This window comes from Thermobia domestica, chromosome 1 (assembly GCF_964235325.1).
Source record: "Thermobia domestica chromosome 1, izTheDome1.hap1.1, whole genome shotgun sequence".
In the NCBI taxonomy this organism is placed as follows: domain Eukaryota; kingdom Metazoa; phylum Arthropoda; class Insecta; order Zygentoma; family Lepismatidae; genus Thermobia; species Thermobia domestica.
Genome location: NC_137454.1, coordinates 65,691,253 through 65,763,341, shown reverse-complemented (window position 1 = coordinate 65,763,341; position 72,089 = coordinate 65,691,253). Strand labels below are relative to the sequence as shown.

At 34.6% G+C, this 72,089-nt stretch overlaps 1 protein-coding gene across 5 annotated transcripts; it reads left to right on the top strand.

Annotated features, from left to right (window-relative positions):
- The first annotated feature begins 15,401 nt into the window (after positions 1 to 15,401).
- Positions 15,402 to 52,404, top strand: LOC145685654 (uncharacterized). Of its 5 annotated transcripts, none has more exons than XM_081758056.1 (3): positions 15,402 to 15,565; positions 21,972 to 22,342; positions 44,781 to 52,404. In XM_081758056.1, exons 2-3 carry the CDS (start codon positions 21,984 to 21,986, stop codon positions 45,832 to 45,834), a joined length of 1,413 nt encoding a protein of 470 aa, XP_081614182.1. In that variant the 5' UTR covers positions 15,402 to 15,565; positions 21,972 to 21,983; the 3' UTR covers positions 45,835 to 52,404. The 5 variants fall into 5 exon arrangements, with proteins under 5 accessions (XP_081614182.1, XP_081614186.1, XP_081614175.1 ...); XM_081758060.1 differs by having other exon boundaries at positions 15,402 to 15,807; XM_081758049.1 differs by having other exon boundaries at positions 15,402 to 16,623.
- The last annotated feature ends 19,685 nt before the right edge of the window (positions 52,405 to 72,089 follow it).

Sequence of the window (72,089 nt, the reverse complement as noted above, 5' to 3'; positions counted from 1 at the left end):
AGAATAGCGTTCAATATAGTTACAAAACTTATGGAAAATATATAATATTAAATGAAAGTTGTAGGAGAGAAAAATTAAAAAATGAAATTATTTTTTTATAATTTAAAGTCCCACGATTATGCATTTTAGGCCAAAGGAAATGGAAGATTAATGAAAATGAGTTATTGTGAAATTAAGTTTTGCGCCCTCTCACCGGCAATTGAACGCGGGACCACGTGTTCCACAATAACATATGCTAGTCACTAGACCACCAGGAGAAGATAATGGTTAGTAAGCATATGTTATTTTCATATAAAATAACATAGATAACAACAAAAATAATATTATTGCAATGATTATGGAGTTATGTTCAAATGTCAGTAAGCTTGTTAGAAGGTAAGAAAATCTTCAGTTAGCTTTTAATTACATAACTATGACATAGCGCAGTTAGTGAACTGTAGCTAATTATTATACATTGTGTTTCAAAACAATACCGACAACGTTTGGAAGGTGATTACTGACACTAAGATATAACAAAAAGTATAGACAAATCTGGGTGCACAAATGCTTCCTTTCGGGGTTATAAGCTGCTGAAAACATGAAAAGATGAACTTTAAAGGTCCATATTTCCAAACCTATGGGACCTACCGTAGTCGGGTCAAAGCTTCACTTAGGAAATAATATGTATCTTATACAAAAGTACATGTTTCAGAATCCTCAGGTACTTTCGTAACAATTTTTATAGAGATAGTTGGTGACTGCTTCAAATTATATGCCCGTAACCAAACTCCCTCTATAAAAATTGTTGTGGTGAAACACCTTGTATATAGTTACAATAAAGCATAAGAGACTGGTCATAACATTCTTACAGTATTGCGTAAACTAATCATATATTTGAATTTTCTCCGTACAAGTGTTACGAACTCTGCTCATTTGTTTCTTTCTTGCATATAAGCCAATGTTATTTTCCTTTTCCTTTTTTTTTTTGTTTGTTTATTTTCTAGTTACTGCCGGTGTTCATGGACACATTTTTCCTAGTGTCCCTAGTGTTAAAATCCAATTACATTCGATAGAAAATATTCATAAATTATAATGTACCAGTCGAAAGAGAGGAAGATGAGAAAGAACTCTTGTTTTCTTCCCCATTTTGCGGATTGTTAAACTAGTTACTTGTCAAATGTTATCTTGCTAAAAAAAAAAAAAAATTGTTATATAAATAGCAAAATAGAACTTTGAGACTAAAATACCTCAGACTAACTTCTGCATTATTATTATTATTATTATTATTATTATTATTATTATTATTATTATTATTATTATTATTATTTGGTACGTCTACTACAAATCAAAATGCTGTCTTTGTGCAAACTAATACTTGTGGAGTGGAAATTTGAATTCTGAGTGGTGTGTAAGATACATCTTATATTAGAATTTTGAAGAACATCCACTATAAATTTTCATTGTGCATGTCTCTTGTTAAGTTGAGAATTTATCATGAGAATGTTTAATAAAATATTGGCATTAACAATATTTCCGTTTTGGAGCTTCAAAAATCTGGCAAGTCTAGTCTTAGTCTAGGGAAGACCGGGGTATTAACGAATACTTAAGCTTTCATTATAAATAACTCTTTTGTTTTTAGAGATAAAATTAAGATTTCTTGTGTATAGAAAGCTCGGAGTTTTTTCTGTTTATTAAATTGCAGGGGAAAATCATAAGTAACATTTTTCAACAAATCAGTAAGATATGTTTTTAAAATGTACCTATTTTTGGGATAGCCCCACTGGTCGGGGTAATCCCGAACATATTCTTCACATTAAACTTTCCTTTAGGAAAAAAGCGAAATGCATTAAAATACTTTAAAAATATATCGTAATTTACTATTTATATCTTTAATAAGAATTATAATTACAAACATAAGTTAATGAGAAACATGACCAGACCTCATCATCTTTGAAACTATGAAGGCTAATTGATAATAACTAAACAAAATGTACTCTTATAGAACAAATTCAGAAATAACGGTCCATTAACTAAAATATTCATTAAAATGGAAACATTATTTTTGAATTGTAGAAATCACAGATATGGGTGATTCTGAAATTAAGTGGAATTTTGGCATTGAAAAAATCTTAAAAATTAAAATCGGAGAAATAATGTATAATTTATTTTTTACACACCTAAGGGCTAAACAAATACAATCATTACAGTGGATGAGGCCAAGAAAATATATATTTTTTAAAAAAATGGTAATTTATTTTTTTGACAAACACGGTGGTTACATTAATATCCACGGAGGTTACAAAACAAACTCAGTGAAGATATATTTAAGTTTTATTCACTAGTAAAATGTAAGACGATATAATATTTTGAATTGAATGCTTAATATAGATTTGTGCACACATCTAAAATTGTAGTAAACGTAAACCGGAATATTCTGTTTTCCAAGAAAAGCTGTTCCAATTCCGCAACAATGTCTTTAGTATCCACAGTGGCTCTATTTGCTTTTGAGGGAAACACAATTATGAGTTCTGCCTCTATTCTGTAAAAAACTCATTTTTTTTGTTCCGAGGTGTTAGTAGACATTTTAAGGTCATGTAATGTTTGATGGTGTTTCTGGAGTACATAATTTCAACATAACAAAAGAGTTCACTGTGTAAGTTCTGTCGAAATCCCCAAAAAATTGGTATCGTTTTCGTTGTCACTGGCGGATTACACATCTTGATAACAAAACGTTTGTTGAGATTTATTTGGTACTGGGTGCAGTAGTTACGGAAAAATACGAAACTTTTAACACGTAACTATAATGAAACTTCTGAACATCGTTAGGTTAGAGTAAGAGTACGAAGATCTGAAAACTAGTTGTAGCAGTTCATAAATGCTGTTACATAAAAGAATACACTTTATGGTTGAAACACACTGAGGAAAAAATTGTAGGTGGCGTACTTAAAAAGATAGGTTACATGCGTAATTCCTGTAGTATTTGGACTTAACGTACAACAGACGTATAACTGAAAACGCATATTTTATAATACTTTCCATATAAGTGTTCCATCTATACGTACTTTCCGTATGAAACAATGTAGGCAGTCAGGATCTCACATACAAATGGATGTATACAACATATAGCTGACGAAGATAACATAAGTATATGCATGTGATATACAGAAAACTGTTAGATGTCAAACATCCTGCAACGACATGATGTAACATCTAAGGGCAGTGCCTATGTAGCATACGGATAGCGTATGCTCCGTACTGATTTCTATAGTAAGCAAGAGAATACCGTATATTTGTACAATATACCGCTGTCCGGATAACGGATTTTTCTCTGTGCAGCAGGCACAGAGTTGTATTGTACCTCATGAAAATGACTGCATTTAGTGTCAGGATTACATTGAAAGCAGCTTAGTCCGCGCATATTTAATGCCAATGTGTTTCTTCCCCATGTCACTTTATAGCACTTCCATCCCCTTTGGTAACTATAACCAAAGGAGATTACCCCCCTCATTTCCCTTGTAATTCGCATACTGCCAACAGATGTAAACACAGCTACAAATGGCTACTTTATTGGTTGAAGCAAAACAAGTAAAGTTGACTCGGGCGGAAACCGAACCCGTCACCCTTTGCACGAGAGTCATAGATGTTCCTCAATCTGTCATGCCGCCACTTAATTTCATGCGTCGTACGATATATGCGGCGAGTCGGAAACTTCAAGATGCCTTTTCTCCGTTATTTTTGGCTGTTGCGCTCTACCAGTTTGTAATATTAACACTTTAAATATGCACTACCACTTCGCAAAAAATGGCCCCGAAGCTCATTTACCAAAATCTGCTTTCTCCTTGTTAGTTTTATTTCGTTTTGCAATTTTCTTACCACTTTTCTTTCGGCTGGTTTCTACCCAGTCAAAATTAGGTCCAACAATATAATCCCTTACGACATTTCGATTGTTACCACCATTATCACTGTCAGAAGGAGTTGCCTCTTCCAGCATTTTATTTACCTCTTCCTTCTTTTTTTCATTTCTTCTCTTCTCTATGCCATCTAACTTTTTCACGTATTTTTTTTCTCTGGGCTCTTTTCTCTTGTTTACTTATTTCTGCAATTTTTTAAAATCATTCAGCTTGTACTTCTGGCTTTGTATCCCTCTCTCTCTTTTCTTTTGAATTCATCGTATAATACAGGATCTGCTTTTATTCTTTCTCTTTTTCGTCTTTCTGATTCTCTTTTCATTTTTCTTCTCTTTTCTATTTCTGATACCTTACTTGGCTTTTTCTCTCTACAATTAACCCTTTTATTTGATTCCATTGTTTCTTTTTCACTAGCATTGTTTTTTTTGTGCCATTCTCTCTATAAAATAAAAAAGCAAATCAATAATTTTAATAATCCAGGTTTAATCAGCAACAAACCTGTATTTATTAGCTTAGACTCTACAAAGTGCACATCCTAACACCTAACTTCAAACATTTAGTGCTTTTGTTCAAAGAGATAAGCAACAACATACATCTGTTATATTTCGAAATTTTACTCATGTATAACATTTAATTAAATTTTAATTCAATATTCATCAGCCAAATCATATATTATTGAAGACAACATGTAATTTATATTATAGTAGCATGTTTAGCAAACATATGATAAAATGTTTAGATTTTTCCTCCGGGTAGCTCTAATAGGTAGCATTTCAATAAGAAGCTCATAGTAACTCAAATATATAACTATTTTTTATAATAATATCATGAAATGCTCATTATGGTAACCTCCATGGATCATGTGTAACCTCCATGCTAGATAGAAGCCACGGAGGTTACTTCCATGGAGGTTACAAAAGTGCACTTCAGACAGCCTGATACTCAAAGCTAGAAGACTATACATGCAATGACTTCGTTTTTAGTAGGAAAACTGCTATTTTAATAATAATCAATTGAAAAAACATTTTCAACACTTTAAATAATAAAACTAGCAAATACATGGAGGTTACAAGATCAAAGAGTACATACCTATTTTCCACAAGATGTGAAGATTTTTCTCGAACACAATACTGCACACACACTTATCAACATATCACTCACAAAATGGCTGCTCTGAGCTTCACTTTCAGATCTAGAGACTGGATAGTGCTGCTTCCTAGTAGAATTTCTGGTAATTTTAAAAGTAGTCCATGGAGGTTACCTCACAACCCAGGGACAATATTTTCGCATTAAATAGGCCATGAAAATAACCTTAAAATTTAATTTCTTGCTAAGTAGTTTCATTATTTATGTCTTACAGTAGTAAATTATGCGGATTTTTCACGAATTTTCTAGTGAAAACATGTTTTTCTCTTCTGTTAATGTTGAAAAATGTTGGTGGGGACCAGTGTTGCCAGACCAGTCAGTTGGAAAAACAGGAGATTCGAAGATAAAAAACAGGAGAAAGTAGTAGACACATACAGTGGTGGCATTTAAATGTAAATCCGGAGGAGCAATAAAATTTGCCATTATTAAGGGGACAGTAGTCAAAACAAGCAGTCCAGAATTCATTTCCGATGAACTACGTTGAGCAAATGAAAGGGAAAAGTCCCGATTTATAGTAATATTATTTGATACACGCGTGTGCAGTGGCGTATTTAAGGGGTGGCTTTCGTGCTTAAGTCCCCCCCCCCGAAATCTTACTTACTATAGTAAAGTATATGAAATATCTTGCAGAATTTTCACATTTTCAGGCAAAGTCCCCCCGAAAGTTAGCAAAGCCCTCCCCGAAACAAAATCGTAAATACGCCACTGCGCGTGTGTGAAGTAAAACATAGTGAAAGAGCAAAGTGCAGTGAGAAAATGTCCTTTCATGCACGTAGCGATAACGTAGCTGTATGGTACACTCACACGTGATCGTGGCGTAAGACGATTTCTTGCTGACGATCGTGGAGAAGTGATCTAAGCCACTCTTCCAACCCAAGTCCCAATCTAAACAACACTTACTTGTAAATCTTACAGAAAGTCATAAAAACGCTAACCATAATGCATATAGAAGATGACGTACAGTTGTATTCTTTGGATTCATATTATATACAGTAAAGTTCTATAACTATATGCTCTACAGTGCTTTGTGTATTATAACAGAGAAATTTCATAATTTCATCTTTTTATGTGAGGAAACATTGAAAATCCAATATTAATAATAATATATTTCTTCAACTTCTCGAAGTAAGGAAAAAGCAGGAGATTGTTCACTTTTCATTTTCTTTCGCAGTAGATCAGTAGAACGTAGAAAAAGCAGGAGATCTCCTGCAAAATCAGTAGATCTGGCAACACTGGTGGGGACACTCCACGGAGGTTACATTTCACTTATTTTTCGCTTTTTTAAAAGCAGAAAAATAAAATAAATGTTAAAATAAACTCTGGGAACACAAAGTACTAATTATTTTTTATTTAATAATAACTTTGTTACTTTAATATTGTTTATCTAGAGGCTGAAAAATCAGAGGGACTGAAAATTCCCCTTAATTTCAGAATCACCCATATACGCATTAATGTTTTGCTTAAAAGGACAGTGTTCTTTATTAGTTCAATGTTCAAATACGGAATAGGCTGCACAAAATTGGTTAACTGCTGATGAAAGCTACTGTGGGGTGCTGTGCCACCAGTTGTACCTCAGAATAATCTCTAAAAATACTCATAGAATAAAGTGACTATTGGGGATGGAACTGATGCACAACTCGGTACTTAATAATGATTGAATTTAAATAAAATTTAAATGTTTCTAATTTTGAAAAATGACTAGTAGGGAAAAGGTGAGAAAGAGAGAAAGGATATGATGAAAAGATAAAGGATGAGCACTAGCCTGATAGATCCAATGAAGCTGGCGTCGTCCTAGTCATCTGGAACGATGAATGTTTTCCCTTGGAACAGCCTGGATAAGCTGGAGACATTCAACACCTGGATCCCTATCCTGTTGATCTGCAACGGGCGTCGATAATGCGTCTTTATGATGATGTCCTCCTACACCTTCATTCTACTAGTCTGCTGAAGCTTAATGAGTCTGCGGTGATAAACCAACAGAATGGTACTCTTGACTATTGAGCTGGTTATTCTTCAACGGTGCGATCCGCTTCTCTCGTCGATCCTGCACCTATCCTAATCGTGTGTCGAATACCCCTTGTTGTCCTGTTCCTCTTGGTTTTGTGTCGCTGAAGAATGATGACTTTGGAGTTCAAAGAATCGGGAAGTATCAGGCTATGCTTGAAGGTATGCGGAAAGGCAATGAGGAAACTAGTCGTGTTTATTAACAAATATGCATTTACAAAAGCTGTCTGAGAATGTACAATCTTAATCAAAGTTTTCTTCCGATGAATTTTCAAAAGTTTATGATTCCGTTGTTGATAATGCAATTTAATAAAATAATACAAATTAGCGAATTAAATTCACAGTTACTTCTAATACACAGTCACTTCACTTCCAATACACAGTTACTTCACACTACTAGGTTAAATAAATTTGTAAAACACTCTGCGAATCACACAAAGAAGAAAATTCCAGCCCGAAGAATCAGATATCTAAAATAGGGTTACTGATTATAGAGTAATGAAGTAGGCTACTAATTGTGTAAAATAATAAATATATGAAACTATTCTAATTAATAAAGCTGATAACGCTTATAACCAAGATATGATCTATTCCCCAAACCAATTTCATTAACTCATTTCTTACTTTTCAATAAAAAAAGGAACAATTTAAATTTTTTTGATAATTTATTTCACACCATGGGGCAATCCCGAACACTCCGGGGTAATGGCAAATATTCTGTCTGTCATTTCCTCATGAGGCACCATTTTATTGTTAAAGTTAAAACTGATTATTGACTGCATATAGACTAGTAAGATTACAAAGGACTAATGCTGAAATATAGGGTATATATAGCCTTATCTGTAACAATATAGATAAAATAAGAATCAACTTACATTGCCCAGATTGTTGAATTAACTTTATAAGTGAATCGACAAAAACAACAAAACTTCTCCTGGCAATCCACTCAACTGACTGTCACCAAATTTATGCTACACTTTTCCAGGTCTCTCCGCTAGCGTATAGGAAAACCCTCTGTTTTCTAACAACCTTCCTTAGGAGTAAATTTGGGTGTTCGGCATTACCCCAGTGTTCACGAATATCATGGTTTCCCCTATATTTTCTGTGCAACTTGCGACTTGTCTGTGTCTTGTTTCAAACTGCAGAGTGCATGCAACATAAAGAGAGAAAGATATGAAATAAAATGAAAATACCAAACGAAAAAATGACAAAAAGAAATATGTTAAAGAAGTAAATGATGCAGCATGAGAGAAGGAAGGAGATTCTTACTGAAGATGTGCCTGCTTCCAATATGAAATGAAATCTTTAAATTTAACGTCTCACGGTTATGCCGGTTAGGCTAAAGGAGACGGTGATAGTGAAAAATGAGTGAAATGGTGGAATGAAGAAAGTGGGAGGAAACGGGAGAACCCCGAGAAAACCCACGAGCACGGTGTTTTTTGTGCCTGCTTCCACTATAGCCTATGGTGATGAGGGTAAAGGAAAAGGAAAGAAATGTGTATTCTGGAAGATACAAAATTAATGGCAAAATTAGCTTCATCACGTAGCCGCAGCAAGATTGCAGAAAAAGAGACGAGAAACGAGAGACATTTTTTCTACTAAATCCGGTATTATTAAGTAAATGCCCTTTCCTAACAAGAAATAAATACAGGTTCTCCCACCATAACTTACAAGATGAAAAGGGACAAAAAAGAAGTGGTTCTGGCCTCCAACTCTTCCCCATCTCTAGCTCTGTTGGAAAGGCGGATTTAAATGTGCGATCAATGCAAATGTTTCCTCTACTACTTCCAGGCTGGATGAATGGACGTTGCAAACAGAGCTGGAAATAGATTGCTGAAGAATTCTCTACTGCTTCGTCAAGCTGAAGACATCGTCATTTGTAACCTTCCAGCCTGTTATTCTTCCAATGGACGTTATATAGTTTAACCTTAGAAGACATGGCAGTTTGCAGACGCGGGAGAAACAAACTAATGCTGGACATGTTTTCCAACTTAGCTTCTGAGATTTCTCGACCTGAATCTTTTAATGGCGACTCAACTTAGACTCGCGGATAACTTGCAACTAGCTTTCGGACTTCGTTGATTAAGAAGACGTTCGGACTATCAAAGGTTCACTGCACATCTCAATAACTTAATCTAATTCGAGTTCGATCCTAACACGATAGAGTGATGACAGTTGGTTTGAGTTTTAGCCCCAATTGTGAGCACTCAATTATAATTATACCTTCATTGCTGAATTTATTGCACATTAATGTACGACTCTGTGCTGTGTAAGCTTATTTTTAGTTTTTAATAAAATTAAGTTTATGAAATCAAGTCTTCAATCATTCCATGGATAAAATCACAATTCACCTTGCTCATGCCGGTTCAAGTCTGAATTTACGGAGTTACATGGTCTGCTTAAAGGTATTTGAATCATAGTAGTTGCTCACATCGCTGTACAGTTGCTCACATCAGGTACATTATACTACCAAAACATGTAGCTTATACTTTCTTCTACGCCCTCATACAACTATATTTCAAACCTTAGCATTCCACAAAACAAAGGTGGCATCAAGGATTTTATAAAATAAAGGATCTGCTCTTACAACAAAATCTTGAAGCCATATGTCACAGTTTCGCCACCCCTACTCTGCCCACTCCGCCGAATAGAATCGCAAAGTTTTGAGCCAACAATCATGGCGGAAACAAAAGTAGCCAATCAGACGATGGCAGGAACGAGAGTAGCCAATCAGACGTGCCGATGCTCGGTTGTTCTTTGGCTTCATCGATTTAATAGGATAAAGATACATATGAGCAGATCCTCTATTTATAACGTCCTTGGGCGACACACTCTTTCGAAGTTCTATACGACGCTAAATTGACTCGTAAGTCAAGACAGCAAAAGGGAAAAGCTGAGTGAGGTCATCGAGCCAGAATTCTGGCGCTTATACTGGACCTCACATAAAAGAGAATTCATGGTCTCGAGCACTTTTCTCTTTATGGAATCGGTCTGGAACGAAGGAATTCCAAGCTCCCACGCTCTCAGTTCCAAGCAAGCATAACAAGGAATAAACACATATTCAAGCCATATATAGCGAAATGGTTTTTGAAAAAAAAACATTTTCTTATTAGAACTACGCCTTGTAATGCATGAAAAGCGCTATAATTTAAGTTTGACGTTTGTGTCATTTATGCTGAATGAGACTGGTGATTAATAGAAGTGAATGATTCTATCATAAACGGTGGAATATTAATATGGAGGAAAATGGGACAATCTGAAAATACTTCCAAATTATGAACATCCTTGATAAGAAATTTATTCTGAGGTCTATACTAGAAAAAAATGCATAGATTTGCATCGTGTTTTAAACGTAGCCAACCTCACAGACTAATGGGAAGTTGCATTTAAGGAAATCCTGTAACTCGAACAATCCGCATGAAAGGCTTTTCTATACAGCCTGCTGTAGTAAATTATTTACAATGATGAGTCTGTACTTCCTTCGCATATGCAGGATGGACTATTTAGTTTGTTATTTGCTTTAAATTTCCAAACTAGTTGACAGAAAACACTGAAAGCTTGTACAAAGCAAATAAGCTATTAACTGGGGAAAATAGTGTGACATACTCTGTAATACCATCAGATTAACGGTGTAGTTAACAGTAATTGTATTTTCTCAAATGGTACTTACACGTTTGAAATTTATATGTTAAGTTAAATTTTACAATATCACATTTATTATTCACTATTACATAATTTAGTATTTAGTATGTCTATTTATTATTCCGTACAACAGCAATAATGCAACTGCGACATTCAGGACAATGTAACTCCAAAGTATTTTAGGGTCGAATACTATGGTAATATAACAAATTAGGAATGAATAGGAACATAGTTACAATGAACTAAAAAATTTTACTTTTCAAAATGGGTTTATTTTGAGAAAGAGATTAGGTAAGTATCACATTTAAGGACTTACATTGTTTCCAAAAAACAAAACACACGTAATTCCGTTTATTAAATCGTTTACGAGATACAAAAATTAAAAAAAGATAAATAAATAAACACATAAATAAGATGAGTAAAGATTACAATAATACTTAAAATGAAATTTTGGGGGCAACTGATTGTTGCTTTCCATTTATTCTATGAAATTATTACAATAGTTTTAGTACCTCTAATGTAACTTCTCGCAATTTTATAATATTAGGCAATGTGGCAAACTTTACCAATGTTCATCATATATCCGCAAAACAATTTGAGGTATCAAGTTACCGTAAGTACTAAGCGATTTTGTAAGGCCTTTTACGAAATAAAACCATTTGAAAAAGTTTTTTTTTTTTTAAATTCTGACTTTTGTATCAGAAAATCCTAATGTTTTCTATGTTATTAATGATTATTATTATTTGTTAATACTACCTTTGTGTTTGTAAGTGGTGCAGAGTGTGATTGCATTCATGGTCTATTCTCGACCGGAAACAGCGCCCCAGACCACTGGTCTACATAAATGATGATTGTGCTCTGAATTTAACTTGAATGCGCAGCATCAAATGATAGGACCACGCAGTAAATTTGAAACAATAAACATATTCAGTGTAGATCATAAGTTGGATCTTATAGATGGCTTGTTGTTTATAAAATACGCTGAATTATTGTTGAGAGATCTCCAAAATATGAATATCAGTGATACTGTAGCATCTTTCGTATGCAAAATTAAAATAATGCTGTAAGTTTGTGCTTATCACATACTTTTCCAATATGAATAATCTGACGTAGTGCCATTTGTAAAAATACAGCTTAATACGAAGTTAGCAATAATGTTAATCTGGTGGTATTGTAGAGCATGTCAAGTTATTTCCTTTTATGCAAAAGTACGTTATGATTTAAATTGGAAATGTAAATTAATGCCTATTTATACTTTTTGCCACAAAATCAAGATTAGATTATAATTCTACGTTATTCTTGTTAGGAGGAATACTATGCTTTTACATTGTACTGAACCAAACCTAGAATAAAACAAAATTCAACAGTCAGTTTCCAATTTTTACAGTGAATATCGGTTTGTTAATAACCAAAAAGAAAAAAAGAAAGAAAGAAAAAACTTGTTCACAGAAAGAAGTAAAATATTCATATTCATATTCATATCGTCTTTATTGCAGAAACTTCAGAGGACATCTAAAGCATTACAATCGTCAGATCTTAAAGTTACAGATAAAATGCATATACAATATTTACAAAAGGAAAAAATGGGATACATAATATTTACAAATATGGATACAGAAAAGAAAGAAAGAAAAAATATAAAAAGATATAACTGTAATACATATCAATTGTAATTCCAATACAAAGAATAACGATCACTACACAATACAATAGATAACTACTCGTACTATACATGTCTATTTATTTCTCACATATTTCTTCAATTTTTCACTTTAATTGCTTTGTAATTTCGTAAAACTCTTCTATATCATATATTGGATTATCTAATAAGAGTGATTTGAGTTTACTTTTAAAAGTACGCACTTCGGTATCTGTCAGTGCTTTTGGGAGAGAGTTGAATAATTTTGCGGACGTGCCAATAAAACTCTTTTGTGTTTTGGTATAATTGAAATACACTGCAATTATATTATCTTTGTATCTTGTGTTATATGAATGATACCTGGAATGTTCAGGGAAGTTATCTCTATTCTCTTTTACATACATTAAACATTGAAAAACAAAAATAGCAGGAAGAGTCATTATTTTGAGTAGCTTGAAACTAGGTTTGCAGTGACTACGAGAAGGAAGACTACATAACAATCTGACAGCTTTCTTTTGCAGCTTTAAAAGCTTATAAATGTTACTAGATCCACCCCAAAGAATAGTACCATATGATAGAAAGCTGTGGATTTGGGCAAAGTAAACAATTCTTAAGATTTTCAAACTAACGCAACTTCTTAATTTTCTCAACATGTATATACCCTTTGTTACACTAGCTGCCGTGATTTCAATGTGATTATACCAGTTTAATTTTGAATCAAGTTCAAATCCCAAAAATTTAACTGTAGAATATTTTTCTGTGTAATCTAGATTGTTATATGTAACATTAAGATCTTGTATTTTACTCAGGTTTAAACACAAAAGGTTTGCAGTACACCAATTCTCAACTACGGTTGTTATATTTTGGGTCAATTGTTCTCTTTCGATAATTGATTTAGAACTTACACAGACTCCAAAGTCATCAGCGAAAAGATATCCTTTAGCGGGAATAGTAGCTACTTTGGAAGGTCATTGATATAAATAAGGAATAAAATGGGACCCAGAACAGATCCCTGTGGTACCCCAGAACCCACTTGTAAGTATTTGGAGTTCGAATTGTGGAATTCTACTTTTTGATATATGTCTGATAAATATGATTTTATAAGGTTTAACGCATCATGTTGAAAACCGTAGTATTTTAGTTTACTTAAAATAATCTTATGAGATACCGTGTCGAACGCTTTTGACAAGTCATAAAATCTAACTTTAGTAAAGTATTTACTTTCTAAACTGTCTAAAAGATCTTTAACTAAAGAAGTTGTTGCTTTAATTGTACCTAATCCTTCTCTATACCCAAATTGGGAGCTACTAAACAATGAATTACTCTCAAAATATTTAACTATTTGATCATTGAGTAATATTTCAACAAGCTTGGTTACTACAGGGATTATGGATATAGGTCTATAGTTGTCACATTCTGAATTATTAAAATAGGTTAATTGGTATTGGACTGGCTTGTAGCGCAGTTGAATGTCACTGATAAGGTGCACAAAAAATGAAACCAGAATGGCTGGAAGAAATAGAGCAAAAACAGAAAGATATAATTTATGTAGATCTTTTTTGTGAAAATACTTTTAAATTTTGATTCTTTTGACCTCAATTCTTCTATAGCGCGGTGCCATTGTACTCGACCCTTCTAAGACAGAGTCCTTATGACTAGGCTCCGGATTCTTAGGTTCGAACCTATTTTATTCCTGTACAGTGAATGCAGAAAATTCGTGTTTTCTTTACATTTCAAGTTACTATAAGTAGAACTATATTAGTTTTATAGGACCTAAAAAATCATAAATTAGCTTTTAGAACCTATAATGTCCTAAATGATTCTTTATAGTTATTTTTAACCTGAAAAATACTTTCAAACACGTAGTCTCTTCCACTAGCAGAAGCTCTTCAACTTCTTCAAGAAGTGAAAGAGAAAAAAGTACCTGGGGAATTTGGAACAAAAATTGCGGACAAGTTGGAGGCGGTTTTGAAACGCAGTCCTGATTTCATACATATACAACTAGTGGGCTAAATTCTTCGTGGAGACAATGTCCAAGAAAATTTGCTATGGAATCCCGAGGAATTAGCCAGTATGAAATATGCGCCTCTTACATCGTGTGATGTGGAACGCAGTTTTTCTGCATTCAAGAGAATTTTGTCAGACGACAGGAAAAAGTTCACAACAGAAAATCTTGCCAAATATTTTGTTGTTCAGTGCCATTACAGAGAGTGAAGTGACCACTTTTTCCGCTATAGCAAACATGAAAAGTGCCGGAAAAACAATATTTCGTTTCCTCAGTGTATCGTTAGAAAAGTGAAGTGATATTTGTGGTGTATAGAATTTCAAATATAAGAAAACTGACAAAAAAAAATTACTACTACTATAGTACGACAGGTAATACATATGTTAAACTATATTTCAGCTATCAAAAAGAGTCCAAGCTAAGAAGAGTTTTATTATTTTTATTACGCAGAAGACTGGTTAGCATAAAGCTTACTAAATTAAGGTTACCGTTTAAGTATGAAATAGCTAACAAAGGGTTTAAAGTGTAGTAATATTCCGTTTTCAGTAATATAACGCTAAAAATCCTAAACTGTGTTTTTAAAAACCTATAAAATCCTAAAATGCACTTTTTAAAATCCTAATTTGAATTTTTTGGGACCTAAAAATCCGAAGCCTACTTATGACATTAAACAGTTTATACTCGTACTTTTATATTCTCATCCTTTTCTTCGGGCCATTTTACATAAAACCGTTTAAAATTGCCTACTTCAAAAATACCATGTAAACAAAAATGCTTCCCCATGGGCCTCATTCCCTCTCGGTCTGCTTTGCTATTAGCAAAATTAGCACTTTAGTATGTGATATTGAAATTCACAAAACCATTTTGCAAATGAAGTAAGTGACTCAATTTTTGAGGTTTGAAATTATATACCCTTTCCTGATCTCACAAGCTCATTACCAAAATTTCTTCAGGAATATTTTGCGTTGAGATATGGTCCGCTGAATTATTATAACTAATACAGAATGATGGCAATTCAGTTAAATTCCAATATTGAAACCATCTGAGAAGAAGGAATGAATAAAACCGGACATAACTACTGTCTGGTACACATTTGTGTATTTTGTATATCAATTGTTGTGACAATTGATTTACGGGAGTTAAGGGGATTGCCTATTCAATATTTAGAAACTTAAAATCAAAGACGAGCCACTCCGCATTGTGGAATGTTGCCATACTTTCCCGAAGAGAAGGGAAATTCGTGTAGGTCGATAATATTCCGATATATGAGTTATGCTTAGTATTATTATTTATTTATTTGCTTCATTTCTACCTTGAAGAGACTAAAGTGTAGGTCGTCGGCTTGTCGGCATAGAAATTGTAATTTTATGATTAAAATGAGCCACTTTGAGGCTTCCGCAATTGCTAATGAGATGAAACAATTCTGTTGTTAGCGTACCTAGTAGAGATGGAATGTCTACCCTGGAATAAAGAACTTTAAAGGTGTTAGTACTAATACGTCAGCTGCATACCTATAGTAATTGTTGGAATAAACTTTATAATGCATGCTCCAGCTGTGCAGATTCCATTGTGGCATACACTAATTTCCTTACTGTTATCCAGAAAATTTATACTGGCCAACATGATATAACCCCATTTAGCATAATTAGGCAAGGTTCTAGATTACTGGTCCCCCTTCCCATTGAGCAGTAATAAAGACAAAAAAACCGTGCACTGTGGGACTCTAACCCACCTTCACTCGCTAACGCTCGCTCGGCAATATTGTGTAAATTAAATGTATAAACTTTAGTACAGAAATAAACCGACCCAGCTACTAACCGACAAGGGGGACCAGTAATCTAGAACCTTCCCGCATAATTAAGTAGACCGCCAGAAGTAATTGTTGAAGAATTACAAATCATCTACGATTTGCGTATAAATGCAACGCCCGGATGTATGGCATAAAAACTTCGGTAATAGTTAAGAACAGCTACTTCTCATCTCCCGTGCACGAGGATACATCTTACTGTTGCACTACCTAAACACTCTAAGTACAAGGGCAAGAACTCAGTCTATTACCTACTTTTTAACATCCTAGATAGTCAATGAATAATTCCTGAAAGTATGGCGTTTCTCGTCCTTCCCTAAATGGGAAGTACGGCTCCTTAACTATAACCAAAACTTCAGTGCAAAACTACCGTGCAATGTTAAGTAGTCACAATTAAACACGAATTCTATGTAACCGAGTCAGGACGGCAAAGACGGTGAGCCTAAGCAATAGTGCGGTTGTGAGTCCGATAGCAGCAGGCGCGTCAGTGATGGTAAGTATACACGTACGGGAGGGTAGTGAAATTAAGTGGGTTTTGGAAACGTACTTGTGATGGTTTCATAGCCTGCTAGTATCGCTTTACTTGCAAACAGAAAATACAGCTTCTGTATACTGTGCAGAAATACACCGCTGGCGGAAAATTGTATCGGGTTAAGTTCCAAAGTTGGTCGTCCGTTTCTAACAAAATTTTGAAAATTTACCGGGAAGAAATGGATAATTTGCCTGTTTACTAAGAAATGAATAATTTCCGAAATAAATATTGAATTTTCAGCAAAATGCCATATCAATTCTTGATCCACTTGTCAGTACGAGTCAAATGACACCCACATGTTCCCAGTCGTCAACTAACCCACATTGCCCAAAAGTCCAAATTTTTATTAGTTTTCCTGATTAAAATTGAATTTTCGGTAAAATGTCATATCAATTATTGACCTAGTTGTCAGTACGAATCGAGTAGCATCCATTTCGTCTCAGTCGACACCTGATCAACAGTGCCCGACTTGTTACATTGGACGTTACGGCAGTTAGAGGAAGAAATATTTAGAGAACTTCGAAATGTGATGTTGGAGGAAGATGGAGAAGATAATATGGACAGAGAGACCTACAGACGAAGATGTTTTAAGACGGATAGGAGAGAAGAGGACACTTCTAGCCAGCATCCTTTGTAGGAAGGCCAATTGGATTGGACACATCTTGCAAAGAAATTGTCTTCTTCATACCACCATAGAAGGAAAGATGGAAGAAAAGCGAGGAGTAGGGGGAAGAAAAACGCAACTAATCCATGATTTTAAAAATAGAAGAAAATATTGGGAGTTAAAAGAGAAAGCTGAAAATCGAGAAACATTTCCAGGCCCAAACTGTAAATTAAGAAGAAAAGAAAAACATAACTCATTAGTCGCAGGACCAGCCAATATGCAGAATACTTAATAATAATAATAAAGTATCTTCTTTTTTTTTCAAGTTTAAGTCTTATGGTTATACCCTTTAGGTTAAAGGAGACGAACGATTAACGAAAGTACATGGTTCTCAAATTGAATTTGTATGCTCTCCTAACGGGAATCGAACTCGTGACCACGTTCGAAAAAGGCGTTAGCCACTAGACCATCTGGAAGAACTTTTTAAAGTACACTTCACTATTTAATAAATACCAAGACTGATCGTGAAATTCTGAATATTCTGTAAATGGGAAAAAAATGCTCTTAGTTTGAAATATTTTTAAAAAATTAATATATAAGTTATTTTTATGTGTGAAGTACCATAGTCAATTTTACGTACATTAGGAAAAAAATGTGAATCAAAACGCAATATTAAAATTTCTTGAAAATAGCGACCTAGAATGTTGGAATTATCGATTTGGACTGTTCTATTCTTATCTCAGTGTTAGGTCTGGAGCTTTCTCTGTATGTATTTTGGAGCGATGAACAGACGGGGGTGAAGTGAAGGAGACTAGAAATTTAATCTCTATATCACAATAGTTTAACCAATTTGAGACGTTTTTGTAACAAGGTTTTAGTGCATGTGAGGATGACGAAGTGGGATTGTGCCTGTTACAAAATTCAAAGGCTATGATACATAAGTGCAAAATTCAAATGATGTGATGATATGATTTTGGCGCGGGAGAGAAAGTAGGCTCACAATTAAAATTCAACAGCATCATGTATAAGGTTTTCTACCATTCTATAGCATTCTTGGTGGAGGAGGTGATCTTCGATGTGGGAAGATTTATAGTCATATAAATGTTAACGCGATAACAAAAGCTTACAGAAGGAAAGAAAAAAAAAAGCTTTATAATACAAAATCAATTTGGATCATATTTCAGACAATATAATTAATTTCAGAGTAGGGGCGAAGAGAGAAACATGACAGAATCGGGGAGGCTGATAGGTAGAGAGAATAGACAACCATCGACGTAATTTCAAAATTAATCAGGAAATGCACCTTTATCAATTTGCATATGATTATACCAGCGTTTTCCAACTTTGCGGCACACTATGGCTGTTACTTGAATTCCCGCGGCACACTTATAGATATTATTATTTGTAAACATAAAACACGGCGGTATATTTTCTGTGATTATTGATCTCCTTCTCACAGAGAAGAAAGCTCTATCACTGAGTTTTACCCGTGGTAAATCATTATGCTTATTTTTCATTCTATTTTAAAAATAAAGAACAATTGCAATGAAATATTGGACTCAGGTTTTCAAAAATACGCATTCTTTTTAAAAACTGTATACACCTTTTACTAAGAAGGAAGATCACTAAATAACAAACGAACAAACAAATCTCTTACTTTTAAAAGACAAATGTAGGTAATTTGTCGAAAACATTGAATGATATTTTAAATTTTCAAGTTACGAAATAGTCTGCAATAATAAAGGAGCAATAATGGTCATAACAATGATAACAAATACTTTTTTCAACTTTAGAAATGTACAGAACAGTAACGCGGTATAAAACTTAAAATTGTAAATTCATAGAAGAGGTTCATACTAATGTGAAATACAAATATATAATTTTCCCTACGTTTTGCAATTTGATTGCTATAAAATTAATAATTTTGCTTCGATTTTTCGCGGCACACCAGCGGCCCATTCACGGCACACCGGTTGGGAAACGCTGGGTTATACCTTCGATCTGGAAAGTTTCGGTTTTTCATTGATTTTACCTGAAAAATCAAAGACACTATGTATCGTTCTACAAGGTGACCGAAAAAAAAAAAGTTATTTCCGTTGTAGAGTAGCTATAAAGAGCAATATAGGGGACGGTACGTACCTTTAGGTTTCAAAGTCATCTCCATTAGCATCCAACACCTTTTGCCAACGTTCCTCAGCTGCACAATACCCTGCTGATAAAATTCGACGGTTGTGGATTCGAAGAAGTCCGTGAGTGCGTTCCGCAGGTTTCCTTCATTTGCGATATATCTTCCACGGAGGTTGTCGAGAAAATGAAACAGGTGATAATCTGTTGGCGCAAGGTCCGGTGAATATGGAGCATGGTACAGTATCTCGCAGTCATGTTTCTGAAGTGTCTCCCGGTGCGCTCTTTGCAATTGCTGAGATTAGAGATTAGGAGTGATGGTCTTACAAGGTGAAATGACCTTGTAGTGCACCACTTGCCGATAGTTCCACCATACAGAGAGCATAATCTTTCATGGATGCAGAGGTGGTCATGAGGTGTAACGAACAGGGTCATGGCGACAACCGATGTCTGGTACGCTTGGGAGTGTTATAGAGGATCCAGTTTTCCTCATCAATGAGCAAGCAATCAGTGAAAATGCCGCAGGGAAGTCTCTGTTACACGGTACACTGTAGAATAAAGTTAAACGTATTACTTCGTATTTGCGTGTGATTTTATAGATTTATCGTTGTGTAACAATCGTTCTTTATTACTGATTATATACTCTTTAAATTGTATGTATCTCTCTCTTCAACTTTTTCCTCCTAGTTGTATAAAACAGCACTCAAAGCAGGGAATTTTAAAGTAACGGAACTACATATTACTACTATGCTCCTTTCAAAAAAGTGTTAAAATGGCTGACGATGAAACATTGACGACGAGGACGTTGATACTGTAAAACAGAATAACATAGTTTTGGCCATGGTATCATTACATTGCAAGGACTGTTACAGAGCTGAAACAGCAGTTATGGCTACAAATCTGTTTGCTGCATGAATTAATGTGCATCATTCTGCTTTCTTTGTAATTTCGTTATTGTTGCACTTACAGATATCCCTTAAGTTACAATTTATTTCACATATGCAGCATTTGTGGTTCATTGCAAGAAATATTTTCCTAATGATTATTACTTCATATAAACATCGTGGCTACTACTCACGTAAGGTATTTGCGATAAACAATTTCAACTTCTTGATTGGTTTCATTTGATTTTGAGTTTGGCAGACGTGGATGTACAGTTTAACGTGGGATCCGAACCACTTGAGCTCCTCCGAGAATCGAACGAGGGTCTTCCACGCCAAATCGCATACGCTAACAGCTTAGCCACGGGGATCTCGAGCAACTTCTTGGTAACTAGGGCGTAAAAAATGCTTATCATCTTACATTTAACATTGGGTAACGAATTTGCGAGATTTATAAATGGAAAACACATTTGACAAGATAATACATGACTTACATAAAACCTACATTTATTTGACGTTTCAGATACTGATAACAGCATCAAAAGGATTTCATAACTGTTAATTTCTATAAGAATTGTGTATTGACTTGTGATTTTTTCATATATATATATATATATATATATATATATATATATATATATATATATATATATATATATATATATATATATCGGGTGTTGTAAAAATGGCGCCCACGGACTACAGAGCAGTATTCTACAAGTCATAATAAAGCAAAAAATATATATATTTCTAGACCTTTCAGAACCTTTTCTGGACACACGAATTGCACTATGTGGCAACATCGCAAATAAAGAACCATAGAGTAGATCTACTAATCTATCAAATAGTTGCATCGATTCTTTCCAGATGGCAACTAAAGTCGTTATAGGTTGATAGTAGCATCACTTGTTAGTGCAGCAGTCGATTTAACTGCATGATGTATTTGTAGAGTGATGCTAATGATTCCAAGTTAGTCTGCGACATTGCCACATTGTGAAATTTTGATTCCCTATAGAGGCTGAAGAAGGCCCCGGAGGGGAAATCATCATATAACATTTTCGCTTTATTTTGCCTGTAGAATAGAGCTCTGTGGTCCGTGGGCGCCATTTGTAGAACACTCGAGATAAAATCATGTACGCATATCAGATATGTTACAATTTACTCAACAAACTTCCTATAGTGTTGTTCTTTTATTACTTATTTCTTTTCTTATTTTTTAATTTTTATAATTGTAATATTTGAAGGTAAAATTTTTATTTAGCAACTATCATCATGTTGAATAATTTGAGTGAGGTGATATATACGTTATATTGTGGTGTCTAAAATTGAGCTGACAATTCCGTAAAAGCCCTTTAGTTGTTTTGTACTACTAAAAGGATATTATTTAATGTAGCTTTTAACTAGTAAGATGAATTCGTATTTGTGAAACAAGATCATTATTTATTTTCCCATATAGGTGTATTTATTTATTTATTTTTTTAACCTATAATGGAGAAAACCATTCTGAAGTTTTTCGTACGGTTCAAAATCTTTCTTATCTAGATTCTGTTTTCAGAACTAATGTTTAGTAATTAAAATTCAATCACGGACCATTCTCATGTATGAAGACTTAAAATTGTTTTAAGATAACCTTAAAAAAAATGGCATATTGTTAGTTTGATCAATATATAATTTATATTATAATATGTTGTTCATTTCAGTTTAATGTCGTAATGGAAGATACATACGAAACGGAAATTGAAACATGCTCTGTGGAATCCAAATCCTTCGTAAAAATTGAGAGCAACGATTGGTGTGTTGAGGAAGATCCACAGCAAGGAAATGAAACGGAGTTTGTAGAAGTCAGAGAACCAAAGTTATTCACGGAAGAGAATGTGACGAACAGCGAAATGGTAACTTCTGCTTTAACTTCTAATTCAGATTATTTCGTGGAACCAAAAGTTGAAGTTGTAACTGAGTACGATGACAAATTGATTATAGAAACATGTGACATACTTCCAGCATCGAATGAAACAATCTCAGCGAAGAGATGTGATATAATAAATGATACAAACGGGTGTAGAATCGAAAAGTAATATTTTATTTAAGTTTTATAATCTGTATTTGCAAACACTAAGAATTTTCTTTTCTCAAAAACATACTTAATTGACTCTTCTAACTAATGCTTGAGGCTTAAGGCTCTTTGTTAAGATCACCTCCACTCTTTAAACTTAAGAAATAACTTAAAAACAATGAAGAATCTAATCATTCTAATATAAATAAAAATAAAGAGTTTGTTTGTCTGTCTCTGGGTGGCCTGGAGACCAGACGAGTGAGTCGAGAGTTACCAAATTTGCATTACGAATACCTAGTAGAAATAGTTTTCGTGGTTGCTGAGATGATTCGTGATACTCCACAGGCGTTCATTTCCAAATACAGTCCCATGCGACCAAAGATAGGGTGCCGAAAACGTAAAAAAATGTAATTTAAAGGTCCATAGTTCCACTACAATGGGACCGATCGTAGTCGGGTCAAGACATCACTGAGAAACTAGCATTTGAAGTATTCAAATATCCATCTTTTAGAATTTTCGGTACGTGTACAACAATTTTTAGAGAGGTTATTTGGAAGTACTTAATCACTCTCCACTTACCTCTCTTAAAGTTGGTGTGGAAGTACTGGAGCATTCTTAAACATGGATATTTAGACAGTTGACATACAAGTTCCTCAGTGATGTCTTTACCCGAGTACGATAGGTTCCTTGGAGTAGTGGAGCTATGAACTTTTAAAGTTCACTTGTTTCATGTTTTCGGCACCCTGTAATTCCGAAACTATCCACTTTCGAGCACAAGTCTATATGAACTTTTTTTTATTGTTATTATTTTGATGTGAGGGATCTGTTCCCAAAATATTAAGACACATTTTTATATAGTTGCGCAATTTGTAACTCATAATTGTTAGTCAGCCAAATTGGTATACAAAATGAAATGTCTTGAAACAGTTATTAGGTAATTTAATAACATTTTTCAGATATTATGTGTGTCTGGGGTTCTTCGTTGTCTTTAAATTATTCAGAAAAAAAGAAAGGAAAACTAGGATGAGTTTAGGAAAGAGTCTTAATAAATATTTGTATGAATAATCAAACAGTAATGTATATTACCTGACACGGAATCTAGAGTCATTCCACGTTAAATTAACCACAAGAAAGAAAAAGGATTTGATATTCATGATCTCACATTTTGATTAAGCTTTTTATGCTTTTTCCTTTTATGTTTGTTCAACTAAGCGTATGCATTATGTTTACTTGATCTCAGCAGTTTAGATTTAACAACCTGTAAAAGTTTTTATATTTTCGCAGTTTTTATCGATCGAGCGGAGGAATCGCATTTTTTAAAAAATAATTAATAGAAAAGAAACTATATCTTGCTTTATATCACTATATATTGCGAGCCATGATTATATTTAGAAACAACTATAAATAAATAAAAGAATACTTAATGCTCACTACAGACCAAATCTTCAGCTAAGAAGCACTTTCGGAAATTACTGTTTCCATCCTCAGCTGAACAGTTCGCAAAAGAAAATTAAAAAAAATTGGCAAGAAACATGGGTGGGTAAACAACCAAGTTAAAAGGAGTAAGAAATATGAAGTAAAAAATCACTTATTGTCAAAGATAAGTTGTACATATATTTTTTCACCACTCACTGATCACTAACAAACGCTATAGCTGTAGCGCGAAGCCCCAAGGTGTTCAAACTGACCAACCGGGCGGTTTTAACTGGAGTAAGTGTGGTCAGCACATTGCTACTTCCACCATAGTTATAACTGGTTTTCTAGAACGGAGTTTGTTATTTCTTAATTCAAGTAGCTTCCCAAACTGCAATTGAGTCACGGTGCTAAGTTAAGACCGAGACTGTGTGGTCTTTCTCAGAGAACCCGAGGCCTCACACACCAAAGACACGCAAGCTTATCAGTAAGCCACACAGAGCGCAATATTATTAAGTTTATAATTTATCAATTTGGCACCTGAATCTTTCTCCAGTTGTATATAACAACAATTTAGAGGCAGTTTTAGGACTACTAGAGGTTTCTAAACTATTACATTTGGCACCCCTGCACAGTTGTTAGAGCGTTGGCTTCAATTTAGAACGGTCATGGATTCGAATTCTGCGACTGGACATTCCAATGTTTTTTTATTATTATTTTATTTTATTTTTTTCAGTTCTATCGGCACGACAATACCTTTCTTGACAGATTCCTGTGCGCATTCCTGACTTCATTCTATCTTTTAACAAAATATCTAAAAGTCAAAAAAATATATAAATAAAGACTGTTAGATAAAAGTAAGAAAAGGATAACAGGGTAAATTCAACATCGATTTGGAAGTTAACTATTAAAGGAAGTTCATTCACCAGTTTACTATTCCTGTTGTGAAAGAAAATACGGCTAATCTAAGTAAAACAATCAATAAAAACGACTCTTTTTCTTTCGAAAAAAAATCATAGGGTAGATTTAGGCAACATCAGTCAGCTATCTACCAGATATTTACAATTTGTTAAATGCTCGAAAGGAAATGGGAATGCAATACTTCGGTACATTAATAATTTATTGATTTCAGAGAGGCCTACAACTGTGTTGGGAAGGAAATATTGCATAACATATATACCGAATTTGGAATACCGATAAAATAGTTAAATTAATTAAGATTTATATAAATGAATCCAAAAATAAAGTCCGAATAAGAAATTACTTGTCAATGAGCTTTCACGTCGAGCATGGCCTGAAACAAGGAAATACATTGTCTTCATTATTATGTAATTCTGTTTTAAAATACGCTATTAGAAAAAGCAAAGGTGATAATCAGCCTGAATGGCACTCACCTCGTTATAGAAATGTTAAAATATTAAACAGTACCTCGACAAAGTGAATACTTTTAAATATCTAGGATCAACATTAACAGACCAAAACCACATGCACGAAGAAATAAGTGTTGATTGAAAGCAGAAGCACCAATTATGCGTGTTACGCTTGCAGCAGCCTGTGACTGGTTGATTACTGGCTGCAAAGTTATGTCTGCTGAGCACACTCACTCATTTAGATACAAATGTTCCATGTTTAAGCAAGTATGCTTGTTCAGTAGACAGACCACCATTTAATGATTTCGTTCCGGCTTGACTTTTTGATTACTTGTAAGAATATTTCTTAAAATAACAGGTACGTATGAGTTGACTAGTTAAGAACTAGTTTTTTGAAACTAAATTAAATTGTAGTGTAATTGCCTAGTTGTAAAAAATAAGGAAATTACCTTATCTCCTTATAGTTAGCTTATTTCTAAATAATCTCAATTAAAATATAATTATGGGTAATCTGTTTTATAACATTTTTTTACAGGCCTAATTATTCTACTCTACTGTTTTAATCATATGGCAAAATATACTAAATGTTTTGAATTTGAGTGTGAATTTCGAATATTTGAATAAAAGTAATTTCAAAATTACTGACTCTTTTGTTTTATTTTAACGTTTCTTTTTAATCCTTTACTGGACCTTGTCTAGTTTTATTTTAACATGTCTGATATGTGACATTTTTAGTTCAGAATTTAGTATAATTTTACCAAAATTATCATTTTAATTCCACTATTTCAAGAAAATAAGTAGGTCGGGATATTTCTATGTTCGAAGTGATAAAAATAATGAAGTGAAGAAAGCATTCATTCGTTTATGCATGTGACAGATCTTACCTTTTAGAACAAGAATAATATATATATATATATATATATATATATATATATTGATTATTCCTTTTCCTTTTGAAGGTATCCCCCACTTAGCGTACAACTCAATATTTTATTTTAATACATCTGAAACTAAAAGTTTAGGATTTTTTTTCTGATTGGATATAGATACTTGCTGATTTATTTTTTTCTGGATTCTTTCTTTAACATTGATTGGTAAACCAGGATGATATAACTTATTTTCTAAAATAAATAATGAAGGGTAAGGGTTAAAAACAAGGAATGTCCATGTGTGTGCTTGAACGGGTGCTTTGCCCTATCTGTTAATGACTCTTGGTACTGTTTAACTGTATATGCCATGCATGCGTAGTTGTAGAAATGTCCAAGGAAAAGGATAAAAGATTTGACAAACATTATTCATTTCGTACGCGATTTTCAATATCAAATCGTCTTTTTCTCGAAAATACAGTTTTTTGACATTCTTTCTTTTTTTCCTTATCTTTTTTTTTTTTTTTTTTTTTTTAAAAAAAGCTTCCTCTGCCCGATCCCTAAAAATTACAAAATTACTGAAAAGTTAATAGTCTAAAACCTAGACCGTTTGAGATAGAATAGACAAAATTTATATTCTTTCTTAAATCCATAACTGGAACAAGCACACTGCTTTTTATCAAAACCTGAGATCATTTTTATCATGGTATGATTTAACGGACAATGAATATCCCTCAAGTATAACTTTTCTATTATTTCAATATTTATGTAGGTTGTTGAGTCATTGGCCAGGTTGTAGTGCCTAGCCGGCGTTTCACTTCTAAAGTCGTGATTAAGATTGACTAATTTAAGTGTGTTTAATAATTATTATGGTTGTAAGTTATATTAATTACCATTCAGCTGATCTAAATAGTTATCGTAAAATGAGACAATTTTGGATACTTTCAAACGTTAAACATAAATGACATTATCAAGTGGTACAATACGAGTTTTTTTTTTAATTTAATTTTATTTATTTTTTATTCACCATGAACTAACAGAGACAGATTTCTCTACTTATTTCTCTGACTATTTTCTGACCTATCAGAGGCCGTCATTGTAGAACTCTACATATCCCATGGAAAACCATTACTCTACCTTCATTATGACGTCATCTGTGTTGTCAAAATGGCGACTCCAAAGTGGATTCTTCATTTGTGAAAATAGGAAGAAGTCGCTTGGTGCCATATCAAGAGAATAAGGCAGGTGGGGCAATATTTCAAAGCTACATGTAGCAGCTTTCACAGACGCTGCTTGGGATGCATGAGCGGGAGCATTTTCCGCAAGGAGACGGTTCTTTCCGGTGAGTATATTGTGGCGTTTTCTACAAAGACTTCCCCTGAAAGGTGGAGTATATGCCAGAGATATTACCACTCTTCTGAAAGTAGTCTATAAGGGTAACTCCACGACAATCCCAAAAATCCGAGAGCATGACAAACTTCTATATCTGCGCCTTTTATTGGGGGAAGAGTCACTTTTCCCTCATCTCTTTGATCTGAAGATCATATAGGTAGATCCAACATTCTTCCATAATTATATCAAACGGGCAAGAAAATTCTCCGAAGCATGTTTGTCTCTGAAGAGGAGTCAGCAAACGTGGAACCCAATGTCCTAACATGTGCAGTTCTTCATAAATAATTTTCCACACAAGTTATAACTAAGTCCACTTTGTTGTATGATGTTCTGGGTGGTTGTTCATCGTTCTTCCAGGACCATCTCTTCGATTTTCCTTACTGCTTCGATTTCTGTCGCTTCGTCCGTGATACATGAACTTCCAGGGGGTTATTTCTCAAAACCACTAGTCTAATAGTACTTGTTCATACACTTGTGATATTGGTGTAAATATACGAATGTATGTTTCTCGAACCTGCAAGAGTAAAGTACTAGCTAGAAGTCTGTCGACTAGTGTTACAATAGCACATGACTTCCTTTATCAGTGATTGTGTTTCACAAAACTACTGCGGCGTGGTTAGCTTCTTGCTAGTAAATATTCACAAAAGTTTGGAGACTTGTACCGTATTGTGTAACTTTACAAGTATAAAAAGTCCGATGTTCTCCTAATTAAATAGTTAAAAAATCGAGACTGAAACTGAGTGCAAACTGTGGCCAAGCGACTGTGCAAATAAATATATATATATATATCCATTAATTTATCTAATACTATCAGTGGAGGGAAAAAAGGTTAAGCTGATTGCAAGCAAGAATTCAAATAAATCGTTCAAATAATTTACTATTTTTATTTTAAAACATTTAATTTACATTTGTACTCTTTCCATCGCGTCTACCTATGTGTATTAGGGCATTTTAGTACATGCTCTTTAATGTGGCCAAGTAATTGGAATTCAGTCTAAGAAGATTAGTAAAAATAAATATTACTTCTCATTTGTATGCTATGATAAATTATTGTGTAGAGCATATGCCAGATAATAATATCAGTTTTTTATTGTGTGCTCCAATCGATTACATGGTTCTGGCACGCCTGCAATATTTGTGTTCACTCATTTACTTTATACTTTTGTGTCAAATAATCAAATTACTACCAAATTAAATATCTTTTTCATTCTCTTATCACATTCAAAATATGTAATTTCATTTTTTTTTTTTTTTTTTTTGCCATTATTTCCAAACGAATTAATTAACACTACATAAAATAGATAAACTGTAGCATGTCATATGGTACTCTGTTTTCTACATTTTTGTCAGCTAACGTGTAGACTTGATACGTGACTAATGAAAACTCTGTCCTGTTCATAAACTAGCCTGCAGCCAAGGAGATGATGAGCAAGCCATTTCATTTCCTGGGTTAGCCTAGGTTTTTCCATGTTTAGCTGCAAAGCAGAGAATTTGGTACTTTGACATACAGAATAGTGCCATATATCTCCAAGTGTGTTTTGAACTATCTGCCGCACCTGTTCATTATCCGCTTTGGACGTAAACTTTAATAAACTTAGAAAGGGAAAAAAATCAAAAATATTTTCTCCGTGTTGGGAAGAGGCGATGGCAAAATTTGAGAGGGCAATAATATATATAAGGATTTATTGAAATATTAGCATATATTACCCGATTCGCTGGGTTGAAATGAAAATTTAAATGTAAAACTTCATATCTCATCTGTTTAGTACCCGTGAAATATGCTGCTTTTGTTTTTAATGGCATCGATTTAAACAGCATCGGAAAGATCATTGGTCATCTCGGCGACCCCGAAAACCAAGGGATTCGACACTAATATTGGTCATTTTCGATCATATATATATATATATATATATATATATATATATATATATATATATATATCCCCCTCCCTCATGTTGCAGGCTATGGCATTGAAAGTGTCACCACTCATCTCAGCGATACCAAAAAATGTAGATTCAACACGAATATCGGTCATTTTCGATCAGTTTTAAATGTCTCTTCCTCCCCCTCCCCCAAGTTGCGGGGTTGAATTTGAATTTAAACGGGATCGATAGTATCATTGTTCATCTAAGCGACAAAAACTATAAATTCGACACTGATAGTGGCCATTTTCGATCATTTATATATATATATATATATATATATATATATATCTTTCTCCCCTCTCCCATGTGTCGGGACTGATTTTGGATTTAAACCGGATCGGAAATGTCACTGTTCATCTGAATGATCCCGAAAACTATAGATTAGACACTAATATTGGTCATTTTCGATTATTATTGTATATAGCTCCACCTCCTCCGTGCTGCGGCACACGGCATCAGAATTGTTACTATTAATCTCAGCTACTCTTTAACACTATGGATTCGACACTAATATTAGCCATTTTCGATCATTTTTAAATGTTTATCCCCCTCCCCTCCCCAATTATCAGAGCTGAACTTAGATCGAAGCAGCATTAGAAGTGTCCCTGTTTCTCTTATCGACCCCGAAAGCTACGGATTCAACACTAATATCGGTCGTTTTTGATCATTTTTAAATTTCTCTCCTCCTCCCCCAACCCTACGTTGCATCGTCAAAGTGAATAGCCTGAAGTAATCCCTGTCCCTAAACTCATGTATGTTGAATAGTTCATTCAGATCGGTCGGGTGGTTCAAGAGTGATGAAGTCACAAAGGCAGTCATTATAATTTTAATTTTTCAATATATATATCTCCCCCTCCCTCTCCCCTAGGTTGGCTCATCAAAGTGAAACGGTAAAAAGTACCCAAGGCCCTACCCTCATATATTTGAAAATTTGATCGAAATTGGTTGGGTGGTTCAAAAGTTATTAGGTTTTATTAGTTTTTATTTATACGCCCCCCTCCCCTAGGATCTACCATTAAAATGAACTTATAAAAATGTTTCCAGATCCGAACCTCATGTATCTTGAAAATTTGATTGAGATCGGTCATATAGTTCAAGAGTTATTAAGTTATAAAAATAGTCACTTTCAGTCTTATATAAATTGATTTTTATATATCTCCCCCTCCTTCTCCTCCACTACGTTGCTTTTTCAAATTTAAATCATAAAAACAATCTCAGGCCTAAACCTCATCTATGCTGAAAATTTGATCAAGATCGGTCGAGTGATTCAAGAGTTATTAAGTTTTATTTATTTTTAATAACCCCTCTTCCTCCCCCTCCCCCCAGTCAGTTCTACCATCAAAGTGAATAGCCTAAAACCAGCCCAGCCTCAAACCTCATCCATGTTACAAATTTGATCGAGATCAATCGGGCGGTTCAGTAGATTTAGAGTCACAAACATAGTGATTTTCAATTTTATATATATAGATAAGATATTTTTGCTCTGAATTCAGGAAGTTTTTCGACAGCCTTAGAAGTCTTCAAAAATGTTTTTCAGAAACACTATAGTTTTGGTCTAACATTAACAGAGAGAACATATAACATTTCTGTTCACCATATTTTCTTTTCCAGTTCTTCATATTACCCAGAAGTATGTATTCTTGGGACGGGTTGTAGGTGATCCTTACCCGTAATATGTATTGGTCAGATTTAGAAACTGTTCCGAGATGGACGCAACTTTGTAAACGAAACAAACCTTAAACTGAAATGAAAGGGAATCCTATCATCGTAGCAGCAGCGAAGACTAAGTGATTTGCTTCTTTCAATAAATATTTGCTAAAAGTAAATGTAACTTGGGGTTCGACTCTTTAATTTCCATGGCTCTGTAGCCTGTGAGTTTCTTAAGGGATCTTGTTTATCACATAACTTGTTAATTCGATTATGTTTATCCAGTCCAAGGGATTGTACTGTCGATATGTATTAAGCATCTCAGTTACTGTGTATCACTAAGAATCTCCTCATTGGGAAACATACAATGGGGAAGGAACTATATGCAAGTCCGTACAAGACAACGACCATAAATATAAAAGGTGTCAACAATTTAATGCTTTTCTCAGTAGGACATGTTTGAAGTTTACTCGTTAAATTTTCAATCCTTCAATGTAATTCTTAAAAATTCTATTATTTAAAACAAAATAACCAATTAATTTTGGTTCGGCTAATTTTTGTTAGTCGTAAAAATTCCTTTATTCAGTTTTCCACATATGGTTACATGTACTTTTCGCTAGTGATTATTTTATATTCTGTATTGTTTGTGTGATTTTTGTAGTATAATTCTATTCGAAAACTAAAATGATAATAATAAAATGGAAGATAATTCGTGTAGTGACTGGCAAATATGAGTTACATGTGTGCCAACAAGTGATGGTGTAGTATACTAGGGTTGAAGGACAAAGTTTATTAATGAAATTAAACGTAAACATAAGTTAAATACAAAAGTCATAAAAGAAAAAGAAGAAATGTCAGAAACTAAGTGAAAGCGCTGTGCAAAGAGAGTATAATACTTTGACATTTGGTATCGGTCAAATAGTTGGATAGAATTCAGCAACAATTAAAAACAATTATTTATTTAAGATATTTTTTAAAGTTAATATATTTTAAAGGAAGTTTTAGTCAGTTGTGTTTGTTTTTATCTTTTTTATGTGTTTATTGTTCTTGTTTTTAAATTTAGAGTGCTCTATTGTTAGAAAATATTTTATTGATCGTGATTCAGGGTACAAAGAAATCTACAGAAATCCACTACGGCAGCCAGTAAAAAGACATTCCGCAACCAACTGTGTGGGAAGTTTTATCCAAACATTTGCGGTTCCATTCTCACAGTTTGGAATTGTTGCAGCCTCTGAAATTAGACAGATGGATTCGGCATGCTGGTAGAGATGAAACTGATAATTTGCATTGCTTTCACGTTCTCCCGTGCTTACATTCTGAGACTTTATTCTTTGAGATTTTGTCAAATAACATGTGTATCGGCTATCTTATCAACTACCGTTCAGAATCTTGTTCGCGTCACAAAGGCGATTCATTAGTGGATAATCCAGTGTTATGACAAACTAAGGATAGATGTGTATCGGGTGCAAAGGGAGCTCACATTGGGCGCATGTGATGTAATGGCTTGAACCAAATGTAAAACAAATACTTTTGAGTTTTCGTTTCTATTATTCATATCACTTGCTCATGTCTGAGTGTTGTCAAGTGAGATCTGTTCAGGTTTGAACTCGGGAAGATCATATGTATAAAGCGTCTCACTCTTAGATTGCAGTACAGAGTAAATGGAGCGTGCTGTTGCCACATTTCTTCCGCCATATGTTTTCTTCTGAAGAAAGAACGAGAAAGACAAAATAGTGACAGAATCTGTAAATAAGCTTTTCTTAAATTCATATATTTTGGACCGTTTTGTCATTCAGTCAAATTCACTTGGAACGACTAATTGGAGGGTATGAAACAACAGCCTAATAATTGCGTGTTAGATTTTTTTTTTTATGATGGTTTATATATCCTTGCAATAAAATTTCGATAAGAGAAATATGAAATAGAAAGAACATATGAAATGAATAGAAAACGTATGATTGAAATCAGGGGCTGATCGGGGGGAAGGGGGCGATCGCGTGATCGCCCTTCACAAGAGGGAACTTTCTTATTTTATTTATAAATAAAACCCATCACAGAGCTTGGAGCTTGATTATACCCCCCCCCATAGAAGCCCGTCCTGGATCCGCCTCCGATTGAAATAAATGACAGACTAAACAGTTTCACACAGAAATTTCCTGTAAACAATTGTGTGGCAAACTAAGGAATAGCAATAGGTAAAATACTGCTACTGAAGTTGGATAAGAATGAAAACTGGAGTAGTGTGATATTGATACGTGTCGAGAAAATATAACGTACGAAAACGCTCATTCGTCTGTTTTGCGAAAACGAAATATCGGCAAATCCAATTCCGTTTGTCAAATAAAAGTTACATCGTAAAGTATACTGTGAAGACGACTGCTCCCCACTTCCGATGGTTTAGATCCGATTTTATCCGCGGAACAACAGTATGATACCAGGAGATCTAAATGAATCATCGCACTATAATAGAAATTGTAAATGCATTTGTGAATATTAACTAAAGAGTGTAAATATAAAATAAAAGGAGAAAAGACGCATCCTAAATACCTTTTAATCACTTTCACTGCTTTCACTTAAACACTTTCGGCACTATTTGACGCTCTCTCCCACGCAGCCTACCAATTGAACGTCTTTTCCGCATTTCCCTCTAAATGACGAACAATACAGTAAATACAATATTGCACACGACACATCAAATATTTTAAATATTTCAACAATGTACAAATGTAATGGTTGGTAAATAGGAATTGAATCGCCCTGGTTTCTATACTCACTTCTAACACCTCAGACACACAATATCAAACTGGAAACAAAAGAAGAATGAAAAGATACCCTATTATATTTGTTCTAAACAAACGCACAAGTTGTGACTTTAAATCATGTTTAGTGACGACCAGAGTTGGCTGGTTTAAACCAGCTGGTTTTTTCAAAAAAAAAAAAAAAAAAAAAAAACCTAACTGGTTTAAACCAAAAAACGAAGTGTTCGTAAAATCTTGATGAACACACATTTGAGAGTTATCACTAGACTTCGGATCGATATGCACTAAAAAACGAAAAAATATGCGCTAAAAATCACGAAAATATGCACTGAAAATATGCAAATATGCACCAATCAAATTCTAAAGATAAATAAGGAATTGTATTATCTTTAGAAAAAAGTTGTATTACTTGAATTACATATACTTGGTGTATAACTATGATGCATTAATGCTATAATAGACAACTATATAGTTTTCGGTGTTTTCTGAAAAAAAAAATCTGCATTTATCAGTCAAAACATTACTGTACATGGAAAATGTTTCTTCTGGCACAGGTCATTAAGGGACAGTATTTCATAGAAGCAATATTACTTACCGACAAATCTGAAATTCGTGCGTCGTTTTTCCCAAGAACATTTTATTTGCGTTAGCCAAGAATTTTATGCCAGGATTTTTCGCGTCTACTGACTGTGCGTTTCGAAGAAATGCTTGTCCGATTGATCTTGGTGGCATCTGTTTCGTTATTAAATCAAACAGCTCAAATGCACTACAAAATCCTAATCAGCGCTCTTTTAATCTCGTTGTGATCTTTGAAATTGAACGAAATGAGTATTGATAAACGCAAGGTCGCTTTTAATGTTTTCAGCTCCACTAGCGACTAAGGCTTGGTTTCTTTGGGTTCAAACAGCTCACAGTCAGTATGTGAAATTAAAATACATTTACTTTCATAACCTATATATACATATATATTTTACAAATAAGAAAAGAATGCGCAAGTATCTATAAATAAAGAATAAATATACTGAGAGAAGTAAATAAACATTTCTGGCATAAACATATAATAAAACCTGCGTAGCGAAATTGAACAGGACTCGCAAAAATTTCCGTTAAAGGTTTTAAAGTTAACGAATATAGATCTATACTTAAAAAAATAAATAAAGTATATCCATAGGATGGAGGTAGTGACATAAAATAAAATGCTGTACATAGGCCTACCGTATTCAATTAGTATTTATTTATGCTACGAATTAATACACAAAGACTAAAACTTACAGTGAACAAAAAGAAGCCTACATACGGTTTCAAAGGCCAAGACAAAAAGTAGATGCTATGCCCTTTTCAGCGCTCCTCCCTCTGCTTTTGGCTCTCTTTTGATCTATTGTGTATATTATGCTCCTTGTTCTATGTCTCTAGACCAGCTAGAGAACAAGTTATTGGTACTTGGAAATAACTATGTAAATTGCACTTCGTTCAAAAACTCCCACAGTATCTAGAGCCTTATATGGTAGTGGATTAAAGGTTAAATGTGTAAGGTAACAAGTAAACAAAGATCTTTACAGACAACGTAGTTCATAAACCTAACCTCTCACAGAATGTCTAAACTTTTTCTAAACGCTGGATTCCGGAATTTGAAAATTTCTGATAAAAATTATATTTTAACAGCCGTTGTTCGCAACACAGGTTCCACCTAATCAAGAGAATTTAACATTATTTACCTTTAAATTCAAAGGACCGTGAAATTTAAAATAAATTTCCGTTTAATAAGGGGCCTGTTGAATTCACTTTTTACTGTATTAAGAGCCTGTATTCAAAAACTTTTGAGTTATTTAAAAGAAAATATATCCACTTGAAATTACTTTTTGTATACAATTATGTGTAAATTCTAGAATATTTTCTGCTAATGTAACATTGTCCGTTTCAAACAGCATAATTTACAGTGTATAATATTGCTACTTTAAATGGAATAAAGTGATTTGAGCGAGACATGGAACATGAATGGGAAGAAGGTAACGTTATCGAAAACATAATAGAAGACTTAGTAAGAAAGTTACGTTTCGAGAGACCGAGGTGGGTATCAAAGCAATACAAGTTTATATTCTTTTTAAATACTCTCATAAACTCCTTAAACGAAAACTCGGGATCTTATCTCCTTATCTTAGAAAGTAACTGCTGCGACAAGTTTTAGATTTTGTAAAACAAATATTTTAATTAATTGTAGAGCTCATTTTCAAAAGGGTTGTACATTTCTTCCCAAAATACATTTTTCAACGGCTTCTTTTTGATGAACTCTCTCGAGTATGAAAAGAAAAACATCTGGGTTCCATAGTTGTATAAACTCCCTACCAGACGAAACTGCTATGAAAATATAAGGCGGCCAAAAAATAGAGCGCTGCTGAAGTTCGAGCTTTTGCTGCCGAACAAAGTAGAAATGTCCTCTTCTGAAAACAAACTTACTTTGAAAATAATACTAGTTTAGTATACACTTTGAAAAATATATGCTTTTTCTTGAATTGTTAATGTCTCCCAACTTCAATCCATTGTTTCAGAAGGTAACTTCTAGAGTTTTCTGGCCCATTTAGTTGTGGTGCTACATCTTTGTCCATTTTTGTCCACCCGAGAAAAAAAATGTACCATTCAAATTAACAAAGGAGGGCCATTTCAAAATTTCGGCTACTTCGATCACCTGTAGCGCGACATTATCAATTTTGAATTTTAACTAGCTCAGAATTTTGTCCAATTTTTGTACACCTAAGAAAAAAATTACATTCAAATAAATGAGGGTGGGCCATTTCAAAATTTCAGTCACTTCGATCACTCATAGTGCGAAATTTTCAAATTCGAATTTTAACTAGCTCAGAATTTTGTCCATTTTTGTCCTCCCACGAGAAAAAAAAATGTATCATTCAAATAAACGAGGGAGAGCCATTTAAAATTTCGGCCACTTCTATCACCTGTAGTGGTACATCTTCAAATTCGAATTGTAATTAGCTCAGAATTGTGTTCAATTTCCGTATATATATATTTTTTCTTTTGTACCATTCAAATTAACAAAGGAGGGCCATTTCAAAATTTTGGCCACTTTGATCACCAGTAGTGTGACATCTATAAATTCGAATTCTAACTAGCTTAGAATTTTCCCTACTTTTTGTAGACTTTTGTGCCACCAAGATAGTTGAAATTCTAATTTGAAAATGTCTCACTACAGGTGATCCAAGTGGAAAAATTTTTAAATCACCGTCTCTGGTTTATTTCAATGATACATAATATTATTCTTGGTGGTACAAAAATGCTCAAAAATTCGACACAATTCTGAGCTAATTAAAATTCGAATTTGACGATGTCACACTACAGGGATCAAAGTGGCTGAAATTTTAAATGGCTTTCATTCGTTTATTTGAATGATACGAATTTTTCGTGGGTGGACAAAAATGAACAAAAGTTGGACAAAATTCTGAGCAAGTTAAAATTCAAATTTGAAGATATCGTCCTACAGATGATCGAAGTGGCCGAAATTTTGGAATGGCCCTCCTTCGTTAATTTGAATAGTACAATTTTTTTCTGGGTGGACAAAAATGTACAAAAATTGGACAAAATTCTGAGCTAGTTAAAATTGAAACTTGAAGATATCGCACTACAACTAAATGGACCAAGATTTTTCTTTTGGTATTCTTAGAATGCAACAGGACCACACAATTTCAAATCTACACACACGATAGTAGGAACTTTAACTTCCGAGATGGGTGACGTGGAAATTTGTTGTAGATTATTTAACACCGTTATTTATATCTTCTTCCCAATGTGACAGTCATGCATCATTACCGGGAAGACGAATCACTCCCCCTTTTCTTATTATCCTTTCACATGACCTTGGAAGATATTCTAAACCGACAAGAATGAACCATTTAAAGATCTTGAGTCTATTTATATTAGTAACTTGAAATTCGATTTATAGGGAAATTTGTTGGACGTTAAAAACTATAATTTTGGTCGTTCCTTTAAATATGCATTTATATGCAATAACGACATAAACATGCACTAACCTCACGAAATATGCAAAAGTATGCATTATAAAACTCTGCTCTTTTACCCCAAAACACCTGAAACGAATTTCTGCTTCAAGAGCATATCAATATCACATCAGGAAAAAAACATGCAAATATGCAAAAATCCGAAGTCTAGTTATTACATTTTACTCTCGTATATTATAGTATTATATTCAGACAAATTCCCCATTCATTACTCAAAGATATTAAACTACAAAAGCAACTTTTTTTATATATATAACTTCATGAATGTTTCTTTTGTGACTTTTTTATAGTTTGTTATTATTTTAACAAAAGAGACACTGACCAAAGCTTAAAACCCACTTTATGTAAGCCATGAATAGTCTTACTATTGTTATTATTGTTATGCGATTGTAATCGAAGAAAATTGTAAATATTGTTTCGCTTTAATAATGTTTACTATTGATAAAACACATCGAAATGCCGTAATTTTTGGGGGGTGGGGGTCATACAAACATCACGAGAGGCATTTATTAAAATCAGAAGTATCTTTGGTATCTATTTATGTATAAATTTGTCAGAGCCAAAGTGCATTCAAATAATTCGTATTTTATTCACTTTTCTTACTGATTGCAAATTAAGTCATGGCATTTCTTTAACTTGAATTAATAAAAGTCGTAGTGAACTAACTTCGACTAAATTAGTTCTTCTGTACTCTGCAGTAATTTGAAATTGTCCATATGTAATTCTGTACTTTGGTTTCACTTCTGCAATTGTTTATCTTTTTGTCCTTTTGAAATGACTCTTGATAATTATATTTACAAATATGTAAAGATCAGTACAACATTTTTTATCAGAAGTCCTTCGTGAGTGAGTCGGCAAACGTGTCGCATTTATGCCCAATTAGTTCCGGTTTCGAGTTCAAATGGAGGACAATTTCTCTTGGATGTAAGCCGAAAAGCCGTTTTTATTCCGCTTTAAGCTTATGTGACCCCTTTCAGCATAACCTGGTTGTTGTATAATAACACCAAGGCGAAACAAACTTATTTCTGTCCATATGTGATATAAATGCATAGAGCAAATTATTTAAACCAAAAAACCTGGTTTACCCCCCCCCCAAAAAAAAAAAACAAGGTATAGATAGTTGGGCGAAGAAACAAAACCACACAGAATAATGAAACACTCCGAAAATATATTTTGTTTCTTTCATCCTTCCTAAAGAAACATGGGGGAAAGAACAGCCTTTTCATTCTGCTTTGTGATCCCATGAAGTTATTTGTTATGAGCGGTTTTTTTTTTTTTCATTTTCATCTGCGTATCCACAGTAAATAAGAAAAATGGAATTACAAACGAAACCAACTTTTATAATCAAAATTGTCAGCATTCGAAAGGACATTCGAGACCACGTGCGAACTGTAACAAATCAATTACAAAAGCTAATAACTTTTTATCACCAATGAGTGAGGAGTTTTGTTGTTGACCTGCTTTTTCCTCTTCCATAGATATCTCCTGAAGAAATACTTGGTTTTCTTTGAGTTCCAACTGCACTTTTGTGATTTATGTTATTGCTAACTGAATTACTATCCTGATTCGTGTCCACTACTTACTATTCACCTGCGATTGAAATTTGCCTTCCTTGGAAGAAAGAAAATAAAAACTATACGTCTGAATGTTAGTCTTACACACACACACACACACACACACATATATATATATATATATATATATATATATATATTACGAGTAAGTGAAACATAAGATTGAGTGGAGTTTCTCGTAGCAATGTTTCTCGTAAGTGTGGTCTAGGATTCGATTTTGCGATCATGCTTCTGTTAAGCAGTAGATTCGTGCTCGCATAGTATCAACAGTCAATACTCATCGGCATAGCAAGAAACTCTATATCAGTGACTTTAAAACAAACGTTATAAGGAAAATAACATTCGCAAAATTTGTCACTGCCTTTTTTCTGGTCAGATGCACGCGCTTTGGAAAGTTGACTCTTAACACTAAAAGTCATAAAACATAAATAAAGAAAGATATCGACCTGGATTTATTAAAAAATAACTTCAATCATTTCTCAACATTTTTTTCGCTTTGCACTCCATCTAACCTGAAAAATAAAAAAGTTTCTCACTAGTCAACTTTTTAGATATTGCATTGCAATAGTGCACGCACTTTCTCTTACATTTTATTTTTTATTTTAAAATTCGAAAAGTTTTTTTGAATGCAAACTTTTCCAACATTGACACCGAATATAGTGTTAATACCTGTATAAGTTTCAATTTTGTATCTCTTATAGTTCCGAACTTATGACGTGATATATTTAACGCGACGTTAGAATTTGCCGTTAGTAAGATTTCACTATTTCAATTTATTTCAATACTTGAAAATTCTTCTTGATATGAGAAAAACAGATTATTTGATAGAGAATACAATGTCCTACAATAATCTATCCATATTTAGTAAAGAAAAAGAAGAAAAAAGAAAACTATTTCTAAAATTCAGGCTAAGTTTGGCAACAATGGGCATACGGAAAAGCATTGCCATTTACTCCTGTACTGCAATCTAAGGGTGAGACGCTCTATAATAACACCGTACTTACATAGGTCAACAGCTGTAGGTATATATATATAGCAACTGATGATTTATAGTTATAACACCGTTATGAAACAATAATCTGAGAGTGCTAAAATGGTCCACAACGCAAGAAGAGTAATAGAACTTCGATTCAAGTTAAAATGTGATGGTCACAATATAGCAATAACTATTGACTAAGGTACATGAGTAGTTTGTGAAAACTTTTTCGTTAGTTCTTGTTTATTTTTATTTTTTTTTTCAATTTTATATTTTATCTTATTTTATGTATTCTATATTTTTGTACTTTTTTATTCCTTTCGTTTCTTTTTTCATTTTTTTGAGTGTTAGATAATGTTTACTATACAAAAGATGAATAAATTGATGAAAGAAGACTGTACTGATAATAAGACATAGAAGTCGTGATGGAGATGTATGTCATGTGTGATAAGATGTGGCAACTGCATTTTAGTAACACATAAAATTGATAGCAGTTGTTGCGTTCTTAGGTTTGTACCTGTACCTTATGTACCTGTGTCTTAACACTCTCCACAGCGCAACGCACATCAATCATCATTCAAATGCCACGTCAGCCAAACCTCCATTTATAGGGTGTTAACGACGTATAAGTGGCATCTTTGCAAGCTACAACTGCAGCAACATCTTTCTGAGGATGATCCAGATCGGTGAGTGTAATTTAAGTGGTCAGTGGAACAATTTTAGCAGGACCCCAACTTTGCAATGCAAAAATATGTTATAAGGAAAGTAATCAAACAAAATCAACGCTAGTGTGAACAGATAAACAGATACGTGTAAAATGATATGTGCAGGGATCTATGGATCTAGGTAACACGTATCAGTGACCCATTTGTTATTCTTAGCACCTTAACTTCACAGCGTTACTTGGACATGTTAAAAATATCCATTCCCACTGAATTATTCTTTTAAATGTCAGTTTCCTATTGAACCTCATAAATTTGTGTTTTATGTTTTAACGAAGAAAGCATTAGTAGTGGAAACGGCAACCATATCGGCACCTCTGCATTTGTTCACGTACCAGTTGTAAGCTTTCGATGCATGTTTCTCACTAGGTAAGGCCAGCTCCGGAAAAAGTTTTTTTTTTATGTTTTTTGATGTTTTTTAATCTTCCGGACACGGGGTAACTAGGAAAGGAAAAACAGCAGAAACTTTGACAACAGAAAACTTGAAAACCATCAAAAATACTGGAAAAATGTATTTGCTAGAGTTTTTATTTATTTATTTATTTGACTTGGAGTGCAGCACCGAGAGTATCTGAGATTACATTTGCATGAAGAAGTTGAATTCGTGAAAGACCAGGTATGAATAAAGAAACTTATACTAAATGTAATTTGAATGTGTGGGAAATTATTCTTCCACCACAACCTTTATCACAAGACGCGTGGAAAAGAAAGGAAGCTATGCTAATTGAAACCTTCAAGAATGTATTCGAAAACTTGGCCTAATATATAACTAAATTTATCTGTACCTCTATGCAATGAGATCTGTAAGCTTTACGTAACACGATGAATGATTAATGAAAGTGAATGAATGTGAAAGAAAATGTGAAATGAAACGGGAATACTTCGAGAAAATCCGCAGATGGGTTGTTTCCCATAAACTCATATGGCCTGGAATCCGACCAAAGGTAGATTATACTTTGGGACATACGTAGAGAGCTTTTATATATATATTTCAATACTTGGTCAGCTTGTGTGAGAAAATATATTGAGTGACAGGTCTGTATACTTTTGCGAGTGATTTGTTTTGTGTCTTTTCCATCCTTGTATTCTTTACTTTATTCTATATTCATTTTTTTATTTCGTGTTTATTCCTATTTATTTTGTTATATAATGGCGAACATATTCAGACCATGGCTGATCGGTGAATCTTCGGGACGTGAAGTAATGCCTGACGAGGTGCCTACTGCAAGTACTTCTGAGGAGAGAACGACGAAGAAAAAGAGAACTATTATCGGGAAGGGAGGAAAGTTACGGAAGCAAACTATTCAAATTGTGCAGAATGAAAGACGTTTTGTTCGCGATATCATACAAGGTAACAACGGTATGTTATATCATAAGAACGTCCACAAATTAGTGAGGCAACAGGTGAAAGTGTGAATACAGTAAAGAGAGTTTCTCATTTGGACTTACCACGGTATGAAACTCCCACAAAGAAAAGTAGCTAGAACAAAATTTCCCTTTGATAATATCGACGACTTTTGCAGGGGCTTGTTGCGTCGTACGATATATGAGTTTTATAAGAACGGAGAAGGCCTCAAAAGAGAATAACTGACCCATGTTATGAAGCAAAAAACAGCCGGAACGGACTACGAGTTCACATGTAGCAGCAGAACATTAAGCAGAGTTCTGCATAGCATGGATTTCAAGTACAAGACTGTTGGAATGGAACTTGTCAGGGCTGAATCTCAGGAAGTTATCGCGTGGCGATACCGATGTCTAGAGATGCTCCAATAACTGAGACGAGAAGGCTATTGTGATTTATATCTAGACGAGACTTGGTATAACACTAACACCTATAAAATGAAGAACTGAACTGACGAAACTGAAAACTGTACAACTGAAACTTCCGATAGAAAAGAAAAACAAATTGTCATTTTGCTTTGTCTGGTTTTCTTCAAGACGCGCTTTTCATGATCCACAAAAAGATGGTCGACGCCCCTGCAGACTTTCATGGAGCAATGACTTCAGATATTTTTGAAAACTGTTTTTTAAATTCTGTTTTGATGTGTTTGGAGAAACCGAGTGTGATAGTCATTGACAATGCTTCATACCACTCACGAATTATTGATCCCAAGCCTAACTCTTCCTGGAACAAAGCATCCATTATTAATTATATGATATCTCATAATATTGAAGTCCCTACTCTCGTGCCAATCAAACCAGTTCTTCTTCAAATAATTATACAGAAGGGAAAGTATGAAAAGCGCTTCATTGTTGACGAAATGGCTGCATCCCACGGGCACATACTATTGAGACATCCTCCGCATCCTCCCATCTTGAATCCTATGGAGATGTGGTTGGAAATTAAGCGAAAAGTCATGGCACAAAACCTCAAAGGACAACCTGTCAACGAACTACAGGAAATACTGCAATCTGTGTGTGATAGTGTTGATAGTGAAAAATGGATTAACTAACACAAAACATGTAAAAAAAAGTCGAAGATATTTATCGGGACCTACAGCATGTTTTTGATGACGCAAACACTACCCTTTCATAATGGAAATTGAAGACTTCACGTCATAAAGTGAACAAACAAATTCTGACTCAGAATCGGAGTAAAAGGTAATTACTGTCGTTTTTATTTTCAAATAGAGTATTGGTTTCTATTTATTCATTTCCAGTCTTCCAACAAATCGTTTTCTAAAAATAGCAGGTTCTTGCGACGGGCGAGAAGTGGGTTTAGTTTTTAATTGTGTCATTCAATTTTTTGTGTCGCTCTAGAATCATAAGTAAATTGGGAAACTAATTAAATTAAGAAATAGTGAAAACACTTAAAAATGCAGTAGTAAAGTTGATAGGAGTCGTGCTGTTCTATCTGCGTTTGAAATTGTCAAATGTAATAAGCTCGTGTTGATTGCTCTAGTCAAAATTGCGTATAGCTTATTAAAAAAAAAGAAACGAAAAGAAAAGAAAGAAAAATACTTATTTGGGTATGTAATTCGTTATTTTAGAGCTACGTTGAACTTGCACCTAGTTTTTTTCCTTATTTTTATCCTTTTCATAGTGTGTCTGTTGATAATTCACATCATTTTTATCGTTGTTGACTGAAAATAGGAAGGAAATTTTTTTCCTTATTTTTGCCGAGCTCTAACTACACAAGTGGAATAGAGCTAGTTATGGCAACACTGAGAGCACTGACAGCTTACATGCTCGCGAGGACTAACCGAGGTTTATGGGGGTGAAAAGAAGCAGTGGTTGGGGAAAATGTCTTTTAAGCCTGACCCGAACTGTATGTTGACATTGCACCTTCATGTCCCCGGAAATAAATTTTGTAGTTTATCAAAATATTGCAGATGTACATTTTCTTATCCATATTAAAAGCGTGAACCTTCTTTAGCTTGGTAAGGTATTGTTTGTTGCGCACTTCTTTGTTGTGATATTGAATTTATCTTTATCGCACTTCGTTGTGATACAGAATCTCTTTCCATGCATGACTTGGTGTATATGATACTTCCTTATAAACGTAAATGATCAGGATTTCTAGTTGTTAGTTCGTACGTACCTACAAATAGTAATAAGATTTTTCAACAAGTGGATCGACCGAAAATGGTACTTACAATGCGATAACTCTTAAGAATTTAAATGTAAAAACCTAAAGTCCAAAAACACACAAAATAGATAATTTCAATTATAAAATTATCAGAAAAACATAAGGTTAAGATTTATATAATAATAATTTAAACAAAGTTGTTCTAGAATTCAGATAGTTATTTTTTGTAATACCAAGGCTTGCTAAACATTTCAGAGCCGATAATTCTCGCTATGAAAATAATGGCACAGTAGTCTCAAGTTCTGAAGCAATAAAGAACGCATTAAGCTATAACAATGAGGATTTCTGTTGCCAGCAATGTGGCAAATCATTTACATTAAGATATAAGCTAAATAGACACATGCTAATACATAAGGATGAGAAATCGTACGTATGCCAGTTGTGCAGAAAGGCGTTCAGTGACAAATCTACTCTTAGAAAGCACACATTAATTCATACCGGTGAGAAACCACATTACTGCCAAGTGTGTGGAAAGACGTTCAGACATAAATTTACTTTGAAACAACACATGTCAATCCATACAGGTGAAAAATCGCTCTCCTGCCAGTTGTGTGGTAAGAAGTTTCGACAACGATCTAATCTGAAGAATCACCAATTAACCCATGCAGATAAGAAACAATTCTCCTGCGATGTGTGTGGAAAATTGTTCACACGTAAGTCGAACCTGAACGAACACAAATCAGTCCATTCAGGTGAGAAACCGTACACGTGCGAGGAGTGTGGTAGGACGTTTGGTAAAAAATATTATTTAAAATTTCATGTATTAACTCATACAAACGGGAAAGCAAATCTATACAGCTGTCACGAGTGTGGCAAAACATTCAGACACAGAAGTAATTTTAATACCCATAGAACAGTTCATACAGGTGAGCGCCTACTCTCTTGTCAGGTGTGTGGCAAGGTAGTCCGTGATAGGCCTACTCTGAAAAAACACATGCTTACTCATACTACTGAAAGACCATATTCTTGCCCGGAGTGTAATAAGACGTTCATTGAAAAATTTCTTTTGAGGAGGCATATGCTAACTCATAAGTCTGAACATAAGCCTAATTTGAAAAAGAAAAGAGTAATTCATAAAGGTAAAATGCAATACACCTGTGACATGTGTGGCAGGACTTTTCATGCGAAAGGTTATTTGAGAAAACATACATTAACTCATAGAGAAGAAAGACCATATATGTGTCACGGGTGTGGGAAGATGTATTCTCGGATGCATGATTTGAGTAGACACATGTTAACTCACACGTAAAAACTCAGTTTACTGCAAAACATATGAGAAATGACGTGCGAAAAAAATCTTGTAGTGAAGTTCAAACTTAATCTCTATTATAAAAAAATATTTAGTAGTAAAACTAAGGAAGTGTATTTACCATGTGACTCACTTGTAGTAAAAGTTAATATATGGGGTAGTGAGCCAAACTTACACAACATAAATTTTTATATGTCCAGTTTGTAGTATATGTTATTCATACTGTACATTCTTCAATTTGGAAAATGGTAGGGAAGTGTGAAGAGAGCAACCAAACGCATAAGAGAACATGGGCCGCATTAGATTGTTCCGCGATTATGAAGGAAATCACACTTACGTCGTATCAGCATGATAGACACGTTTCTGTTTGTCATTACTATGCAATGTACCTTATCAAAGTATAAAACAGCTCTCTCAGGGGAGAGAAAAGTTTAAAAATTTGCATGTTGCCCACCAACCTATGGTTGAGGTGAAGAAGAAGAAGATGCAATGTAATTGCCAATTTTTGATTGTAACTTGGAAATAATAATGAAAACGAGAATTGGTACTTTTCAACACCACTGTAGGTTTTCGGATATTCAAACATTCCAGAAGAGTGTTCATCTGAATCCTTCACGTTCTTTTTCTTCCTTTCGTTTTTGTTCGTTTTTGAGTATTTATTCCCCTTCCTGTCTAATGAAGTATTTTAGCGAAAACACTTATAGTGTATGTGCTATTACATTTTCACTGTTTCTTGTTAAATAATTTAAATTAAACATAGCACGCAGCAGATGGGAAGTGAAAGCAGCATACGTTCATGAATGTATACTTTTATGAAAGTAACAATGAACATTGCCGTTTATTGTTTATTGCTAAAAAGATCTACAATGTATGAATCTACGAGAAGAAAACATGTACTCAATCAATAATTTCTGCTCTGTTTTTCGTTTTAGTTCTCCAGATCATTGTGAAATGTCAATTATTTACTGACACGGTATACAGATCACTTGCAGTGTTGCATTATAGACACTGCTTTACTCTTGAGAGCTACACACTCTCTTCGACCCATGAACTCTATCGTGGCTATATGGTTAGAAACAGTGTTGGTCTTTGGTGCGAGAGACAGTGTTGGATTTCTTGTGGGAGCTCATGGGAGTCGGATCCCAAGCTGTAGGTCCATGCCTCCTTTTCTAGTGTGTTATCCCACGATTATTCACCGAGGCTAAAAAGTGACAAGATGGATGATAATGGTACAATGACGAAAGTGGGAGGAAACAGAAGAACCCCGAGAAAACTCAGACACACGGTAGTTGTTCACCAAAAAGTGCAGTACTTGGCGGGAAATAGGATCGAACCAGGTATTCAATGCACCAGAAGGGAGTGCTCTACCTCTGAGCCACCGCGACCCTATCCTTGCGTCTGAAATGGACACAAAACTCCAACTAAGCATTTCTTTGACCTGTATGGACTGTCAGAATTGCGTTGGTGCAACTGCCATCAAACTTACCAAATAAAGTTTTTTTTAGAAACGAGCAACTAGACAAAGTGGTTACTGTAGGGAAGCTGTATATTTACAGTTACAAATATCCTAACTATATATAAAACTACATGAGCTGACATAAATTATTGAGCACTTCCTGTAGGGCTACAATGATTAAATTTGGCATGATTGTAGCTTTCCGGAACTAACCCACAGGAAAATTGTCAAAAGTGAATATTTTTAATTTTTAGGGGGTCTAAAGAGGGGATGAAAAATTTCCCTATGTTATTTAAATGGACCTTTTTTTGGACTTATAATCTCATGTTTTAGGTACTTAGAATTGGAATAGAAACTTGAAATTCGTTATGCTTACACATTTTCGTGAGCACTACCTAAGTAAATCAGTACAAGTAAAAAATTCCGACCTTACAGTGGTTTTATAGGGAACTGAAAAATCTTTCCCATGTTATTTATATGGGACACCTTTTACAACCTCAAATTATTGAGCACTTCATGCAGGGCTACAATGATTAAATTTGACATGATTATAGCTTTTCGGGACAAACCCACAGTAAAATTGCCAAAAGGGAATATTTTTAATTTTTAGAGGGTCTAAAGAGAGGATGAAGAATTTCCCCATGTTATTTAAATGAGACTTTTTCTGGATGTATAATCTCATGTTTTAGGTACTTAGAATTGGAATAAAAACTTCAAAAACGGTATACTTGTACGCTTTCGTTAGCTTTACCTACGTGAATCATCAGAAATGAAAATTTCTAACCGTAAAGTGGTTTTATGGGGAACTGAAAAATCTTTCCAATGTTATTCATATGGGACGTCTTCTATACCCCAAAATGTTTAGGCACTTCCGGCAAGATTAGAATGATGAAATTTGGCATGATTGTAGCCTTCCAGGACTAACCGACAGAAAAATTGCCAAAAGTAAAAAATTCCAACTTTAGAGTGGTTTTATAGAGAACTGAAAAATCTTTCCCATGTTATTTATATGGGACACCTTTTACACCCTCAAATTATTGAGCACTTCCTGCAGGGCTACAATGATTAAATTTGTTATGATTATAGCTTTTCGGGACAAACCCACAGTAAAATGCCAGAAGTGAATATTTTTAATATTTAGGGGTTCTAAGGAGGGAATGAAAAATTTACGCATGTTATTTAAATGGACCTTTTTTGACGTATAATCTCATGTTTTAGATACTTTGTATTGGAATAAAAGCTTGAAATTCGGTATGCTTCTACGTTTTCGTTAGCTTTACCTACGTGAATCATTAGAAATGAAAATTTGCAACCGTAGATTGGTTTTATGGAGAACTGAAAAAATCTTTCGCATGTTATTTATGTGGGACGTCTTCTACACCCTAAAATGTTTAGGCACTTCCGGTATGATTAGAATGATGAAATTTGGCATGATTGTAGCCTTTGAGAACTAACCGTGAAAAAATTGCCAAAAGTGAATATTTTTAATTTTTCAGGGGTCGAAAGGGGATGAAGAAATTCCTATGCTATTTAAATGGGCGTTTTCTTGGGATACAAAATCTTATCTGTCAGATAGTTGAGATAGGAAAAAAAAAGAAAGTCGGTAGAATTCCGCTCCGCTGCAGCTGCCTTTGTCCCCACTTTAAACTCGTATTGCATACACGCCTTTATGACGCTCTGTGGAGGTCTCATTCACTCTGTTCTTACGCAAGTTCACAATGTAACTGAACTACCATAACCAGGTAGTATGCTGCACATACGCAGAACAACAGCTGTCCTTCGTCTTATCCTCATTCGCATTCAACTCACGGTGGGAGGTCCAATTGAACACAGACCTCCACAAAAGCGACAGAACTTTCTTGCTTACCTTTATAAATTAACAGAAATAAAAAATTCCAACTTTGGTGGGGTTTATTTATATGAACTACTTTTATATCTCAAAATTATTGGGCAATTTCTTTAGGATTACAATGACTAAATTTAACATGTCAAAGGAAAATTGCCAAAAGTGAATATTTTTAGTTTTTAGGGGATTTTTGAAACGGGTATTACGGAACGTGTTTGGTACAGTTGCTTTATATGTTGTATTCTTGTTGATTTCTTGTTAAAATGCACGGTTGTTGTTACCTTAAGTTATCATTATAGCGGTTGCTGTTAATTGTTTAATTTTATTTAATGTTATTTGTTTTAAACAGTTGTGCACTACATATCAAATCAGTACCGGTACCTCCGATAATTGTAATCGTTCCGAGGACAAGAACCTGCGCTCTCTACACAGCGCATCTCTCGCATATGAGCATGAATCTCCTTGACATTCCTGGAAACATCTGTACATGTTCATTACAGACAAAAGTTATAGACGCCGTGATAAAAATTGGCAAATGATACTATAAAAGGGAGATTTTTTCGATTATTTTTTCAATATCTCGGACCGTTTGCAAGATTTGAGCCTACTTCCGTTTGAAGTATCTAATTCATGTATGATAAGTGTATTCTTTCTTCTTGCATTCAGTATGTAATAAGTAAACAGATTACATACACAATTAATTACAATGTCAGTTATAGATGGTGTTCAATGGGCAAAACACTGCAAAAATAAAAGTTCGTCTTAGACTGCAGAAATGGTTATCGTTCCTTTTCAATTATTTGGGCATAAAACAAACGTCTGAGAAATTTACAACCCCAATATACAACGATGTGGTGTTGCAATGCATAATGCTTAGGATCTGATGCTTTTTTTTTTTTTTTTAATTTCAACACTTCCAGTGTACCCGTAAAAATGTAATAAAGAAATAACAACTATACCCAGGGAACAACACCATTGGACTTTCATTTCGGAGTATGATACATGTCTGCTGCAAAAATTCCTTTTCACTTATACTTGATAGTAACATAAGAGTCTACGCAAAAAGAAATCCCTTTAAGCTTCTTTATGGAGAATGCTTGGTGCCTGTCCAAATACAAATCATATTGAACTTCATTTTCACACTATGATACGAACCTTCCCAGACACAAATACCACTTACGTTCCAGTTTTTTTAGTATACGAAAGACATGACGAAGCAAAAGCTTTCATTCAAAGGAGTATGCGTGTAGCGGGATACTACAGGGGTGGTGTGGAAATACTACAAAGTTACAAGAAAAAGAATCGACCTTTGTCTTACAAATATGCAAGAGTTATGGTCTAACAAAAATCTCATATTTATTTTTTGAAAATTATAAATAAGAAAAAAAAACCTCTGAAAATGAGAATCCAACATCATCATTCATTATACAATAAGTCGATAAATTGTGGTTGACAAAACAAAGGTTGCTATAAAAAAAATAAACTGTGAGTTATTAAGCAGAGTATTAAGGAGCAAAGGATGGTAAATATGAGATCTGGGGATGTTGGGCCGATTTAAGGAAACATTAAGAATAAATGCACGAACATATGACATGCGAGGCCGTAGGCCGAGCAAATACGGGGGTCTGGGGACGAAGCCCCCAGCTGGCCAAAGGCTAGTATATATATATATAAAGCCAATATTGAATAATTGGAATTTTGTGGGTGTATTATTCTTTCCAACACTTAATTAAGACAAAATTAAGATAAATTTTTCACGCAATTCTCTGCACTTGGTTTTAGATACAAAATGCCATCTTGTGTTACAGGATACAGTTTAAACATATATGACCAGTGTACAAATAACATGAATCTCGTTAGGACCTCGATAGTTTTCAGATAACGATGGTCAGAATACTTAATTGTCGTTTCAAATTACTCATTTGACCTGCATACATTACCTCATCAATTGATTGCCAACAATAATAAATTGGTTATAAATAGGGGTACATTGTGAGTGCAAGAAACCTTACTCGCTTAAATGTAATAATAACAAACGAGATACTACAATTTTCTGATAAAGTAATTTCTCCTTAGATAGGCGATGTATCTAGATGTTTAGGTAGATTTACGGGCATGAATGCAAGAGTTCACTCAGACAAGTAATAGAATATGTCTGCAAAAAGGTACAAGGACGAAATATTATTGAGTTTTATATGAAAACACTATCATCCGTACGATATGGTAGTTTCTGCAAAACACCGACAAAGATAATTAACGCGCTGACAGTGTACGACGTCCTCTACATGTGTGGCGGGAGGTGATAGAGATACGCGATTACATTGAAGGAATGTAACAGGTGTTCTGTGCACAAAGCCATCTACGAATTATAGCAATGTTGCCATTAAATTTTATCTAGCCCTTATATGTTGGAAAAAGTATAAATTCTGCGACAGAACTCCCCAATATTGTGGCAACAGTGATCATTCAAGGCATGACGATGCTATAGTTATAATTTTCTAACATAATTTGTAAATAATAGTGTTATATTTCTTTCCCCCCATTTTTTAAATACTATTTACATTCACCACATATTTAGTCATATCCAAGGATATAGACGTTTCTGTCATGCATCTTAAATAAAATAATCTTATTTTAATTAATTGTCCATGTGTTTTTGGTACTTTTTAATTTAAGTGGGCAAGTTCCTCCGAATAATTGAGCTAGTGTTAGACGTCAAGAAACACACTTCTGGTAAAGAATATGATATACAAAATTTAGTAGCCCTATGTACCTAGGTAATAATAATATAATATGTTTGATCAAAGCTGTGGGATTGTACTCCTTAGAAGAATATGGCAAATAGGCTGTACAGAAAATAGAGAAGACCTACATTAATTCATCCAACTGAAAAATTATATTATTGTGAGAGTTTGTCATAAAAGTTAATTTAAATTAACAAATAACAACTTTTAAGTTTAATGAAGCATTTGACAATTAATGCAAGGAAGAAAAATCATTGTGAGAGTTTATACCAAAAGTGATTTTTGCTATATTCGCATAATTTACGTTAAATGCAAAGTAATAGAAGAGTAATTTTTTAAAAAGGAAATTAGATTAGTGAATGGGTGTTTGATAATTTGAAACTAGCCTCAGCTATGTAAAATTTTTTACTTGGTAAGTTCTACTGTTTATTTCTTTAATCTTTTCCGAATTGTAAAGTTCCGTCATAAGTCCGAACTACAGTCCAAATTCTGTATGTAATTGTAAATAAAGCTTATAAAATCAATATTCTTGATCACTTATATATTAAAAGACAATCTACTAAGTTGAAAACTATTTCTTTGATACATGTAAGACTACTGAATATATATGTATACTTGATGGATCATTTATCGTGATATGCCCTTGTAACTTTTAAACCAATAAATACAAAACACTGGAATTTCGTACCATGCAAATATCAGCAGTGGAACATTGTGTGATACAACTACGTTAACAATGTTGCCAACCCAATATAAAGTTCTATTTCTTTTTTTTAATCAAATAACACTACATCATGTAAGTGAGGCGGACGATGACACATCCAAAGTACCGTAGTGTCTAATACTACGGTCATCATATGACGTGTTTCGAATAAGAAACAAAGAAGATATTTAAAATTCGAGTTCTTTCAAAGGACTTTATTTTGGAAAAGTGTTTACAGAAGTATCACATTTAACCATGTAGATGCTTTTCAATAGGCATAATGATCATGATACATTTACAGCAATTTGATATCAAACCATTTCGCAGATACGAAAGAACAGTAGAATTTGATATAGTGCTTATAATGGCGTATGTGTGGGAACTTCTAAACTATTTTTGATTTATTTTTACATTATATCAAATTTTTGTCAGACTTTGAAATTACATAATTTTAGGCAGTGTTGTAGTCTTTACAAGTGCTTCTATATCTCCAGAATGGTTTGAGATTAACCATTGTGCTGTAAGTTGCTGTAAACAGCATGATTTTCACGTCCATTAAAATCACCTTTACAGTTAGATGTAGTTTTTCGAAATAAAGACTGGAAAAAGTAAAATTTTCGATGTGTTGTAATTTGATTTCTATTCATTCGATATATAATGATCATAGTATAAGACACTGAAGTACTCTGGATGTGCATTTTCCCGTTTGTCTCACCTGCGTTATTACTACTGTAGAGTCTTCCAAATATGAATTTTTATTATTACTGTAGCGTCCTTAGTTTGCAACACTGAACAATAAATATGATTTCTTTTGACATACTAGGTTCCTGAACAGAGATTACTTCGATCAAGATATGTATACTTATTACTCTTCCAGACCAGGTAGCCATTTTAAGGTTACCAAAAGTAACTGAGTCAACACATACTCAGCATTCTTTTTCTAAGGACTGGGAAGTATTAAACGATTAAAATTTTCCACCATAACTCATGAATAGAATCTTCGCCTTCCTCGACGACTCAGCAGGAACTATATGAAAGTAAGCCAAATAATTCAATTCTCTGTTAAAACAATCTCGAACTGGACCTCATTAGCAATACCTCTAGAAGAAAGTGTTTTCTGTAATCAATTCGAGCTTTACGGCCAGCAAGGTTCTTTATGCTACAAAGAATGCCGATCACAATCCGGAGGAAATAGCTCTAATCCTCTTTTATGTACACTCATGTCCAAAATTATTGTCGCGTGTCTATAAATATGGTGCTCTAGGAATATAATTTTATAACGAATTCGCCCGGTATTTTTCATGATGTTAGTATGTGTATAATAGGCAAAGACATGTATGTGGCAAATTTCATGTCAAAAGACAGTAAATAAGAACAATAAAATGAAAATAAAACTTTCTTGTTCATTTAGCAACATTTTGTTTCACTCATTCTAATTTTCGTATTTATAATTCTTTTCCTGTGAAGTTTACCACAAATATACATTTCCTGATTATACACATAGTATCAGTATTAAAAGTACCCTGCAATATCATTATCAAATTATATTCTTACAACAAGACAGTTATAGATATGCGACCATCATTTTGGACATGAGTTTACATCACTACAATGAACAAACTTTATATATAAAGCTTTTAAGCTTTCAGATTATGAATATAGGCATTCCATAGGTCAGATAATCAGTTGTCATGCAACGGAATAAATATAAATCCAACAAATCTTGTGAAAGTTAATTCAACAGAAGAACATTGATCTTGCGACTCCATAGAATGCAGTTCATAAGAAACACAAAATGACCTTTAAAGTAAAAGTTCAAAAGCTATTGGCCACATAACCTGGAAAGCGAATTCAACATAGTGGGTGGTTTCAACCACTATTAGCGAACAATATTTTGGATTATATTTACTATATCAATAAGGCATGATTTCTTCTATCAGGATTTGTACATGGAGAACTCACATTTATAATTTGGCAACAACCCACCTGTCATAGGTAATATTCGTCTACATCACTACAAGATTGTGGTGTAAATTACAGTATTCAGCAGAATAATCTGCCCAATATTGTTTGCAGAAACAATATATGGAAATCGTTATTGTAAAATCATTCACCAGTTCATGCGATAGCTAACCAAGGACGAAATTGATAATCCTTGGATTCAACAAGACGACGGGACCACGTTTACAGCTTCGCAGTCTATGACGAGTTCCGAAGATTGAAAGATTTCTTGTGTACGTCTCATTTTCCATGCTCAAGCCCATGAAATGTTTATTGCTAAAGTTATTCAATACGTAATGTAATCGAAGAAACCTTCACGTCACTCGAAGAATTCCAAACTGCAAACTGCTAATCATGATTTAACCATTAATTCCCCGTATGAACAAGTCTTTGGTGAGAAGAAGAAATGTGTGCAGACATGCCAGATTGGGCAGAAAGCCATGCCCAACTACTGTAAAGATACTATAATGTTACATATTATTGTAGTAGTTCATGACAAGTGTATATAATTATTTTTCGAACTGATATATTTAAAATCAAAATACAGCATTATCAACATCAGAAACAACTGAAATAACAACAGCAGTCACATATTTTTTTTGTAAAGAGAACGAGCAGGAACATTCTTTAAAACAGCACAGATTACCTTTAAAATAGTCTATGTAAAAAAAATGAGTAGAAATCTCAGAAAATGCATTATAATCCATTACATGCTACTTATATTTTTATTACAAAAATATGAATAAAACAGGTTTTATTAATTAATCTAAATGTGTGTATAGGAACAACCCACACACTTCTCAAAGATCAATGTATTACTTTTTTTTTCTTTTTTTTTAAATCAGAGATTATATACAGTGATGATCTCAGGGGCGGAGGATTTTTACGTGTGATTTGTCGCAGATATGATTGACATTAAAAACTATAGTTTTTTTTTTATTTTTATCAATTTTGCTCGTTGGTCATAGAGATATGACAAAACTTTATGTGATCAATCATCCACCTTTCCATTTAAAAGCTTACTGGATCGAAGTTAAAAATATACAGATGTTGAGTTCGTATATTTCCTCATATTTTATAATGACACACGCTAGAACCATAATAATTTTCCCAAAATGTTGTGTTTTATTGAAAGAAGATGTAGCCACCAGGGGCACTTGCTTCTGCTTCCCCCTCACCACTCTGGGGGGGGGGCGGTGGCTCAGTGGTAGATCGTTCACCTCCGGTGCTTAGGGTCACGGGTTCGATCCCGGCTCGCGCCGTGTGGACTTTGTGGTGGACAAACACCGTGCTCGTGGGTTTTCTCGGGGTCCTCCCGTTTCCTCCCACTTTCTTCATTCCACCATTTCACTCATCTCTCATCATCACCGTCTCCTTTAGCCTAACCGGCATAACCGTGGGACGTAAAACTTAAAGATTTCATTTCATTTTTCCCTCATCACTCTGGCGTCGACACTGCTCGATAGGCGGAGGGCGGGAAGCGTTAGTTGCATCAACAACAAAATATTAGACTGGATGCCATTATGTATTGAAATGGAGATACGTTAACTATTTCTACGAGGGTTGGGGCAAAAGTCATGGCAACTATTTTTTTTCTTGAAGATACCAGTCTGGTTGGAAAATGTGAGATATACAGACGAAAGGGCAAGGTGTTAACTACATGTGTGGAAATGAATAGCACTGAAATATCGTAACACACTAATTTATTACGGTAGTATACAGGGGAATATGGCCTTCACGGTGCAAAAGATTGACAACACAGTACGCATACAGTTGACATGACAAATCTGGGCCTAAAGACCCTCAAAGTAGTTCCTTGCTACTTGCACCATACGCTGCCAACGATGTTGGAGGCGCTGAATACCATCCTTCTCAGCATTTGCCGCGCCATGTGTGAATCGGGTCAATTGTTCGCGCACAGCATTAGCAATGTCCTCGAGTGTTGCAAACCGCCTACCACGTAGTGGTTCCTTAATCTTTCGAATGAGATCAAAGTCACAGGACAAAATGTCAGGAGAGTACGGTGGGTGCTCCAATTCTTCCCATCCCCAACGTCGCAGTAGCTACCCTACACACTCTGCTTTATGTGGTTTTGCATTATCGTGCAGGATTATTGCACTGTCCACAAGATACGGACGTTTCTCCCGAACGCCACGTCGTACCTGTCGCACCAGGAAGTCCCTGTAGTACTGTGCGGTCACTGTTCTGCCATGTGGAACAAAGAGCAAACAATGACACCCCTGACGTCATACGCGACGATCACCATCAATTTGACGGGAAGGATTCTGACGGAACTTCTGCCTCCTTGGTGATCCAACATGTCGCCACTCCGCGGACTGACGTTTCAGTTCTGATTCGTATGCCCTGGCCTAAAATTCATCGATGGGGATTATTCGTGACAGGAATTGATCACCGTCCTGTTGCCAGCGTGCAAGGTGGTCGGAGCATATTGCATAGCGCATCTACCTTTGAACTTCCGTCAGTGCATGCGGTACCCACCGCGATGCGATTTTGCGTAGTTACAGCTCATTACGCAATATCCTGTGGACGGTGCTTTTCTCGATGCCACTTGCCTCCGCCAACTCCAGTAGCGTCCATCGTCTGTCTTCATCCAGGAGCTGAGCGATGACGGCACGTGCCACGTCGGTCCGCACACTGACAGGTCGTCCCGAACGTTGCACATCACTGGTTGACACGCGTGCTTGCTGAAACTTTCCTACCCACCGTGCTACTGTCCGGTATGGTAGGGCATTATTCCAAAGGGCTTACACTAATTCACTGTGACATTCCATCGCATTTCTCCCTCGGAGAACGGCTATTTTGATGTAAGCGCGCTGCTCAACACGGGTTACTTCCATCTCGCACGACACTCACCAACTGACTGTTTTCACAGCCCTCGCTGTGCTACTACCAGCTATCACAGAGCCATCTGTTGTTCTGCATACATAGTATGCCTGCAGAACTTCCACACGACACATGTAAGTTTGTGATCCGCTCACATATCTGGAAGAAAAAAAATAGTTGCCATGACTTTTGCCCCAACCCTCGTATTTTTACTTCGCACCTGTTTACATATAGGTACATAAAATTTCTGCCTATACATAGTCTGCATTCTATTTAAATTGGTGATATTTTTATTTATGTATACATAATATAGGATCTGTACTATTTAAATTTTCTCACTTCTCTTTCATCAATTACAGAAATATGATTCGTTCTTCACTAGAAAGATTTATATGGCACACTCCTGTCCAAAATTATTGTCACATATTTATAAATATGTTGCAGGAATATAATTTGATAACGAATTCGCCCGGTATTTCTTATAATGTCAGTATGTGTATAAGCGGCAGACATGTATGTGGCAAATTTCATGCCAAAAGTGTAGTAAATAACAACAATAAAACGAAAATAAAACTTTCTTGTCCATTTAGCAACATTTTGTTTTACTCATTCTAATTTTCGTATTTATAATTCTTTTCCTATGAAATTTACCACAAATATACATTTCCCGATTATACACATAGTATCAGTGTTAAAAGTATCCAGCAAAATCATTATCAAATTATATTCTTACAAGAAAACAGTTATAGATATGAGACAATCAGTTTGGACATGAGTGTACATTATTACACATTTTATTAGCCTGTGAACTTTGACATTACATCAGACTATTAGAGAAATACTAGAAAGACTTAATCATTATATTATTTCCGATAAAGAAATGTAGGAACATTTCTTCCCTCTTTAGTTACATACATTGTGCTTTGAAAAGATGGAAACCCTACTGCAGTTTTAAGTACTCCCAAATTATTTGTCAAGATATTTTTGTATGACCTGAATTCATTGAAATAGACACCAAATTCGATGACAACCTAGGAGTGGCAAATGTAAGTGCATACATAACTGCAATCTACAAAGTGACTGGCATAAATCTTATGAAAAGACGAAAAGAAAGATGAAGTGAAATTGGCGTTTTTCTATGCTACTGGTCCGTCTTCAGCACATTCTTATTTCTTTCTTGTGATTTTTTTTTTTTTTTTTTTTTTTTTTTTTTACGAAGAGCATAGATTAAGCGAATTTCACTTTCACATTTGAAAATGGAAATTTGTAACAAATGATCCCATGTTGGTCTCAAACTTAGGGAATACATTTGTAACAGTTCAAATAAATTTTAGTTTATATACATATATATATATATTTTTTTAATTTTCGAAATATGTCTTTTTGACAAAAAGGAATTTAAAATGTTAATATTTCGAAAAACAAATCTATAGTGTTCTATACCATCTGAAAGCCATTTTCATTCTTTAAAACCACACCTTAACTAACGCCGCAAATACAAATCCAAGAAATAACGACCCATGCAATTTTTGATAAATGAGAACTTCCGGGACCTATAGCCTTGAAACTGGTTCACAAATCAACTTGAGCTTTTCGCTTGTTCCACTCACCGATAATATCGGTCAGATTAAAATCTCACTGTAATCTCTTAGTATCTGTTCTGAAGCTTATGTTAATTTGACACGGATTGGCTCAATATTATCAGCAACATTTATTTATTATACAAGAAATTATACGTTATACTTTAGCTTGTATTTAACCTGTGTCGAAAGTAAAACATTTTTATTGTATTAATTTGGGAACGTAGAAGCAGTTTGTTAAGGAGACTCTGTAGTTTGGTTGAACTGAACTTCCCCAGTTTCGAATTGTACTAAGATGATGAAGTATGTAGTCACTGCTCCTGCAATCTGTGAATATTAACAAAAGAAGAAACAAAAAAGAGTCATTTTTTTTTTTTAGGAATTTCTTCATTTCAGCTATAAAGGTAAAATTATAACGGATTTAACACTTTCGCTCCTAGGTTTATAGAAAAAAAAATCCAGTTCCTATCGATTTAGTGCAGTTTTAAAGGATGTGTATCAGGTAGTGGAAAAAGAGACGCGTAAGCGAAATATGTGACAAATAATTCTTTGAACATTCTATTTTAAGATGAATTCAACATTCTTTAATACCATTAAGTGGAATTACTATCATATTACCGAGCTAGACGTGGACTTATGATCGAAAGTGTTTATATGTATATAATTACTTAAACATTATCTGTAAACATATCAACTTACGTGTACACACATTAAATTTATGATTTCAGTAACTTAAATAAAAATAAAATTGATCAAATCAAGCTCTTATTATTAATAACCGGTGCTACGATTTCGGTAACATATCATTACCCTTATCAGACACATTATCCAGATAATGACTGATAAAGGCAATGATATATCATTAAAAATATAGCACAGGATATTAATAATAAGTGATTGCTTTTGTCAGATATATTTTTTAAGATACATTTGTAACTCAAAAGCTAGAATGAGCAGCTTCCAGATTACAGTAAATATTCCGTTTCAGTTGGTTATTAAACTATAACAACTTTAAATGTATTTGCTATCGAATTCATTCAACATATATCTCTGTATTATAACTCTTCATTGCATATTATCAAATCGCATTTTATTATGTTCATTTTCGTCCTTTCGATATATAGGGTGTTTCAAAACAACACCGACAACGTTTGGGAGGTGATTCCTGACACCGAGATAAGACGAAAAGTATAGAGCAATGTGGGTGCACAAATGCTTCCTTTCGGAGTTATAGGCTGCTAAAAACATGAAAAAATTAACCTTAAAGGTCCGTAGCTCCAATAACACTACTATAAATCTACCGTAGTTTGTCAAGACTTCAATTAGAAACTAGTATGTGCCCTATCCAAATATCCATGTTTTAGAATCCTGCGGTACTTCCGTAACAATTTTTCTAGAGGTAGTTGCTGAATACTTCAAATTATATGCCCGTAACCAAACTGCCTCTATAAAAATTGTTGCGTGAGTACCTTAGGATTCTGAAACATGCACTTTTGGATAGCGCCCATATTAGTTCCTAAGTGAAGTCTTAACCCGACTACGGCAGGTCCCATAGTTTTGGAGCTACGGACCTTTAAAGTTCTTTTTTTTTTTTTTACGTTTTCGGCAGCCTATAACTCCAAAAGGAAGCATTTGTGCACCCAGGTTGGTCTATACTTTTCGTCTTATCTTGGTATCAGGAATCACCTCACAAACGTTGTCGGTGTTATTTTGAAACACCCTGTATATTGATCACAGAGTAAACGTTTAGATTGGACACGTCAAGATATAAATATCATATATATACAGGTTTATACACTTAAACCTTGCATACAATGCTATATATCAAACTTTCATAATTAGAAATTCAATTTTTCACTATTTTCAATTGAGTTGAGTTGATTTTAACTCCCTTTCAATAGCAGGCTATATGAGACGGGACCTACTGATTAACATGGAATCCGAACCACATGAGTTCCCGCCTAGAACCGAATCCATGTCTCGCGCGCCAAAGGCGCGTACGCTAACCGCTTAGTCACGAAGGAGCTCTATCTTCATTTGGATATAAAACACTTTTCTTTGTATGTAATATTAAGTTACAAAATATTATAACTTTTACTAGGGCTACTATAACCTACAAAGAAAATGTTATCATCTAATATTATTATTGATTATGAACTTCAAAGATATTGTTGTACCGCATAAAAATAGTGCTCAAGAAGATAGCACTTAATTGAACCATGAAAACTGATAGTTTATTTATTATAGAAGTACGTAGTCCGTAATAAACTTTTAAATCCATAGAAAATGCTATTCTTATGCACTTATAAACGAAAAGCCCCTATACGAAGATTTGGCTCTTGTATTGTATCGTACAAATGAAAGTCTGAATTTGACCGGAAGTTGTTTGCACCTATTTGTATCTTCTTCCCTATTAATTTTATGAGCTTTAAATTTTATTATATACAGGCAGAGAACGGGTAAAATTTTAAGGCACTTAACTGTAGGTTTATGAGAAGTTCGAAGTTTGTCTCCTATCATAAACCTTAAAGCTCTAATAATAAGTATATATATTTTTGATAGATTTCAAACCAAAGAAGATCATGTTCATTTTTACGAAAACAAACAAATCGCAGATGAAAATTTAATGAAATACCTTGAAATTATTATATCTTTCAATAATTACAATATATATTTCTAGAGATTCGTGAATTTTGAATGTCATATCTGGATATACAGTATGCTTTTGGACTGGCAGAACATATTATAGTATGAACGTATTATTATTTTTGTTTCAGTATTAAGGTTAGTGAGATTAACTGGGATGATACATCTTATTTTCCTTGGAAATTTATCCTTCATAATTTTACCGATTTAGTTAATATAATTAAAATACCTACCGTGTATAAAAGCGTAGAATCCAGAGGAAAAAATCCGCAAACTGAAAATTCTATTTTTCTATGTAACAATTGCATGGAAAATAATTGGATCTAGAAAGTAAAAAATATTATTAACTTTTTAGCATTATAATAAATAGCAAACGTTTGGTTTAGGTAAATTAAGTGATGTGTCACACTTTGTTATGGAAATGACAAAACTTCCTTATTTTCCAATCATTTGTTAAGTAATTAATTATAAAACATTGGTTACTTCATAGTTTATACGTACAAGTATCGCAAGATGATCAGGTACTAATAAAGAATAGAGGGTAAATGTAGAGAATGCAGATAATTAGTAATCATTCACGATGTCGAAACGGTTTACGGTGAGCCAAGAAGGTTACTCTATAATGTTTATGTTCCACAATCGTGAGGTCCAGCATTCGAATCCAAAGACCAGCAATCCTGACTGTTTCTCCAGTGCTTTTATGTATTTTAGGTGCTTTTTTTTACTTCCAGCAAGAAAGATTATCATTTGAGTTTTTGGGAATCTATATGCCCATTGGTAATAGTAATTGTTAAAAAAAACACAAAAAAAAAATAGCGAGTACAAAATTGACCAATCGGATATCACAAAATTCCAGACATCAAATTGGTAAGGGCGATAGAATATTATAATTCAGATGATAAGAAAGAGTATTTAAAAAAAATACTCAAAAAGAAATTTATCTGAAGAAACGTGCGAACGCCTTTGTGTAAGAGGTCAACTAATTAGGTTATGAAGAATTCCATTATTGCCAGTCATTATTGCAAATAAATCAAGGTCTGATTAAAAGAAATATATTTTGGCACGATATCTATACTTCAAGAAACGGACAATATATGGCAGCTTTGGCTTCAGGCCCGTATCCAGGGGGTCGAGGGGGCCGGGCCCCCCTAAATTTTTGCTGCTCCCCTAAAATTTTCACGGTAAGCTTGCAAATGAACTATAATATGGTTGGATCAGGCCCCCCTACATTTTTGGGCTGGCTACCGGCCTGGCCTCGAAACTATGGAGGGCCGCGGTGGCTCAGTAGTGACCTCTCCACTAGTCTAATGGCTAGCACGTGCACGATGTCCCGTCTTCGATTCCCAGTGGAACCTTTGTCCTCGGTGTTTCTGTGTTCGTGTCCCTGTCGTTTTAGGTTACTGGAAAAGCAAGTTAAACAAGCAAAAAGCGAGTAAAATTAAGTAGAAACCTAGTAATAAGTAGTTAATCAAGTTAATGAGGCATGTTCGTGAATCAGTTAACTTGGATAACAAGTTATAGAGCGTTCACTTTTGGTACATGGTGTTCTTTGTTCGATTCCAGCTCGCGCCAAGTGAACTTTGTGGTGGAAAAATACGTAGTGCATGGGTTTTCTCGGGGTTCTCCCATTTCCTGTCACTTTCTTCATTTCACTCATATCTCATCATCATCGTCTCCTTTAGCCTAACCAGCATATCCGTGGGACGTAAAACGAAGATTTCATTTCATTTCAGTTTCAAAACTATGGAGACGATTGTATTTTCTTTAATGTACGTTCTCATAGCCGACCCCACGGCTGAGTTTTTCACTCAATAAATGCTTCTTCCTGAAGTTAAAAAAAATAATAACAGTAAGCCTTGCAATATGTCTACGAAAGACTTGAAAAAAAATTCTTACGAAGTACTATGACAAAATTCTACGGGTTCGCGAAGTGGTCTCTATTTCCTTTTTCTGAAAGTCAAACATAGATGAGTAAATATTCAGCTCAATGGTTTCAGCAAGAATGCAACTCATTGAAGAAGTGGTTGCGGGAAAACATACTGACATCATTCGAGCTGTGGAAATTTATTTCCCCCAAAACTAGAAAAATTGAAGTTTACCACAGATATCGATCTGATTATTTTAGATATCAATTTTAGTCACCAAGATTACTTCTTTGATTTACTTTAATTTTTAGGCTCAAGATGACTGCATCTGGTTTGGTACTCGATTTTCAAATATGGAATTTAGCAGATAGATCTACCTCATTCGAAGCACATTTGAATGTGATATCTCCGAAATGTTCAAACAATCTGTATAAGACCAAGCACTGAGATTATATAAGATGATATCTACTTCTTAAATTAGGATTCGAGCCAGGGGCGTAACTACTATGGCGCGAAACCCCGCAATGCATGGGGGGCCGACACTCCCAAGGGGGCCCTTCACCCTAGTCTCCTAAATGGTCGAATCAACATTATTTTCAGTTTTATATTATGCAGCAATGTTCTTCCAGCCAATGTGAAATATAAATCATTGGCGCCTAGCTTTCCAGAACTTATTACCGCTTATTTGATTTTGACGCTCCCTATCTCTGCCAGTTCTGCGGAGAGGTCGTTCTCAAAATTGAAATAATAATAATAATAATAATAATAATAATAATAATAATAATAATAATAATAATAATAATAATAATAATAATAATAATAATAATAATAATAATAACTATTGAGTAGCACAATGGGGCCAAATAGATTAAGTAATCTAGCACGGCTCTCAACAAATGCGAGCAAAGCTGAAAAAATATATGTGCGGGAGTTAGTAAACGATTTTGCTGACAGGAAAGCAAGAATAAAACTATTCAATTAATTCCTGCTACTCTTCACGAAGATTGACATCACTGACTGCAAAGAGGTAAGTCCATCTTCCATTCTGAAGCTTATTGAATAAATTATATGTATAAAGGTAACCAAGAAAGTTCTGTCGGTTTTTGTGGAGGTCTGTGTTCAATTGGCCCTCACACTGAGAGTTGAATGCGAATGGAGATAAGGGGAAGATCAGTTGTTGGTGTTGATATATCCAACATACTACCTGGTTGTGGCGGTTCAGTTATACCGTGATCTTGCGTACGGACAGAGTGAATATGGGAGCACCACAGAGCGTCATAAGGGCATATATGCTGTATGAGTTCAAATTGGGGTCAAACGCCGCTGCAGCAGGGCAAAAGATATGTCAGACCCTTGGTGAGGGTGTCATGACTACGCAGAAAGTGTAGCGGTGTTTAACAAGTTTATGGACGGTTAGGAAAAACTCGAAGACACGGCATGTGCCAGAAGACAAACAAATGTACAAAATGAAGATTTTCAGGCAGTAATTGAGGCGAACAGTGGTCAGACATGTGAGGAGTTGGGACTACAATTCAGTGTGAGAGAAGAAACCATTCGGAAGAATCTCGACCAACTCGGGAAGCACTACAAGTTGGGTTGATGGGTCCCACATGATTTGACTCCGGGCCAGAAGCAACGCGAGCAGATGCCTGTGTGTCTTTGCTGTTTCGTCTGAGGAAGGAGCCGTTTCTGGACAGGATGTTCACATGTGATGAAAAGTGGGTCCTGTACAAAGCTCTAAGGCGCCGTTGTTATTGGTTAGCATCTCATAAACCGGTTCCAAAGCAGCCGAAACCAGCACTGCACCTGAAGAATGTCCTCCTGTATGTTTGGTGGACTGCTCGCGGCATCGTGCATTGGGAACTGCTACAGCTGGTCAGAGCATCAATGTAACTGTGTACTGTCAGCAGTTGAGCCGTGTTCAAGAAAAACTCAAAACTCTGGAGTCAGCACTTCTGAATCGCAAAGGAGTTCTCCTATTACACGACAACGCTAAGCCCCACGTGGCTAGGATGACACGGGACACCATTCTATGCCTTGGATGGGAAACACTATTGCATCCGCCGCACTCCCCGGACATTGCACCGTCCGATTATCACCTGTTCCATTCACTGGATAATCATCTTAGAGAACGTCAGTTCAAATCCCTAGTAGAGGTACAAACTGCGCTTGATACCTTCTCTTCACGGCCCACTTACAAGGGAACATTCCGATTTGATGAATTAAATTGCCCAAAATGATTGCTAGCACTGGATTCAGCACCAAAAGAAACAGAGAAAAAGAGAGTGTTTAGTGGCAGACCGTATACAAGGTGGGAGATAAACGATGTCAAAGTGCGAAGATAGAACGTAGAAAATCTCTAGAAATGGCATGTTAATTTTGAAACTAGAAGAGGGATTGAGGTCAAATGTTAGATATGAGGAATGCATGTAGAGCTCCACTGAATAGACGTAATGTAAATCATGGGGGACATTTGAAAAGCCGCCATATTGGAATTAGCGCAAGAATAATATACTTGAAAGGGTCCATGTGACATATGGCTCTTGACGCACACCGACTTGTGAAATAAATAATGGGCAATACAGAATATGAAACCTCTGTAACAGGAGGCGTTCTACGCTATGACAATGTATCAATACTGCCGTAAATGTGATGTGAATGAGGAACAAGTACAAGTGTGAATGAGTTCTCTTTCTAGCCAACAAACGTCCCGATCCACCCAATATTCGTTCATATGCTGGTAAAAGTGCATATATGACCAAGGGTAACCTGAAAGAGTTCATGACTGATGTTTTCTGGCTTTCTATAGAACAGATAAAACTGCTGCTCCTCGTTGATTCATAGAGATGGAGAACCAATGAAGATGGAGACTTGGTGCAGAAACCGGATAATGTTGATCTTACCCGACTCCTTATTCTTGATGGTTGCACTTAAACAACCGTTCGATGTGTCGTTCTTCCCGCCCGTATAAGAATTTCGTAAAAATATATAACAGATACCGTTTTTCTGTCATCTGACTTCAAAATATGATAACAGGACAACTTCATTCTCTTACAACCACTTCCAGTTTACAGCACAAAGGTTCCAAGCTATGATTAGATATGCTTTCTACAAAACTGGATATTTATGACTCCTGGTGCATTTATGACTCCTGTCAACTGCTGCTTCGATTTCAATACCGGAGACGGCTGTAAGAAGCCCGATTATCCATCTTTATCGTTTTTCAAATTTTCCCACTGTTGTCTCCATTTTTTTGTATCAACAACACAACCATTATTCTTAAGTTCCATAACAGTTGCAATTAAACAGAGGTCTCAAACTGTATTGACCACTATTGATTTTAATAGTCGGTGCGCGTCAAGAGCCATATGTCACATGACCGCTTTCAAGTATATTATTCTTGCGCTAATTCCAACATGGCGGCTTTTCAGATGTCTCCCATGATTCCCATTACGTCTATTCAGTGGAGCTCTACATGTATTTGTCATATCCAATATTTGATCTCAATCCCTCTACTCGTCTCAAAATTTACATGCCATTTCTAGACATTTTCTACGTTCTATCTTCGCATTTTGACATCGTTTATCTCCTCCCACCCTGTATATGGTCTGCCACTAAACACCCCCTTTTTCTCTGTTTCTTTTGGTGCTGAATCCAGTGCTAACAATCATTTTGAGCAATTGAATTCACCAAATCGGAATGGTGGATGGAGTTTTCTAGAACATAATAAATAAAATAGATGCCAAAACAAGCATGGATAAAAATTTATATGGTATCAATGCTTAAAAAATAGGTTCCATCGCAGTCCTTACACCCCGATGAAAAACGGAAATGGTACGAATTCCGGTTTCAATATTATGTACCCATTTAGAAAAACTGTAAGACCGAGAATTTGTTTTAAAATACGGGTGCAATGTTCTTTTGATTCAGCCAGTATCCGTCTATTGAAACCGGAAGAGGTAAACCTATTAATTCCAGCTATAGTAGATGTTTCCAATAGTTTTGATGTTTATCTAGTTTTACAATGTGGATGAAAACTCACTGTTACTTTTGATGATTACTGTCATAACTACGCGATAGGGTCCTAAAGAACTCAACTAAAAGATACTCTCCTAAGATTCCAAAAGTATTATTCTTACGATCTTCTCACTCATTTCAGCTCTATGTGAACTAAGCCATTCAAACATGTGTATTACACTAGACTCTCGCTAATCCGGCCCTCAGTAGTCCGTCCTCTCAGTAATCCGGCGCACATCCAACCAAAAACACGTGCACAATGAATTTCGTGCGCATGCGTAACAATGCGTAGTTAAACAACGCTTTATATACTGTACGTATTCGAAATTGTAGCATTCTTTACAGTTCAGTTGCGTGATAAAGCATGCCACCGTCGCGTATCATCATTGCGACAGTTAAAACTTAGGGACATGTTTCATAGTGAGTGATACTACTCAAGGACTAAGTTTTCTTTGAAAATTAATGTATATTTGGATTTAATAAAGTATATCATCTATGTTTTAAAATTATATCCTTCGATTTAATAACGTACAGTACACTATATCCCCTATGTTTTCAAAATAAATAAAAAAAACTAGATAAATAAAAATATCAAATAAATATCAGACACTGAATAAACCGGCACCAGCTAATCCGGCACCCATATGTGCCACGGATGGCCGGATTAGCGAGAGTCTTGTGTATTGCAATTTTTTTCATTTTTATATATGCAGTAATATCACGAAGACTTACTAGTTACTGAAGCGAACTTCTGCTCTTCGTCTCAAAAGGCATTTAAACCGTTCTGAGCACAAGGGAATCTAGTTCAATTACGGAAGTTATGAGGAAAAGAGACAAAACCTTTGTATGTTACGCTTAAGTCCATGGAAACGTTTACACGGTATTTTACATGATAAGAATTATTTACAGCATCTCAATTAGTGATGGGCAATGGGAATATTCCCAGCAGGAAGAAAAATAAAAAATGGGAATATTCCCGAAGTTTTTCCCTGGCATATAAATTCCCGGAAAGGAATTTATTTCCATTTCTTTACTTTATTTTCCAAATTAGAAGAACTGCGTGACTAATTACTTTATTTTCATTTCGTATCATTTACTTCTAGGTTTTAAATAATTTAGAGGTTAAAAAAATAAAGTTCATTGACTGTACATTGTACAACTAATAATATGATCTTTTAATTTCCATTTCCATTTGCACTAAAAAGTAGTGAAATACGAATTTACAAATGATGAAAAGGAATCAGTTTATAATGTAGAAATTATGTAGAAATAGAGATGACATACTATCAATACATTCCGAACCACCGTTAGTAACAGACGTCGGTCTGCCTGCTGTCTCTGACTCGAATTTCTGAATAGGTACTCGGAGTTTCTTACATGTGATTTAACGCATGAAATTTTGAGAAGTGGGTAGGAAGAAAGGTCGTGTGTGGCAATGTTACGTGCAAAATTATAAAGATAAGTTAGTATCTTGCAATTATTTTGGACATAAATATGTATGCGCAAATGTTGACAAAATGGTGAGACATGTGTTTTCTGGCAGTTATCCAATATATTTTTTACAACATTTAAAAATTTAATACGTTTATATCAAGTTTAGAATAATAGTAGTAGGGTCAAGTTTAAAATATCCACTAAGATATAAGTTTTAAGTGTTTAGCGGTGTAAAAGTATGCGGACTTCCTATACTAAATGTTTTTTCCAATGTAGGCCTATTTACTCCTATGAAACATATTGTAAGTAAATATACATTTATACGTAGTCTCTAAATATAATAAAATATTAATAAAATACCATAATACCGTTCAGAATATACATTTTAAGGAACCATCTGGAGAAACAGTAATAAATATACTGTGATAACTGTGATAAAGGAAAAACAAATTTAACCTTGAAATCATAATATAGTAATATAATGCAATTTTCTTTGTATTTGTTCATAAATTCCCGGAATATTCCCATTTTTGGGAATCTTCCCTGGAATTTGCCCTTCACTAATCTCAATATAAAGTTTTTAAGCTCTGAAAGAAGTTTCATACAGAATTCTTAAAGATGAAATATGTGTAAAATGATCAAAAGTAGACTCGAATCTGTTCTGTACTGAACGCGCCATTTGTGTGTGTGTATGTGTGTTTCTGGCTGTCTGCCCGTTCCACGATACCTCGTTTCATTATGGTGTAATTTGATAAATAGTTTTTTTTTTTTCAACCTTTAGAAATAATCTTGTTGCTTGAGGTTTCAATCCTTCACGGATAACGGGCAAATTTTACGCTATTTAGCAAACTTGCTTCAGAATATGATGGTAAAGCGATTTTCAAGCGTAAATTACTAAGTTACCAATTCCGTACGCGGTTCTATAAAATGAAAATAAAAAGGACTAGTGGACACCCCCATTTTAATTAATTGAAAAGAGAAAGAAAAATGGTTGAGGAATTGTATCGTAAAGGACGTGCTAGAAAGTATGATGACATTAGAAAGGTTTAGAGGTGAACGAGACAACAGTTGAGCTGTATGAAAACTGTGAAGTTGAAGAAGTTAGCTGGGAACCGTGCATGGAAAATTTTTCAGTTAGTGGCTGGTAGAGTACCTCTGATAATGATGATGATTTAAAGTAAATATATTTGGCATAATATTCATATAGCTAAGTGAAGTTACAGAAACCTCAGTGGAAAGATGATCACCATATGGAGAACAGCACTTTAAATTCGATTTCTACATTCCCATGGGAACACTGTGGCTCAATAGTGGAGCGCTTACCTTTTGTGCGTGGGTTCTCTGATTTGACCTCTGGCCAAGTAAGTTTGTGGTGAAAAACATCGTGGGTGTTCTCGAGGTGCTGACGTTTTCTCTCATTTTCTCATCCCACCAATTCTTCCATCATCAATCATTTGTCTTAGTTATCATCTCTCTTATGTTACGATACTATTTGTCGGAGGTCCCTGGTTCGGTTCCATCAACGGACTTTTGGATTCACGACATTTACTTCTCTGGATTATTTTTATTTTTTTCTTTCTTCGAAAAGTTCAATTATGTCATCTCAAGCTTCCTACAAGCATTTTTGTATACCTTTGGGTTTTATTAAAAGATAAGTGCAATAGCAGATTCCTTTAGCCTCATAATAAAGTCAATATTCTTGTTTGTTTCCTTACCTTTGTGCAATCTATCAACTTTCTACTTGTGTCTGGCTACGTGTTCATTTCTTGGCAATGTCATTAGTCTGCGTTTGAAGACATTGCTCACATTCTACTAATTTGTAAATATTTCAAGCGTCCAGTTAGCTCTTCTCTAGCTAATTCAATGAATTGCCTCAGCTAAAACTTATTGTCTGGTAACTACGCCAACAATTGTTGTTAAGTGTATATTTTGTGTTTTCACCTTTTTGCTAAGGTTTAACTTCGCACTTAAAATTCCTCAAAAAGTACAACTCAAAACTAGGAGGTAAATTCTCCAGCTTGTGAGGTCTTCGACTCTCAAACGTTTTAACTTATGTGACGTCACGAACACGGTGTTATAAGGAGGTAAGTTACAAATATTAACCATATCTATATTTAGTATTGAGGAAATTAAAAAGTATGGTTTTAAGCCTTAGTTCAGAAAACAATACTAGATTTTGGGTGTTTCTCAAGGTACTTCGTTTGGAGTTGTGAAAAAAACAACCAACTAGAGAGAGTGACGAAAATGGAGTATCAATCATTGATAGAAAATACAATAAATAAGTCAAAACATCAAGTAACTACGCCAAACTTATCGTAAATAATCTAACACTACCTTTCCTTATCTGCTGCACTTTTAAAAATGCAAATTTGTATACAAGTTATAATTTCTAAATACCTATAATCTATATTACCCCTATGTTTTATTTATTAGATTATCTTTCAAATAAAATTTACTTTCATATTCCAGCGTAAGTTGTTGGTAGTAAAAAAAAACAACCCCAAAATCTAATCATCTACCAATCTCATAATGACCAAATAAATAAATAAAATTAAGCTAAACATAACTGCTATTTAGGCATGTTTCACTTAGCCCAACGGCCATAATCGTGGGGCGTCAAACTCAAACCTTTCATTTCATTTCATTTCCCATCAAAGTGGAAATGGACAACACTTCCTTATAACATTACAAAACCAAAATATCTATATGTAATGCAACAAACCTCTTCCTTTATTTCAGGCTCCAGAGAAGTATCAGCTAGTTTATATAATATCACACCAGTCTTCTTCGCCTACAAAAGATAAAAAAAAAAAAACTTTTGTTAATGACACAGAAAAAAAAGTGCTCCTTGTTTCCCATCTTCAATAAGCAGTGATCACATGATCTAGTAAAATTTGCTATATATAAAAGTCCTTTGTGGCCACATCGTTACGGCAGGAGAATACTTGCTTTTGATTTCTTTTGAAAACTGACATAGTTTGGATCCCACACGCAAGCTCTCATGTAGCCCTTCTTCTGTAAAGGAACTCAATCTCCAAATTTAACAAATAATTTGCAACATATTTGTGGCTCAAATATCACTTAAAATTAACGAAAATAAAAAATTGCCCTATCGATAT

Bases quoted from the DNA above. Each gene is read 5' to 3' on its own strand.
- LOC145685654 (XM_081758049.1), top strand. The intron at 22,343-44,780 runs GTAATATTTTAT...TAAACATTTCAG, and splicing joins AACGGGTGTAGAATCGAAAA to AGCCGATAATTCTCGCTATG.